The 72,089-nt window shown below is 38.4% G+C and overlaps 1 pseudogene and 1 gene segment (V, D, J or C); one reads left to right on the top strand and one right to left on the bottom strand.

The window, feature by feature from the left end:
• Positions 1 to 33,945: 33,945 nt before the first annotated feature.
• LOC131273817 (immunoglobulin kappa variable 6D-21-like) lies at positions 33,946 to 43,092 on the bottom strand. The segment is given in 3 exon segments: positions 33,946 to 34,020; positions 42,488 to 42,834; positions 43,018 to 43,092. Coding segments are annotated over 3 exon segments (471 nt in total).
• A 1,902-nt stretch (positions 43,093 to 44,994) lies between these two features.
• On the top strand, positions 44,995 to 46,004 carry LOC101421749 (ataxin-7-like protein 3 pseudogene; annotated as a pseudogene).
• Positions 46,005 to 72,089: the final 26,085 nt, after the last annotated feature.

The raw sequence follows: 72,089 nt of genomic DNA, 5'->3' as shown, positions 1-72,089 counted from the left end.
TCAGGAAGTGCCACCCTTCAAGGGAATGACAAGGTGGCATAAGAGAGTAACGACCTCTCTCCCACTCCAGAAGGTCCCAGGATCTGTTTCCAGAGCCATATAATGAGAATACAAGCAGACACAGAAGGACAAACAGCGAATGAACATAGAGAGCAGACAGTGGGTTGGAGGGGATCGGGGAGGGGAAAGGGGATAGGGAAGGCGGAGAGGGGAGGGGGAAAATAAATTAACATCTTTAAAATAAAAAAAAAGAAATGTTGTTGTGAGAACTGGATATTTATATACAAAAGACTGAGAGAGGATCACCACCTCAAGACCGATTAACTCAAGATGAATAAAAAACCTAAATATAAGGGCAAGACCATAAAGATCCTATTAGGGATGATTTAGGAAAGCACCTATGAGATCATGTAGTAGGCGTAGTTTAATAAACTTTACACCCAAAATACGTGCAATGAAACAAAACATAAATTAATGGAAACTCCTCAAAATTAAAAACTTTTACCCTACAAAGGAGATGGTCAAAAAAGAGAAAAAACACTTACTCAATGGGAGAAAATATTTGGAAATCACTTATCCAAATCAGAGTCTATTATCCAGCAAATATAAAGAAATCCTACATCTTTAAAATAGAAAGATAGCCCATTTAAAAATGGGAAAGAGATTTTAGTAGACACTTTTCCAAAGAGGAAATTCCAGGGAGTTCACCTGGAGTGATCCTTAGCTACATGAAGTCATTCAGATGCTGCAGTATTAGTTCCCCATGGTTCAGGCATTTGCCTACCTGCAGCACCTGTGCCTCAATGACAACAAGTGAAGGTGGAGGTGTGTAGTTTAGGGGGAATCAAACATCTGGTTGACCACAGACTTCTGGAAGTTCAGAATAACACTTGTGGTGCTCTCTGAAACCTGTCTTTTGGGAAGTCTACAGATAAAAATAAAATAGCAATGAAAAATATTGGAGGCGTACTTGTCTTGTTGAGACTGTTGAGAAATTCTTTTGATGCTGAATTCTTTTGGTTTTATTCTTTGGAATTTATTCTATGTGTTGCTGTAAAGATGGCAATTACTCAAGATGGTCTCTCATCCTAAATAAACACTGTGATAATTCCATGGGGAAAAAAAAAAGCACAGGATATGTTACTTAACTGTGGCTGGGCGTGAGGGTCTCGACCTCGCTCAGGCCCAAGAGTCGGGGGGGCTTGCTCCTGCCGAACCACCGGCGGGGGGTGCCCCAAGAGGGAGTACCGGTTCTCCAGGCGTGGGGGACGCGCGGTTGGGGAAAAACCACGGAGACCGCTTGAGCGCAAGAACAGGTCTGCTTTATTACGGAAGTACACTTAGCTATATAGGGTTGGGTAGAGGGAGGGGCATGATGAAGGGAGGGTTGGCTAAGGGGCGGCTGTGGACAGGCTGAAGCTGATGGATAGACCTGAGGTAAGCAGTTACTGGGGAAGAGGGCAGATTGTGGGTTGGCAATATGGGCGGGACTGGCGGGAAGGATGGCAGGGGCTGGAAGGGGAGGAGGGGTGGAGAAAGGCGGCAACACTTAACATCACTAACTATTTAAGGGAATGCAAATTAATACAATAGTGAGATATCAACTTATACATATTGACAGTTTGCTGTTAAACAATCCAAGAACTGCTAAAGTTGGAGATGATGTGGAGGAATGGTAAAACATCCACTACTGATGGGAGTGGAAAATGGTGCAGCCATTTTGGAGGATGGTTTGGCAGTTCCTCAGGAAGCTAACTATAGAAATGGCATATAATCTGGCAACCCCACTGCTGGGTTCTATACAAAGAAGAACTGAAAGCAAAAATAAGAATAGATAGATCCACACAATTTTCATAGCAGCACATATCACTATTGCTGAAAGTTGGAAGCAACCCAGTGTCGCTCAACAGATGAATGAATGAGCAATATGAGGTATATACATACAATGGAATATTTAGTCAGCTGTGAGGAGAAATGCACTATTAGCACATGGGATAACATGGATGACTGTTGAAGATCTTATGTAAAGTGAAGTAAGCCAGGCACTGAAGGGCAATTATCACATGGCTTCACTCATATGACTTAAGCAAATTGAGCAGACTCATTGAGCTAGAATCTAGAAGACAGGTAATCAGGAGACAGGAAGGGAGTAGAGTGTGGTGAGCTGATGCTCAATATGGGCAAAACCTATAATAAGGTGGAAGGGGGTGGTTTGGCATTGTAGCAGGGTGATGGTGGTGCAGGGATGTGATGTGAGTTGTGACAATGGTGCTGGAATGAGAGGGTCATCAGTGTAGGACGTTTGGTTATACTATCCATGGAACTGGGGGGAATGCTGTAGGAAAGAACAGGTTATCTCTGGGGATTTGTAGGTCTGTGGTAGAAACTACAATGGTGGGAATGTTTTTTCAGCAATTATGGCAGGGAAAGATCACTGGTGCAGGGTGTTGGGTTTCAGGGGATATGTAGGAAAAGGTGCACCTGGGGCATGTTTCTGTGGAATATGAATGCGTTCATCTTGTCATAAGGTGTTATCTTGGTGAAAGGAGACACACACAATAAACAAAATAATACTAAACTCCCTTCCTGAGGAGTTTTGCTACATTCTCACATAGAGGGGCAAGAACCTCTCAAGTACATAGGCAGTGCAAGCAAGCAAACCAGTATGTCAAGCCCTCAATATTCATGCATGTATGTATGAACCTTCTTCAAAAACTGAAACTTAGTGGTTGTCAGAGATTCTGAAGGGATGGACAGGTAATAATAGATGGAATATGGGGCATTTGGGAAATTAGAATTGTTATACATGAAAATGCAATGATGGATGCAAGCAATTATACATTTTGTCAAGCCTATTAAATTATGTGTTGTAAAGTATAAACCAAAATGTAAACTCTAGACTATACTTAGTAGCAATGCTTCAATATGTGTCCAGCAATTGTAACAAATATGCCCCATAATGACAGATGCAGTTAACAGGCAGAAATGAGGGTGGGGAATAGGGTGGAATATATGGTAATCCCCTATATTTTTTATGTAACATTTAAGTAATCTAAAGCTCCTTTGAAAATGATGAAAAAATGACATAGTATTTACATACACATGTGATTTTATGTTTCCACCATCTAGAATGAAAGCAGGTATTTTGTGCCTTAGACATAGTACAAATTAAATAATTATATCTTAAATGACATCAACTCCATACTATTAATACTGTTTAAAATATCTGCTTTGTTAGTGACAGGAGCTGTTATACAGGTAGGAGAGTGCTCAGTGTATTTGACTCAGATTTGTGGACCTATCCTAGATCTAAGTTTCATTAGCTCAGGTATTATATGATGGTACATAAATAGTACAAGAATGCCTGGGCTTTTTTGTAGATTTATATTATGATGATATACTTGCTAATTAAGTTTTTATTAAAATGATTCATCTTCCAATGACAAAATTGGTCAGGCAGATAAGGGATGGATTTAAAGAGGAAGTTGTAAATAGATGGAAATTGTCCTGGAGAAAGGTGTCACATATATCCAGTGTGAAGTGGTTATATAATAAGGGAATTGCCACGAAGACAATGATATCACTAAAAAAATAAAAGGAAAAGGAAAAGAAAAAAACACTAAAGAAAGAAGCAGGGAGACTGACACTTCCTTAGGCTGAAGAAGAGACTGTGAACAAGGAGATAGTGAAGGAGGGAGACCACCTTCTAGGCAGGAGGCTGTGAATAGGAAAGGCCCGTTTTGGAAGGTCCACCTTCAGAGGGTAATTACAAAGAAAGGAGGAAAACTGAGAGAATAAGACATTGAAATGTAAATTCCAGGAGACTCAAGGAGGCACAGGGAAGAGATTGTCATCTATGAGAATATACTTCTCACTGCAGCCTTCCTCACAGGATAGACACAGATTATGGGCTCAGACATGTGATCCATTCACTGAAATGTGAGTTACCTCTTACACAAAATTCCTGGCCATGTCTACGAGAACTCTAGAGCACTTTTCTTAAATAGATTCACCAAAAGGGATCTAGAAAAGCCCAAGTCCTTAACGTTTCCCTGTGCCTGCAAATCCTCTAAGGAACGACTCAGGAAACACAGCCTCTTGGTCAGACAGAGGAAGTATGCATGTTCAGAGCTGTGACTGGAGGAAATAGCAGGTGCAGTAAGGAATCACCTACAGGCAGTCAGTGGAGGGGATGTGCTGGAGGCTGAAGCACTGTGGGAGGAAGCCTGCTATACTGCTGACAGTAATTATCTCCTGCACCTTCTACCTGCAGCTTGGTGATGGAGAGAGTGAAAACTGTTCCAGAACCACTGCCATTGAATCGATTGGGGACCCCAGATGCACGGTGGACTCTTAAGAGATGAGCCATTTAGGAGCATGTCCTGGTTTCTGTTGGTTCCATTCTTTGCTTCTGCTGAAACTCTGAATGAACTTGCAGCTGAAGGTGATGGTGTCACCTGGAGACACAGCCATGGAGACTGGAGACTGGATTACACGATGTCACCACTGATCCATCAGAATGGACAATGACCACACATTCCTATCACTTTATCAGAGGCATATTAAATGCATTAAAGAAAATGTGCTTTCTAATGGTTTCTAAATAATAACAGTACATAATTGGGCCATTTTGGAAATAGCCATTATGCCCACTGCATCTTAAAATTATTTCTCAATTCTTCAAAGATAGTATTCTAAAGGCATTGAGCACTTTTAAATTCTCTCCAGAAATCCAGACGAACAGGGACATGAGGACCTGCGTCTTTGGGGCCATCTTGCTGGCTCTGCCTGCACTATGCTGCTCAGTGCACATTGCAAAGTCCTCATTACAGAATCTGAGCAGTGATGTGGACCTGGAGTAGCCTATTCAAAGCCATCATTGAGTATGGAGAAAATTGTATGGGCAGTGACTGGTGAAGTATCCAGTGGAAATAAGAGTAGATATAGCATCACAGAGAGTCTAATTTTATGACAACTCAGAAGTTTTAATACAAACTTAGAATCTCTAAAACTACAGAAAAGTTTCAGATCTAATGAAGAACGTTTACTTTAAATTAAAAATACCCTGAGGCTGGTGGTTTTGCTGAAGTGCCCCTGTGCCCCCCTTCACCTCCTCCTGGTATCTGCCAGATGCATGTTCGACCTGTACTTGCCTTCAAAGTAACCAAACCCTGGCCAAGACAGGGCTGGGCAAAGGAGGTTGGCAGCAGGTCAGTGTGGTTCCCTCCAGACCTGGAGTCCCTAGGGAGCACAGTAGGGGGTCCCAAGCCTCTGTTTTCCTCCGCCTGTAGCTCCTACCTCTACACTACATCCAGGGCTTCAACTTCCCAGCCTCCAGTCCATGGTGTTTTAGCTAGGACTTTGTTTGGGTCAAGGCTTGGGTGCATGCTGCACTGTGTGGTGATGTCTGTGGGGGCCACATGCTGCTACCTGCTCTCCTAGATTTTGGCAAGCATTTGATGGTCTCCTGCTTTGCTGGCAAAGTGACCCAAACCATGTCATGTGTGCCCAGAGAGGCTGCTGTCACCCCTATCACCCTTTATCTCTCCGGATGCTCTGTTTTCCTTGGACACTATCCTTAAATTGTTTACCATTTCCCTAGTGACCTTAGTTCCTGGGATGCTCTTTAAAAGATCGCCAGAATCACCTATATTTTGAACAAAACAAGAAGCTCTATTTATCAAAATAGTAGAAAAGAGTGTTTCCTCTGCAGTTTCTTGCTAATGACCTACCTCTTCTAAAATCCAAGGGAAGCAAGATGATGAACTGCATGTGACTTTATATGGAGGTGAAATGCACAATGACTTCTGTGGTTCTGTTTGTGTTCAGATGCACTAAAGTCACCATGTTTATCAAACTTCCTTCTGATCTCATGTCCTGACAATTTAGCTGATTGCAAACAGAATGCTAAGGATGAATTGAGGAATCACTGTATGATTTAGAAACGTTCTGTAGAAATTCTTATCCATCTAGATGAGAGGACATGGCCCCTAATTCACCTGAATCCAATGACCATCATTAAATTTTCTAATCTGTGTTTTCTGTATAGGAATCCCTGCTACCTCGTCCTCTTAGGAAAGACTCAACACACCAGGATATCAGTTGATATACTCCCTGAATGGTCTCCAATTTGTCATTTGACAAGAAGAACTGAGGAATAACTTTATTTTATATTTTAATAAAAAGAGAAAAAACTAGGTGTCTCATATTATTATGTTGTGTTTTATTAATAATTACTGTAGAATTCCCATTGTTTCCTGAGGCTACATTATTGAATGACATAGATCACATTAATATTTCCATGTACAGAATGACCTGGAAAGACAAATTGAACAGCTCTGAAATCCTGTACCCTACAAGTGTAGCTAACCATTACTTACCAGAAATGTTGTCCTTGAACTCACCTGCTGGATTTTTCTTGCCAGGAGACATAATATAGAACTCTTGCTCTATATCAATGTCTGGGAATACTCATGTTTAGTAGGAAAAATGAATTCATAGACTGTGTTTTGGGCCATCTCATAATCCTTTCACAATAAGGACTTTCTTTTTAGATGGTTTTCTTTGAAAGAAGTTTTGGCAGCAAAAGTGGAGGAGAAATTGTGGTACTTTGTAAGCAGAAGAGGCGAGGGACTGGATAAAAAAGGAAGTTTTGCAGGCACAAATGTGAGTCCTTTTCCTTTAGCAGGACTCTTGAATTTTTCACCCTTCTCCTGATTTTGCAACATTGTGCCTTATCTCTTCAAAGTTAACAGGCAATCTCCCAAATAAATGGATATAAATGGATTCAGGTTCCAGAAGTAATGAGCTAGGTCCCTTAGGTCAACAATTCTGGTAAAGTAATAATAATAGATGCTGGAAAAGAATAACAAAAGAAAGAAAGAAGACTAGAGAAGATTAGGCAAAAAAAAAAAAAAAAGCAAAGAATAAAGAGTAGAGAAGAAAATGTGTTACTGTGGTCAAAATTTTATAAAAGTCAGTGACCAAATGATTTTTTAACTCTAAAGCCATTTTTATTCAATACATATTTAAGGACAGTACAAATTGTCCAACTCCAGTTCCAGAGCACCTGGGGGCTCTAGAGACATATAGACAGGGCAGGACAGACAACCCCAGCAAATCAGCACCCCATCAATGGGCCTTACCTTGGATTTTATGTTAACCTATCTCTCCAATGTAACAAACTTAGGCTCAGTTCTAATTTCCTTTCACATCATTCTTCTTCCCATTTTATTGGAACCTATAATTAGCACTATATCCATTAAATATACATCCCAAAGCCTTAAATCTTCAATCTGTTCATTAGCTAGTTGAGACTAAAACTCAGCAAAGTTGCTGCCAACACCTACTGTGCAGTTTATATGACTACCCTGGGCAACTAACAAAATGATGATTAAGAGCAACATCCATCTGAAAAGATCAATAAGAATCTACAACTTAAGGCAAGACAGTTCCATCCACCTCCCTTAGAGGAACACAGCTCCCTCTAAGTCAGAAGCAGAGTAGGCATCACAATCCCAAAAATCCCAAAATTGAGGAATGCACACATGTAAGGAGGGAATGCAAATATTGAGCAAAGTAAACTTACTATTATTCTAGTATCTGAAGAAATTGTAATGTTGATATAAAGACAGTGGTATCAAGAGATTCTAAGTAGAGGGAGAGTGAAAAATATACATAATGGGGAATTTCTGATACATTGGAATTGTTCTGCATGATATAGCAATGGCAGATACTGGCATTTTATCAAAATCATAACGTTGTGAGCTACACCATGTAAAATATAATGTAAACTATATACCATGGCTAGTAGCAATGCTTCAATATGCATTCATCATTTGTAGCCAAATACAATACTAACTGACAAAGTCAATAAAGGAAATTTGTGACAGGGAAAGGTGTTGGGGTAAATGTGAATCCCCTATATTTTTTTATGTAACTTTTTTGTAATCTTAAACTTCTAAAAATAAATTTTAAAATAATTGGTGAAGTAAGAACTGCCTATACTGTAATAATAGTGTATGTTAATTGATTAAACTTCCCAATGAAAAGACACAGATTGTCAGAATGGGTCAGAAAATATTAGCTATTTCTATGCTATTTACAAAAGACTCACCTTAGACCTAAAGACACAAAAAGATTGAAAATGAAAAGCTGGAAGAAGATTTTCCATACATGCAGTCTCCAAAATTCAGATTGCTCATTATTAGTGTCTAGAAACACTACTAATTTTTGCTAGTTGTACTTATATGAAGTCACTGTGCTGAACTCATTTACTAGTTCTAGTAATTTGTCTAGTAATTAGTAACTAGTAATTTGTTCTAGTAATTTGTCTAGTAATTTGTCTAGTAATTAGTAACTAGTAATTTACTAGTTCTAGTTTGTCACAGGTATTTCAGAATTTTCTAATTCTGGATTAGAATAATTCTGGATAATTCAGGATTATGTTATATGCAATCAGTGAGAGTGTTACTTCCTTGTTTCCAACTCCAGTGTCTTTTATTTATTTTTCTTGTCTAAGCACTTTAGCTAGAACTTCTAGTACAGTGTTGAATAAAGGTAGTGATATGAGAATCCTTGTCATGTTTGCAATCTTAGAGGAAATGCTTTCGTCATTGAGAATGACGTTAGCTGTGGGTTTTTAATACATGTTTTTTATTATGTTGAAGAAGTTTCCTTCTATTCCTATTTTTCAAATTACTTTTATCTAGAAATGGAGCTGAATTTTGCCTTATACATTTTCAGCATCAGTGGAGATAATCATGAAGTTTTTCCTTTTGATTTGCTAATGTGGTGAATTATGTTAATTGATTTTCTTATATTGAACTACCCTTGCAAATCAGTAATAAAACCAAGTAACTCATGTAGTTTAATATTTTTAAATGTCCATAGATTCTATTTGCAAGTATACTGTTGAGAATTTTTGCATCTTTGCTCATTACAGAGATTGGTTTATAATTTTATTTTTTATAATATTTAATCTGATTTTGGTATTAAGGCAATGTTTCCTTTCATAAAATGAGCTGAATAATGTTCTATAATCCACAATACTTTGGAAGAGTTTGAAGAGGTTAGTCTTTGATTCTTCTAGAAATGTTTGAATAGAATTTCCTTGGGGAGCTACTGGTCCTGAACCTTTTTTAATTGGTAGATTTTTCTTGACTAATTCAATTTCTTTATTGAAATTTGCTTCTTGACATCTTGTAAAGCCAAAGCAGTTGTTTGTGCTTCCTCTGAATTTGTCCATTTCACATGGGTTGTCTAATTTGGTGAAACAATGTTTTTTTATAATGTCCTCTTATTATCCATTTTATGTATTTGATGTGAGTCATAAAGTTTCTCCTTTCAATCCAGAATTTATTTATTAGCACATTCTCTCTTTTTTTCCTGGTTAGTCTAGCTAAGTGTTTGTCAATTTTATGGATTTTCTAAAATACCCATGTTTTGGTTTTATAGAATTTCTCTATAGATTTTTTTAAAAATATCAAATTCATTTATCTCTGCTCTAATTTTTGTAATTTCTTTCTGCTTATTTAGGATTGGAATGCTGTTCTTTGCTTTGTACCTCCTGGAAGTCAATTAGGTTTTAGATTTGGTTCTTTCATACTTTTTAACATAGGCACTTAGGGCTATAAATTTCACTCTCAGAACTTTCTTCTGTGTATCCTATGCATTTTGAAAAGCTATATTTTCATTTTCTTTTATCTCTAGACATTTACTAATTTTACTTGCAATTTCTACTTTGACGAACCACTTGCTTAAAAATGTACTGTTTAGTGTCTATATATTTGCAAATATTCCCATTCTCTGCCTATTATGGATTTGCAGCTTCATTCCATTTATGGTGCTTGAAAATGCTTTGTATAATTTGTCTTTTTAAATATGTTGAAACCTTTTCTTTGGACTCCGTATGTGGGATCTCATGTTGAAAGATCCATGAACAGTTTAGAAGAATGCATATCCTGCTGATTTTGTGTGCAATTTTCTTAATGTATGCTTTAGGTCTAGCTTGTTATCATATCATTCAAGTTTTCTGCTTACTTATTTTATCCTTGGTCTAGTTGTACTATATCTTGATTATTGCAGAGATATCTTCTCCTTTCAGCATTGGCAGAGATTGCCTCATATATTTTGGGTCTCCCTGGTTAGGTCTGTAGATATTTATGCCTGTTACATTTTCCTGGTGAATTGTCCCTTTTGTTAATATATATTGGCCTAATGCAGTTCTTTCCATTTAAAATCTCTTTTTTTCAATATTTGTATAGTGGGCCTGTTTTGTTTTGTTTTTTAGTTATGTTTGAGTGAAACATTATTTTCCATCCTTTAAATATCAGTGTATTTGTATGCTTTGGTCTAATGTGACTCTCTTGTACACAGCAGATAGATAGCTCATGTGTTTGTTTGTTTTTTTTATTCCATTCTACTATCCTTTATCATTTGATTGGGGAGGTTAATCCATTTACATTTGATGTCATTATTATATCATTACTTAAGCCATTTTATCCTTTGAATTTTATATATCATATCTTATTTTTGTCCTCCTTATAACAAAGTTGGTTACCCTTTCTGATACTCTTCATTTCTAAATTCTCCTCCAAGTCATTCTCTCCTTGTGTATTTTCCTTTCAGACTGCAGCTCTCCCTTTAGTGTTGGCTGTAGAGTCGGATTCTTGTTACAAACTCTTAGTTTCTGTTTTGCTGTGAATATTTTAAACTCATCTTCATATATGAAGGACAATTTTGACAGATAAAGAATTCTTGACTGGCAATATTTCTCCTTCAGTATGTTAAATATATAATACCATTATGTTCTCACTTCCATGGTTTCTGATGAGATATCTGCATGAAATCTTTCTGTGTATCAATTATATATGATGTTTCACTTCTCCCTTTCTGCTTTCAGAAATTTTCTCATTGTATTAGCTATTTGTCATTCTGAATATTTCAATTCTTGGATTAGGTCTATTTGAATTTATGCAGAGTAGATTACACTGCACATTTTGGACATGTGTATTCATGTCTTTTTAGAGTTTTGAAATTTTCTGCTATTATTTTCTCAAATACACTTTCTGCAAATATTCCCATCTCTTCTCCTTCTGGATTTCCCATGACAGATACAATGGTTTTCCCTGTGCTTTCACTCTATTCTCCGAAATGTTGCCCCCTTTTTTTTTTCCATTCTATTCTCTGTCTGTTCCTACTTCTTTTCATTTTCAGCTCCTCTATCTTCTATAGCACTGATTATGTCTTCTGAAATGTCAAATCTGCTATTGTTGCCTGTAATGTTCTTTTTATCTCACTTACTTTGTTTTTAATTACCATAAACATTTATATTTTCTTACTCAAATTCTCTGTGCTCACTAATTTTCTTTTTCTTAATGTCTTTATCTCCTTATGTGTTGCCCTTCAACACCTTGATTTGATTTAGGAGCTTTATATGAATGTCGTTATTTAGTTATTACAAATCCTAAGCCTTGTCTTGAGCTTAGATCTGTTCCTTTGCCTGAGCCATGTCTTCATTTTTACAGTTGGGTTTTTAATATTTTACTGATATCTTGGTATTTAATTGTCATGGTGCATTTATTTTGAGAGATTCTCTCTCTTGTCTGGGGATTTAGAATTGAGCTTCTGTTTCACTGCTCCAACTGAGTAATTGGATGAAGAACCATTCTCAGGGGCCTTGGGGATTGATGAAATAAAGTGACCAAAAAGTCTCATTTATAATTTTACTCCTTTCATGCTCTTTCTTGGTCTACCAGCAGATGGCAGATTTTGACAGATAATAAGGAAAGATGTAAATTTCCCCTTCCCTTTGCGTCATGAGCAAACCATCCAGATCAGCAAGAAGGGTGTTTGAGAAGGTAGATTTTCTTCAGTTCCTGTTTGTCTCCCATTGAATCAATCAGGGACCTCAAATGCCTGGTGAACGTATAAGAGATGAGCCATTTAGGAGCCTATCCTGTTTTCTGCTGGTTCCAGTCTATGCTTCTGCTAACACTCTGAATGAACTTGCAGCTGATGGTGATGGTGTCTCCAGAAGACACAGTCATAGAGCCTGGAGACTGGATCACACAATGTCACCACTGGTCCATCAGAATGGACAATGGACCCACATTCCTACCACTTTATCATAGACATATTAAATGCATTAAATGAAATGTGCTTTCTAATGGTTCTAAATAATAACAGTACATAATTGGGCCATTTTGGAAATAGCCATTATGCCCACTGCATCTTAAAAACATTTCTCAAGTCTTCAAAGATAGTATTCTAAAGGTATTGGGGCACTTTTAAATTCTCTCCAGAAATCCAGACGAACAGGGACATGAGGATCTGCATCTTTGAGACCATCTTGCTGGCTCTGCCTGCACTATGCTGCTCAGTGCACATTGCAAAGTCCTCATTACAGAATCTGAGCAGCTGATGTGGACCTGGGGTAGCCTATTTAAAGCAATCATTGAGTATGGAGAAAATTGTATGGGCAGTGACTGGTGAAGTATCCAATGGAAATGAAATAAGAGTAGATATATCATCACAGAGAGTCTGATTTTATGACAACTCAGAAGCTTTAATACAAACTTAGAATCTCTAAAACTACAAAAAATGAAAAAGTTATATATATATATATATACGTAATTTAAAAATTAATATAAAAGTTATATATATATATATACGTAATTGAATATTACACACCTGTTAGAAGGAATACAATACTAACACATGGGATGACATGGATGAATCTTGAGAACCTTATGTTAAGTGAAGCAAGACAAGTATTGAAGAACAATATTACATAAGCTCACTTATATGAATTAACCAAATTGAGCACACTCAGAGAGCTAGAATCTGGAGACAGACTTACAGGAAATAGAAAAGGAGAAGAAGGTTATGAACCATTCCTCATACAGGTGAAATCTATGAGAAGTTGGAAATGAGTGCTTGTTCAGTGAAGGGATATGACAGGGGTATAGGGATACTATTGGGTTGGGTGGTGCAAGTTCGACAGGGTGGTAGGTTTGGGAGGGTGGTTTGAATGGTTTATGGAACTGGGGTATATTTGGGAGAGGGAGCAGCTGAAAACTGGATTGATGGGTATGTGGTTGACACTGCAATGTTAAGAAAGCTCTTTTGGCAATATGAAAAGGAAGGGTTACTGGTTTAGTGTGATGGATTTTGGGGCATTTGATACAGGTGCATCTGGGGCAGTCTCCTAGAGCAAGTGTGAGTGATCACTTTGTCATAATATGTTGAACCAGTGGTCTGAGACCCACATAATGAGTGGGAATTAGTTACACACCCATCCTGACGAGGCCCATTATGTTCTCAGAGTGATGGGTGTGACTCTCAAGAACATGGATGGGTCCTAATAGTGGAGGACAGACACGGTGTCAAGGCCCCAGTGTTGCTGCAAGTAAGTATGAATTTTGTCCTTCAAGGAGGAAGCCTGATGGTCACCATGGGCCCTGAGGGGAGGGGGATGGACAACAGGGTAGATAGAAAAGGGGGTATTTAGGGGGAAATGGAAGTATTCTGCATGATCTTGCAATGATGGATACAGGCCATGTTGAATTTCATCCAACATTTTAAAAAGTGTGTGGTCTTAAGTGTAGAGGAAATGTAAGCCATTGACCATGGTTAGTGGCAATGTTTCAATATTTGCACATTACTTGTAACCAAAGTACAATCCACATATAAAAAGGTTATTGATATGGGGAGTGGAAAAGGGGGAGGTTGTTGGGTGTATGGGAGTCCCCTCTGTACTGTACGTGACTTTGCTGTGATCTAAAACTTCTTTGAAGGGAAAATGAAAAAAAAAAAAAGACACCTGGGGAAGAAATGGAAGAAAATGTCACTGTACATACATGACAACAGATAATATAGTGATGAAATTCAAAATATCAAAAAAATTGAAGACTTTTCATTTGTTTTATTTTATTTTACTTTTAAGTTTTCTAAATTATTTTGTAGTTTATTTTTTATGTTTAAACCTATCATTAAAATTTCATTTTTCTACTAATTGCATTAGGTTATATTCTTGTTTTCATTTATAAGGAATTTTGCTCCACAGTAGGGTTACAACTGTGGCAGGGGAGATTCATTGGTTTGGGTCAGTGATGGGGGATATATGGAAGGAATTTCACCAGGGCATACATAAAAGATATATAAATGTGTTCAAATATTCATGGGGCATTGTCACAGTGGGAGGAGAGTCATACAATAACTAAAAGAATATTGAATTCCCATCCTGTGTCTCTCACCTTTGGACACCCTTTCCTGCCTTCTGTGGCCTACTCTCTCTTTTACCCCTGCCATGGTCAGCATTTGAGTAAAACTTTATCACTTTTCAGCTCTTTCCTCTCCACCTGGGATTCATGATCTGTTTATTCCCATTTCCCTTCCCTCTTTACATTAATAAAGTACTGGCCTAACTCAAAAAATTAAAATAAAATAAAAAACAATTCCCATCCTGGGGAGCTCTGCCACATTCTCTAATGGAACCCCAATAATCCCCCAAGTGCAGGGCAATGACTTGTGAAGGAGGATGGTCCATTGATGGGCCCTTGATGTGGATGATTATGCTTATGAAACCTCACCTTCGAATTTGGAACTTAGCCTAGTGCTGTAGGGTGCCTAAGAGTTACCTCCTGAGGGCCACCATGTTGCTCAAATGAGGCCTCTCTCTAAGACACACTCATCACATAAATGCATTAACTACCCCCCAGTGTGGGACATGACTCCCGGGAATGAGCCTCCCTGGCATCAATGGATTACTAGCAATACAACTGGAAAAAGACCTTGAATAAAAGGGGGAAATGGCAAGGACAAATGAATTGATATGAATAAGAGATTTCAAGTGAGTTGGAAGATCATCTCAGAGTAAGCCTTATGCACACATCAGCAGAATCTCTTAGACTGCCAAAGTAGATACTGCCCCAAGTAGGACTTAAAATTGTCCTAAAAGATATTATAATGGCAGATACAGGCCTTTATATATCCTACTATAACCTAAAGAATTAAAAGGGAACAAGCATAAACTACAATGTAAAATATAATCCATGATTAACAGAAATGCTCCAAATGTGTTGATAAATTGCAGTGAATGTACCACACTAATTAAAGAATTTGCTAATGCAGGGAAGGATGGGAGATGTGTGCTGTGGGGTGTATGGGAATCCCTTAAATAGTTTTGTTTAACATTTCATATAAGCAAAGTATTAAAAAAAAAATAAAAGACGTATTTAAGAAAATAAAAGAAAGCAGACCAATATGTCAATCTCTCAATATTATTGCAGCTAACTATGAATCTTATTCTTCAAAAATTAAAACTTAGTGCTTACTATAGGATCTAAGGGGAGAGCTAGGGAAGAATAGAATAGATAGAACATAAGGCATTTTTAAGACATTACAATTATTCTGAACGATCTTGCAATAATGGATATAGGCCGTTTTAAAATTCACCAAAACTTATAGAAATATAAGGTTCAAAATGTAAACCATAATGTAAACTACTGGCCAGGGTTAGTATCAATGCTTCAATATTTGTACAGCAGATGTAACAAATTTATTATTTGCATGTAAAATACTATTAATATGGGAGAGTAGAAAAGGGGGAGGGCATTGGGTATATGGGAATTCCCTATATTTTCTATGTGACATTTCTGTAAAGTCTTTCTTTCAATATAAAATGAAAAAAAGAAATGAAGCACTCTGGGATTATATAGAAGAAAATGTCATCATGCATGCAAGACAACAGATCTTAGTGATGAAAGACAGTGCCAAAAATTTTTATATTAATTTTTAATTTTTGTATTTCTTTGTTATTTTTAAAACCATTATTGCTCTCTTTCTTCTTAATTTTATTGTTTCTTCTTTTGGCTTATTTTTGGAGAGGTTTTGGATCACATAAGTTTCACAACGGTAACAGGGGAGAATCATTGGTGTGGGATGTAAGTGATGGGGGGATGTTTGGGGAGGGATGCACCTGGGGGGTGCCTGTTAGGCATATGAATGTGTTCAAGTAGCCATGGGGCATTTTCTCAGTAGGTGGAGACTCACACACCAACTGAAATTATATTGAATTCACATTCTAAGGAGTTCTGCTGCAATCTTTACTAAGAATGCAAGAATTTCCAGAGCACAGGGGCAGTACCTACTGAAGGAAGACGGATCATTATATCAGGCCCTTGATATTGATGATTGTACTTTCAAACTTTTCCCTTTGAAAATGAAATTAGTCTAATATTATGTATTGCCTAAGAGTTACCTCCTGAAAGCCTTCTTGTTCCTCAACTGTGGCCTTTCTAAGCCAAACTCAGCATATAAATACATGACTTTGCCCCTTGTGTGTGACATGACTCCTAGGGATGAGCCTCTGGAACCAAGGAATTATTACCTTGTGCCAAATAGCAATGATATGGAAAAAGTCCCTGACCAAAAGGGGGAAATGTTAACTACAAATGAGTTATTATGGCTAAGAAATATCAAAGTGAGTGAATAGGTCATTCCAGAAGTTACGCTTATGCATATCTCACCAGGAACACATTGACTGACACAATAAACAATGCTTCACACAGTTGGGGCTCCTGAGGGTTCCAGAGACATCCAGACACTATAAGCAGGGCAGACAATCTCAGGATTTTTGTACCCTGTCAGTGGGCCTTACTTTGGAATCTGTGATCCCCAGTGTGACAGAGTTAGGCTCATTTACAGTTTCCATAATTTGGTTCTTCTGCCCCTTTTATTTGAACCTATAATAAGCACTATACTTGCTAAATATATATCCCAGATACATAAATGGTTAGTCTGTTCATATACCAGTTGAACCCTGAATCTGAGCAGAGTTGCAACATCTACTCTACAGTTCATTGGACTCACCCAGGACAACTAAAAATGAGATGATGATGGACAATGCCCATCTAAAGAAACAGTATCTGCAACTGAAAGCAAGATAGTTCCACCCATGTCTCATGGGACCTACGCCCCCTCGCAATTAGAAACAGAGTGGACTTCACCATCCTAAAATCCACGATTGGGAAATGAAAAATGGACTAAAGTAGACTTCTTAATATTATTCTATGTTAGACTTTTTATTATTTTAGCAATGGAAAAACTTTTATTGATGTAAGGACAGTGGCCACCAGAGGTTTTGAGATTAAAAGAGAAAGAAGAATGCATGTAAAATGGGGACATTTTTAGGATATTGGAATTCTCCTTCATGACATTGCAATGACATAGACAGACCATTGTTTATTTTGCCATATCCTACAAAATTGTGAGGTACAGAGTGTAAAGTACAATATAAACTATGGTCCATCATTAGTAGCAATGCTTCAATATGTGTTCATCAGTTGTAACAAATGTACCACACTAATGAAAGATGCTATTAATTTGGGAAAGTGAGGAAGGGGGGAGTGGAGCAGCATATCAGAATTCCCTATGTTTTTCATGTAACATTCATGTAATCTAAAGTTTCTCAAGGAAAATTAAAAAAGATAATAGTAGCACACTTACACGCCAAAAGATAACTCAAAGGTCATCGGTAATTTTGAAGTCACAGAACATTTTTTCCTTTCTAAGAAATGGCTGTTTTAGTAATTAACCTAAAGCTGTTAATAAATCATTTCACCAACCTGCAAAAAATAATACATTTGAGGCATAAAGCAAGAATTTGTAATGGCACAAGGAAATATTAGAAGACAGAAGAGCTGAAATTGGAGAGGAACAGAGAACAGATGAAGAAAAGAATGGATAAAATTGAGCAGGAGCTCAGGGAATTGAATGATAGCATGAAGCCACAAGCATACATGTCATGAGGGTTCCAGAAGAAGAAGAGAAGAAAGAGAGGCAGAAGCATATTGGAGGAAATGATGGTCAAAATTTTCCCAATTCTAATGAAAGACATGAATATACATTTCCAACAGGTACAACATATTCCAAAGAGAATACATCTAAATAGACCTTTTCCAAGAAAAATACTAATTAAAATGTCAAATGCTAAAGATAAAGAGAGAATTCTGAAAGTGGGAAGAGAAAATTGATCCACTACATACAGGCTATGTCCAGCAACTCATCCTGGACTTCTCAACAGAAACCACAGAGGTGAGAAGACAACATGGGAATATTTAAGATACTGAAATATAAAAACTTTCAGCCAACAATTCTTTATCCAGAAAACTTGTCCTTCAATAATAAAGTATTTAAACTATTCAGAAATAAGCAGAAACTAATAATGTTCATAAACAAGAGAGCTGCACTACAAGAAATGCTAATGAGATTTCTACAGCCTGAAAGGAAAATACAGAGACAGAAGATTGGAGGAGTGTGTACAAATGAAGAATAGCAGAACAGGTAACCAAAAAGGATACAAAGACAGACCAAAACACCATGTGATATATGAAAGCCAAAGGTCAAATTAAGAAATGATTATACACAAATATCATTGAATATTAATGGGTTAAAATCCCCAATCGAAAGACACAATCTGATAAACTGGATGAAAAAATTTAAAAAAACACATCTACATGTTGTCTACAAGATAATCAACTTAGATCACAGGAAGCAAATAGGCTGAAATTGAAAGTTTGGAAAAAGATACTCCATGCAAATAGTAGCGAAAAAAAGCAGGGGTAGTTATACTAATATTGGCAAAACAGATTTTACATGCATGAAGGTTGTAAGAGATGCAGAACTGCATTATTTATTAATAAAAGGCAAAATTCACCATGAAGAAATTGCAATTATAAATATCTATGCACCTAACCAGGTACCACAAAATATATGAGGTAAGCTATGACAAAACTAAAGGAAGAAATAAGTGTCTCTATATTAATAGTTGGAAACTTCAATATACCACTTACATCAATAGTTAGAACAATGAAGCAGAGGATCAACAAGAAAAAGAGAACTTGAATTAAATGATATATGAACTAGATGTGACAGAACATAAATATATATAGAATATTTTACCCAAATCAGCAGGATATACATTCTTCTCAAGTGTTCATAGATCTTTCTGCAGGATAGGCCATACTTGGGTCACAAAATAGGTCTCAGTAAATTTGAGAAGATTGAAATTACATAAAGCCCTTTCTCTGAACATAATAAATTTAAGCTAGAATACAATAATAGGTGGGAAAGGAGGAATTCACAAATATACGAGGCTAAATGGTACAATCTTAAGCAACCAGAGGGTCAAAGAAAAAATTGCAAAAGAAATAAGTTATTCAAGATGAATGAAAATGAGAACACAAATTATCAAACTTATATAAAATAATGTAAATGAAACAAAACATATGGGATAGAGTGAAGGCAGTGTTGAAAGGGTAATTTGTAGTCCAAGATGCCTTCATTTGAAAGGAAGACATAAAATCACAGACCTAAGTGAGCTCATGCAAGAACTAGGGAAAAAAATGTAAACGAATCCCAAAGAAACAGAAGGAGAGAAATAACAAAGATTAGAGAGGAAACCAATGAAATTAAGAAAACAAAAACAGAATCAACAAAGCAAATAGCTGGTTCTTTGAGTAGGTCAATAAAATGGACAAAACTTTAGCTAAACTAAAAAAGAAGGAAGATACAAATAAATAAAATTAGGAATGAAAGAGGAACATTACTACTGACACCACAGAAATTTAAAAAAGAATCATAAGAGGATATTATGAAAGACTGTATGTCAACAAATTAGCAAACCTTGATGAAATGGACAAATTCTAAGAAAGGTACAAACAACCTACATTGACTCCAGAAAACAAGATGTCAACAAACCAATCACAAGTAAAACTATTAAATCAGTCATCAAAATCTACCAACAGGGGAGCCAGTGTAGTTTAGTAGCTCAGTACTGGCTTCCCATATACGAGGTTCTGGGTTCAATCCCAGTCTCAATACCTAAAAAAAAATCTCCCTACAAAGAAAAGACCAGGACCAGATGGCTTCATAGGTGAATTCTACCAAACATTTTGAGAAGAATTAGTATCAACCTTGCCTAAATTCTTCCAAAAAAATTGAAGAGGAAGGAAAAGTACCCAACTTATTTTATGAATCGGCCATTAAAACCATACAAAGATATGACAAAAGTAGAAAATTATTGACCAAATCCCTAAAGTTCATAGATGCAAAAACCCTCAACAAATGCAAATCAAATTCAAAAGCATATTAAAATTATTATATACCACAATCAAGTGGGTCTTATTCCTCTTCTGCAGGAAAGGTTCAATATAAGACAATCAGTTAATGTAATAAAGCACATTAAATAATTGAAGGAAAAAAAGGCTTGATCAGGTCAATTGACAAGTTAGAAAAAGCACTTGACAGAATCTAGGATCCTTTTTTTGATAAAAGCACTCTGAAAGATACGAATAAGAGGAAAATGCCTTAGAATGATTGAGGGGATATGTGAAAAGTCTGCAGTCAAAGTTGAAAACTTTCCCTTTAAGAACAAGAAAAAGGAAAGTATACCTACTGTCACCACTGATATTCAACATCATACTAAAAGTTCTAGCTAGAGAAATAAGGCTAGAAAAAGAAATAAAAGACATCCAAATTGGCAAATAAGAAGAAAAAGTCTCACTATTTTCAGAAGACATGATCCTATATTGAGAAAATTCCTAAATAAATATGACAAAGTGACTAGAGTTAATAAGTGATTTCATCCAAGTGTTTTATACCCTAGTAACGAACATTCTGAGGAGGAAATCAAGGGGAAAATTCCATTTACAATAGCAACAAATAGCAAATAACTAGGAATTCGTTTCACCAGGCATGTAACAGAACTGTATTCAGAAAAATCTAAAAAACAGTGCTAGAGAAATCAAGGAAGACCTAAACAAATGGATGGACATTCTGTGTTCTGGGATTGGAAGGCTAAGTATCATAAAGATGCCAGTTCTATCCAAATTTATTATAGAGTCATCACAATCCCAATTAAAATTCAAATGGCATCATTTACAAAAATAGAAAAGTCAATTACCAAATTTTGTTGGAAGGGAAATGGACCCTGAATAGTCAAAAGCACCCATAAAAAAGAAGTGCAAAATTGTAGGACTCATGCTTGCTGACCTTACCACATTATAAAGCTTGACTGGTTACAACAATATGAAGCACAAAGATAGACATACTCATCAATGTAAATGACCTGAGAGTTCGGAAACAGACCCTCTCCTATAAAGTCAACTGATTTTTATAAGCCTACCAAATCCACATTACTGGGACAGAACAGTCTTTTCAAAAAATGGTGCTGGGAGAACTGTGTTGGAGATTTGGACCCAAGGGGTATTGGGAATGAAAGAAAGAGAAAAGGGAGAAGGAAACAAAGAGAAAGAAAGAGCGAAAGAGAAAGAAAGAGCGAAAGAAAAAGAATGAGAGAACTGGGATTAGGGGGTCTGTGGGTAATAACTCCTCAGACAACTTTATTGTTTACAAGGGGCTCTCTATATACCCCAGTGTACATGCCAAGAAGAAGGCATACGTAGCCTATGTGCCAATTAAGCATAAACACATATGTGCCATTAAGCAGCAACAGGTATTAACTATCAGCATTATACATAGTCTAAGAATTTTAAAAAATCTTATCTCAAGGTACAAAGTCTAAGTGTTCTATTCACTACAAAATGTATGCGCTCATCTTGTCTTTCAGCCTTTAACAACTTCATCCCATTTGCTGGGAACTCTTAATTACCACACTCCGTAGGTTGCAAGTGTAGCCATGGAGACAGCACTAGCATGGATACAGCACGTCTCCCCTAGAGAGGTCACTGTGCCTCCGTTTCCAACATCTCTCCCTTTTTGTTTTTGTTGAGGTGACCATGACTGTCTTAAGTTTCCCTCCTCTGAGAGTCTTACCCGTCATTGACTGCCAGCCAAGCTCTTTGACTTGGGGAAATTATTGAAGTCCTTTGCTAGCACCCGATTATTTGCATGTTCCACAGCTGTTACGCTTTGCAATTTTCTTTGAAAGCACTGTCCAGCACAGGCGATAATCATGAGCAACAGAACAAATATGATTAGCCTTATTCCTAAAGCTGACAGGAAATGCTGTGATTTCCAATGAACTGGGTTAAATTTTGTAATATGTGAAATCATGTCTGAGAAAATATCCTTATCATTGGCTACATGAATTTGATTTTGAGACATTTCTAATATTTTTCTTTGTAATTCCATTATTTCCAGAGAGATATTACTTTTATGGCCCAGCAAATTAGTCTTAATTTTTCCCCATTCCATATCAGATGAATTATAGGCAAGAGGAGTAATACAAAAGTTGCTTTCATTCCAATCACATTTCAATCTCCTTAAGTTTAAATTATACAATTGATTTCCAATTAGTAATGCACATATTGTTGAGTCTGTACTTTCACATAAGGCTACCATAGCAGTAGCAGCAGCTGTAATGATTCCAATTAGTCCAAAAATGCTTATAATAAGCAGTCCAATAAAGCATTTTGTCCGTCAAGAATTCTTGTGCCATAAGTAGCAGTAAATGACTTTCAGGAGATGACTGCCAAATCTGCATCTTTCTCACCGGTATCCAGATGCCTTTTCTTCTTCTGGCCATGGCTAATCGATGTTCACCTTTTCAGTGGAGCCACTTTTGCCTTTTCTCAGGTTTCAGTGGTAGGGCCCTGGATCTTCACAAAGGCATCTGCGTCAACAGTCCTAAGTGAGATGTTAGTGGAGTGGGCAGGGACATGACAGTCACCTGTTAATACTAGCAGGTATCCCAGATGTTTTTTCATAATTTGAGGGTGATTTACAACAGTCCATAATTTCTGTCTTGCTTTTAATATTTGCAATCTACCCCTGGATAGGGATGGCAGTCTTTAGAGTGACCAGACACTATTGGGTTAAGTCTTTCAGATTTAGCAGGACCTCTTATGCTGCACACAATTGCCTTTTTATATTGTACTTCTGGCCTCCTTCCAGAATTGTGATTAAAACCAAGGGGTACTTGTTTAGAATTTTGCTTTTGCCACAAACTCCACCCAAAGTCAATATGGTTGCTTGCTACATCGAATTCATAGGCTAAGTTAATGTTCACAATTTACTTTTTTATTATTATTTAAAGCAGCTTGCTGGAGGTTTTCCTACTTCCATGGAGGACTTTTCCTAATTAATTCATACAATGGTTTTAACATTTGAGCTAAATGAGGGATGAAAGATTTTTAGCACTTTAACATTATTACAAACTCTATTAACATGAGAAAGCATTGCATTCCATCAGTTATAACAGAGGGCATAGTTTTATCCCACCCAACCAAACCACATTTAAGAATTTGATAGGGCAGCAGGGACTTTGCAGCCTGTCCTAATTGTTTGCTTAGTTCAGGCTCTTAAGAAAAGATAGTGTCTCTGATGGTTTTTTTTTTTTTTTTCATTCTGAAAAAAAGGATTACTGGTTAACATAATGTCATCAGAGTTTCAGCTACCGATTTTTTTCTACACAGCTAGATTATTATCACCATCCCAGGACAGATGGTTGGGCTATGCACACAGCCTTGGGGAAGCATGGCAAAAGTCCATTGTTGACTTTTCTGCAGGTAGGAGAATGCAGGCTGGCTTGATTTGCCTAAGGAAATACTAAAGAAAGTCTTAGCACGTTTTAAAATAAAGTGATAGAGACACAGCTAGACATTAACTTTTTGCAACAAACTAGCAACATTTGAGACTGCCATATACTACAATGTTATTATTTTAATTTATGATAAGAGGTTGTTTTTGTGATACACACCTTTTTATAATAATCAAAATCATAATTAACCACATTGCACTTCTGTTTAATATTATGCTGAAATATTGGTAAATTTATACACTCTTAAGTGCTCATTTGAAATTTTTACTCATACAACTTTAATTAACAGAAGGTTAAAAATCCTGCTAATTTTGTAACACTTTTAAACACCTTCTTTTTAACTTATAACATATTAAATGAACTTAACTGTTACTTCAATTTTTCTTTCAATGTAAAAGAACAATCTCTTGTAATTAGTTTGAAATAAAAAGCTCATTTTCAGGATTTGATTTTTAGAAAGCAGGTTTAAACATTTTCCTTTAAAAGAGATAGGACTGCTTCTTCTTCAAACACAGGAAATGATTAGGTTAAAGCACAAGAAGCTGTTTTGATAAAACAGACTTCCTTTGTATACTGATTATTCAGGATAGAAACTTTCCATAAACTTTTATCAAAGCAAACTAATGATTGAGAGAGTTTGAAAAAGGACAAAATTTTTAACTTTGCATTAGTATACTATTGGATATTAAAGCTTTTAAAACTTCATAGACAGATCCATCAAGTTTTATTTAACTTTAATCATAAAAATTTCTTTCCATGAACCTTCTACACTTTCAGTATTCATTCAGGTTTTGTCCTACACTCTACTCTTTCCCAATAATCAATCATTTTATCTTAGGACAAAATCATCTCCTGTTTCCTTAACAATAAAAACTCATTCCATGTATCTCACATACTAAGTTACCAGGGAAACTTCTTACAACATATAATTGCCATCAACACCAAACAAACTTGTTAAAATAATGAACTTTTCTTCACTTTAAATACTTAGTAGCATTCAATACTAGAAACTGTCCCTTAGAAGCAAGTTGGCAGGGAGGCTGGCTGCTGACAAGTTTTCCTTTTATAAATTTATCTTTTATTATTAGTATTATTATCAATTCAGTTTTTGTTTAATAATGACTTTTTGGAATTAGCCATTTAAATACCTTAATTTAAACAATGCTTTATCAAAATTATAATTATTTATAACCATATAGACTATAATTATATTAAGACAAATTTTACCTTCACAGAACACATTTCCTTACTTAAGTTTAGCACAATACCTTCTACAACTTGCCACATGCATTTAAGTACTAAGAGTTTATGAAAATTAGCCATCCTACTTTAGGACAAAACACATCTTTTAGAAAAATCTTATTAAATTTCAGTCAACATTCCCACAAACTTTTAAACTTTTTTAATATTCTTTTAAGTTTTACATCCTTCATTTTATCCTGTGAAGAAAAATAAACTATTGATTTCAATCTAGGCAAGAACAACTTTTTATGAAAAGACTTACAGTAATTTTGTTAATCAAGACTTACAATTTTTATCATTGTAGAGATTTTATTAACATTTAAACTTATGTATTAATATAAATACTTATTTAATTTTTGGACATTTGAATAAAGCTCTTTTAAAATTTTTTACTTATTAATTTATATCACCATCAAGAGGTATCAAAATATACACTGACATTGAACAAACAGACAAACACAAAACAATTACAACACATTAACAGAAACGTACAGTTTACAATTGACTCATAATTCTTACTTTCTTGGTATAGCTGCTTTTAAGTTCTCCATTACACCACATCTTAGATTGTACTTTTTAAGATTTCTTCTGGAATCCATGTTGCCTGTAACATGCAACCTTGTGCTTGGAAACATTTTTATTAGTTATCAGCAATCAGTTAAGATAACTTGAGCAGCACAAATGTAGCTAAGTTCTTATTTAGCAGTTTAGACAGACGTTAACACACAATTTTGGATTACTACTCTGTAAGAGTACACTGAGCTCCTCAAGCTCCTGTTCTTGTTCCAATTTACTTTCTTTCATTTCAAATGTACTTATAGGCTAAGGAAATACAGTAATTTCATCTTTCCCTCCTTCTTCAGACTGTAAAGGATCTAAAGCTGCCACTGTGTAGTGGCATAAGCCCCATACTGATAATGGAATGAATTCCCTTTTTTGATATGCTTTTCGTAAATCTTTCATTACACATCTCCACTGTTTCAAATTTAAAACATTATGCCCCTGAGGCTGAAGCCAGCAACAATGCTTTTGTATATTAAAGCTCATAATTCTAGTAATTCATAGCTATTTAAGGCACCCCATTAACTTTTAGTAAAGTTCCTAAAGTGAATGAATATGCTTCCACACATCCCATGTGATTACCCATTACCTTGATGACTTCGCAGAAAATGTTGCTTACTTAAAAGAAGACTCGAGTCACACTTCTTTGGATGTCACACGACCCTCAATGAGGTCTTTTCCGCGGTTCCCGATACTGAGTTGGAAGACTCACTAACTTCTTCAGGCTCATGTTGGGGTGCCAGATGTTGGAGATTTGGACCCGAAGGGTATCGGGAATGAAAGAAAGAGAAAAGAGAGAAGGAAACAAAGAGAAAGAAAGTGAGAGAAAAAGAATGAGAGAACTGGGATTAGGGGGGTCTGCGAGTAGTAACTCCTCAGACAACTTTATTGTTTACAAGGGGCTCTCTATTTACCCCAGTGTACATGCCAAGAAGCAGGCATATGTAGCCTACATGCTAGTAAGCATAAACACATAGCAGCCTACGTGCCATCAAGCAGCAACACATATTAACTATCAGCATTACTCATAGTCTAGGAATTTTTAAAAATCTTATCTAAAGGTACAAAGTCTAAGGGTTCTATTCACTACAAAAGGTATGAGCTCATCTTGTCTTTCAGCCTTTAAAAGCTTCATCCCATATGCTGGGAATTCGTAATTACCGCATTCCTTAGGTTGCAAGAATAGTCATGGAGATAGCACTAGCATGGAGACAACATGTCTTTCCTTGAGAGGCCACTGTGCCTCAGTTTCCAACAGAACTGGATATGAACAACCAAAGGAATGAAGGAGAATCCCTATCTCACTCTCTGTATAAGAACTGAAGATGTATCAAAGATCTAAACATAAAAGCCAGGACTATCAAACTCCTGGAAGATAATGTTGGAAAACAATTTCAAGATTTGTTAGCAGGAGGCAGATTTTTAGACCTCACACCAAAAGCATGAACAACAAAAAGGAAAAATATATATATATAAATGGAACCTCCTCAAAATTAAACACTTTTTCAACCCCCAGGACATTCTCAAGAGGGTGAAAAGTATCTTACTCAAAGGAAGAAAATATTTTGAAATCACATATCTGACAAGGGTTTAATACCCATGTAAAATAAACAAAGAGATCCTATGACTCATCAATAAAGTCAAGTGAACCAATTAAAAAATGGACAGAACTCTTGAATAGACATTTTTCTAAGGAGTAAATACAGATAAAAAGATGTACAGCATCACTAGTGACTAGGCAAATGGAAATCAAAACTACTATGAGATGTTATTTCATATCTATTAGAATGACCAGTATGAAAAACAAAAAACAAAAAAGAAAACTACAGGTTTTTGGGAAGGATGTCGAGAAATAGGAATGCTTATTCACTGTTGGCAGGATTGTAGACAGGTGAAGCTGCTTTGGAGGGGTGGCAGTTCCAAAAGTTAAACTTTTATCTGCAATGTGACCTGGCAATACCACTCTGGGCAAAACCAGTTCCATATCTCTCCCCAGTCCCTCCCTTGGATAAGGGAATTCCAAAGAGCATGGATGACTTTTGAGTTCCTGAATCTGACACGTTCACTGTGGAGACCAAATTAACCCTGTGGTCAGTGTCTAATTCACATATGAGGATGCAGAGATTCCCAAATTCAAAGGATGATGTAAAATCCTGATGATGAAAGTCCTCATCCTCCAAAGTCCCAGATTCCTGATGTGAAAGAAGATCCCGGGTTCCTGAAAGGAGCCAGAGTCCTAATAAATATGGAATTTTAACTCGACACTGAAGGGTTGGTAGCATTTAATTCTTGAGTGTAGAAGCACTGGGTTATGAGATGAGAAAAGGCTCAGCACATTTAAAGATCAGGAAGGAAGACAAGCAGGGCAGGGAGTGGAGGCATGGAAAGATACAAGTTTGGACCATAAAGTGGTCAGGTAAATTCTAATCCATGCAGTGCAGCAGGACTCCAAATTGTAGTCACCAAATGCAATGAAAGTGCCATAATGATGAGAGAGGTTGGAGGAGTGGGTTAGGTGGGATGTGGGATATTGGGAAACTCTTATATTTTTTTAATGTAATATTTTTTGTGATCCATGTATCTTTTTTAAAAAGGCAGTTCAATTTTTTTTTAAAAATTAAAAAATGAACCAAGTGAAGATTTCATGAAAATCTGATGCCCAGTCACCATCCACTTAGAGGTCATTGGAATCTCTGAAGACAGATCCCAGCATTGGTAGTTCCAAAGCTCCCCAGGAGAAACCATTCACAATAACCAATGCTGAGAACCACTGATGTGGCCCTGAGAAGTCATGACAAGGAGTTTGGATCATATTCTAAGTGCAGTGAGCAACCTTTGAGGTATTCAGAGCAGGGTAACTGAATTTTTTAAAAAAGAGTGTCTTCTTTGGTTAAGTTTGCTGTGACAACTCTGTGAAGGATAATAATTTGGAAGATTTCTTGCTCATCAACCACCTATCAAACTATGCTTCTCCTAACAGTGTCTAACAAAAATTATTACTTACTAAGCACTTATTAGATTCCCAGACACTATGGTAAGTCATTTTTGTATACTACTTCAAAATCTATTCACAAAAATTGATATAGAGAAATAGTCATATGAATTTATATTTTTGCCTTTTCAGTGAAACTAGTCAACTCACCATCTAGTGTTTTATAGGTAATACTCTCAAGACAGGAATTTTCCTCTACTATGATACTAGGAAAACTTAGTTACAATAGAAACTGGATTTTTTCCCCAGGATGAGAGGCCTGTGAGTTCATATATTTAGTTGTTTTCATTGGTTTCCAGGGAGCTCTGAGCCAGAATTTATATTCAATATCAACACAAGTTTTTTTTTTCTTTTTAAGTAAAATTTACTGAGTCAAATTTTTCATACAGTAAAATCACCCTTTTTAGTGTATGCTCATATGATTTTCATACAATGCATGATTGTGTAACCACAACACATTCAAGATGTAGAACAGTGCTATCAGCTTTAAAAGATCTCCTAGGCTAATCTGTAGTCAACCTTCCCTCATCCCCAGCCCCTGGTGACCACTGGGCTCTTTATGATCCAACAGTTTTGGATCTTCCAGAATGCTATATAAATGAAACTGTACTGTGTGAAATCTTTCAAGTTCACTTCTTTCATTAGCATAATGCATTTAAGATTTGTCCAAGCTGTTGGATGTATCCACACATCACTCCTTCTTACTGATGAAAAGTTTTCCATTGTGAAGGTTTACCACAGTTTGCTTATTTACTCACCAGTTTCAAGACATTTGGGCTGTTTTCCAATTTTTAGTGATTATGATTGCTGTAAAGATGTGTGTGCAGGTTTTTGTGTGAACATAAGGCTTCAATTATTTTGGGTATAAAATACCAAGGAGTGGGATTGCTGAGTCATAAATCAGGTATATGCATAACTGTATAAGATATAGTCAGACGTTTTCCAAGAGCTGTGCCATTTTGTATCCCTCATGTAATATGTGAGCATGCCCGTTGCTCAACCTGGTATTATCAGGTTATTGGATAACTTCTTCAATGAATTTACCCCCCAAAATTTGCCTAGTGCATATTGAATTGTTTCTTTACTTATTATGAGTTTTTTATTCTTTTGAACACAAAATTAAAAATTTAAAAAAAAGGATGTAGACACTGAGGAAAGAATGGAAGAAATTGCCTTACCACAGTACATACAGGACAACACCTATTACAGTGTCAAGGGCAAAATGACAAAAACAAAGTTTTATGATATTTTTCATTTTTTAATACCCTAATTTATTTGTCTTTATTTTAGTTATTCTAAATTAGTATGTATTCTATTTCTAATTGTTAAACCTATCATTACTGTTTCGTTTTCCTGCTAGTTGAATTTGGCAATCTATTAGGCTTCATTAAAAAGTTTTAGATCACAGAAGGGTCCATCTGTGGCAGAGGAGGAGCACTAGTGTGGGTTGTCCTTGATGGGGGACACATGATTGGGAGGTAGTTCTCCAGGGCATATATATAGGGTATACAAAAATGTTCAGATATTCATAGGGTATTGTCATAGTAGGTAGAATTACAAATGACAAGTGAGGGAGTACTGATTTCCTAGCCGGGGAGGCTCTGTCACTTTTCTCAATGGAACAGAAACAGTTTCCCAAGAGCAAGGACAAAGACGAATGAAGAAGGAGGGTCCAATGACGAGCCCTTGAGACTGAAGACAATGCTTATGAGCCTATGTGTTTGAAATTTCAACTAGGTCTAGAGCTGCAGGGTGCCTAAGAGTTACCTACTGAGAGCCTCCATGTTGCTGAAATGTAGCCACTCTTTAAGCCAAACTTAGCATGTAAATGCATTACCTTTCCTCCAGTGTGGGACATGTCTCCTTGATGACAAGGAATTACTTGGTGATGAGGAATTACTACTAATCACCAGCTGATGATTCAACTAAAAAAAGACCATGAATAAAAGTGGCAAATGGTAAAGCAAATTAGTTTATATGCCCAAGGGAATTCAAAAATGAGTCGGGAGGTCATCAGAGGGGTTGCACTTATGCCTATCTCAGCAGGATCCCAGAGACAGCCAAAGTAGATGCAACACCAGGTACTGGTCCCCCTGAGGGCCACAGAGACACACAGGTTCTACAATCATGGCAGATTACTCTAGAGTTTAGTGCCCTGTCATTGGGCTCTTCTTTAGAATTTGTGCTCCTGTGTGTGATGGAGTTAGACTCAAGGGTGACTTTTATCACATACCACTTTTGTCACTTTTACTGAATCTTTGGTTGGCACTGGGGTTGGTGCATGCTCAGGAGACTTGAATCTCTGGACTTCGAATGTGCCAGCTGGGCCGTAAGTCTCAGCAGAGTTGCAAAACCTACTCTCAAGTTCGTTGGACTTACACAGGTCTACTAAGAGGGAGATGAAGATGGTCATACACCACACCAGGGAACTGAGAGTGTCTACAACGACAAGAAGAGAATCACATCCATCAGCCATGTGGGATCTAGATTTAGATGTGGAGTGGACATCAGCATCCCAGGGTAAACAGGATGGAGGAATAAAATATGGGTTAGTGTGAACGTAATGGTATTTACTATAACAATTGTGACTCTAGGAATGTAAGAAATTGTATCATGGGGATGGAGGCAGTGGCCACAGAAGTTGCTGAATGTGGGAGAGAGAAGAAGAGATGTGATATGGTGGCATTTTGGGGACTTGGAATTGTCCTGAATGATATTGCAGGATCAGATGCTGGACACTACATATCCTGCTATAAAACACCATAAGTACTTGGGGAGAGTGTAACTATAATGTGAACTGTAATCAATGCAGTGAGGCAGTATTCCAAAATATATTCATCAAATGCAATGAATGTGCCACACTGATGAAAGAAGTTCTAGATGTGGGGGACTGTGTGTGGGGTTACATGGGAAACTCTTAAAATTTTTAATGTAACATTTTTTAATTCATGTACCCTTATTAAAAAAATTAAAAATTAAATTAAAAAATTGGCAAAATTGACAAAATTGACAAAATAACAAAACTTACGGGAAAACATAAAGGCAGTGCATAGAGGAAATTTAGAGCCCTCAATGTTTAATTTTAAAAAAGAAGAAAGAGGTAAATTTGATCATCTAACTTCACACCTCAAGAAAAAAAAAACAAGAAAACAGCAAATTAATCCCAAACTGAGCTGAAGGAAGGAAATAGTAAAGATCGAAGAAGAAACAAATGAAATTTAAAAAACAATAGAATCAAACAAAGTAAAGTTGGTTCTTAGAGATTAACAAAATTGACAACTGCTTAGCTAGACTAACAAAGAAAAAAAGAGATGAGAGGTGAGACGCTACCACCTACTTCATAGAAATAAAAGAGATCTTTAAAGGAAACTGTAAACAACATTGTAGAAAAAACTAGAAATTTTAAACAAGATGGATGATTTCCTAGAAACACATGAACCACCTAAACTGATATTCAAACAAATAGAAGACCTCAACAAAAACAATCATGAGTATAGAGATTGAATCAGTCATTAAAAACCTTCCAAAGATGAAAACTGCTTCACAGGTGAATTCTAGCAATCATGCAAAGATGAAATAATACTGATCTTGCTTGAGCTCTTCCAAAAATTTGATAAAAAATGAATGCTACCAAGCTCATTCTATGACTCCAAAACCACAACAATAGCTAAACAGAATAAAGATACTACATAAAAGAAAATTACACGCCATCATCTCTAATGAATATATATGCAAAAATCCTCAGCCAAATAATTGCAAAAGCATATTAAAAGAATTACATGCCACAATCATTTTGGTTTTATCCTGATTATGTCAGTGTGGTACAACACAAGAAAATTAAGTAATGTAACAAAACACACAGATAAATTAATGAAGAAAAATCACATAATCCTTTCAATTGATGCAGAGAAGGCATTTGACACATATAGCACCAAATCTTGATAAAAACAGTCCAAAAGATAGGAATAGAAGGAAGTGTTCTTAATATGATAAAGTGCATATAAGAAAAATCTACAGCTAGCTTTGTGTCTGATGTTGAATGCTCACTGTCACTACTATTTTCAGTACTGTCCTATAAGTTCTAGCTAAAACAATTAGGATAGACCAATAAATAAAAGACACCCAAATAGGAAAATAAGAAGCGAAATTTTCACGATTTGCTGTTGACATGATCCTATATCTAAAAAATCTTCCAAAATATATGAAAAAGCTTAAAGAATTAATACATGAATTCCATAAACTGGTGGGAGACAAAATTAATATGCAAAAATCAAAAGAATTTCTATACACTACTGATTTTTGATATGAGCTGGAAATCAGAAAATATCTTCATTTTTACTAGCAAGTAAAACAATCAAATATTTAGGAATAAACTTAAATAAGTACATAAAGGGCCTGTATTCAGAGAACTAAAAAATATTGCTAAAAGAAACCAAAGAAGATGTAAATAAATAAATGGAAGATCATTCCAGGTTCATAAATAAGAAGACGAAATGTTGGTAAGATTGTCAATTCTACCCATACCGATTCACAGATTCAACACAATCCCCCCATAAAACAAAAGTTTTTTTCTGAAGAAACTGAAAAGTCCATAATCAAATTTATTTGGAAAGGTAAGGGGCCCCCAATAGAAAAAAATATGTATTTAATAAAAAGAATGAAGTAGAAGGGCTTTTAATTCTTGACTTTAAAGTATATTACTCAGCTAAAGTGGTTTAAAACAAAACAAAAAGCATGGTACAAGCATAAGGACAAAGAGATTCAACAATGGAACCACATTGAGAACTTAAAAATTGACCTTCACATCTACAGGAAAGGGATTTTTGAGAAGGCTATTAAGACCATCCAGCTGTGCCAGAACCTGTCTATTCAACAAATGGTGCTGGAACAACTGGAAAGCCACATCCAAAAGAAAGAAAGAGGACCCCTTTTTCACACCTCAATTTCAGATTCCTAGTCTCCAGAACTGTGAGATAATAAATTGGTTGGCTTATGCCCCTCACTTAGTGATATTTTGATAGAGTACTCCTAGGATTTTATGATACTCTCTGACTAGCCACTTGGCTACTTAATATATGTAGAAGATCAAAACACAGACTGAGGCACAATTGCCTAAAAGAGCAAGAGCACACTGGGACAATAGGTAGGCATACTTCACACATCACTGTCTGGGATCAGAAAGACTTAGTTGTGCAAAGGTGAAATGGAGGGAAGTGAATGTGGCTCTAGTGATGGGCTTTCTGCCTGCCATATGGGAGGACCCAGGTTTGATTGCTGGAGACTCCTGGTGAAAAAGAGAAAGCATGGCTGAGTGGTGAGTGTCCGCATGATTGCCCAAGCAGTGAGCCATGTGCCCAGGTGTTGAGCTGAGTGCCCCCACGGCAAGCCTAGTGGCTGCATGGTGAACCAAGTGCCCATGTGGTGAGCCAATTGCCTGCACGAATGCCCACATGGCAAGGCAGTGCACAGGCAATGAGCCAATTGCCAGCATGGTGAGTTAGTGCCCGCTTAAGAGAGTGACGTAGCCAGACTATGAAGCAACAAGAGAGATGAAGGGGAAAGTCAAGGTGAAGCAAAGCAGAAATCAAGAACTGGTGATGCAAATGACAGGGAACGTCTCTCCACTACAGAGGTCTGCAGGATCAAATCCCAGGGATTCCTAGAAGAGAAAAATGAGAAGAGAAGACAAATAGAGAAAGAGATACAGAAGATTACATAGTGAATGGACTCAGAAAGCAAAAACAGCAGGACAGAGGATGGGGGAAGGAAAAAAAGGCAAAAACAAAAAAGATGAAAAGGACAAGGGCCAAGAAAGTGAGTCAAATAACTGCTGGTATTTATCAAATTTAACTTGTTAAAATTAGAGGACCCTCTACCACGTATAGCTCATAAACAAATAGCATAGCCAAAGCCAATACCATGGTAAAAGGCATGCTGTTTTATAGCATGTAAAATGTCTTAGACAAATGCTTAACTAGAGAAGAAAAAAGGACAATTGATAGTAACCAGGACACTTTCAGGCAAGTCTAACGTAACTAACCAGGAATGAACTCAACCACAAAAAAGGAAATGACACAAGATCTCATAATCATCAAAGATTCATGTTTTCCCAGATTATATGCACATGAGAATCAGCTGGGAAACTTGTTAGAAATACGAATCTTGGAATATGTTCCAGGCAAATTGGTCAGAATTCCCAATGTTTGGAACCCATATTCTATCAAGATCCTAAATTTTTCTTTTCTAGACCATCTCAGTACTCTTGGATTTGGCAGCAAGATTTCATCAAGCAAGGAGCAGCAGTACTATTTGAAATTGTGCTAAAATCTTCACTTATTTTTATTGGCATGTAATGAAAGATGTAAACATATCACAAATTATGAACTCTATGATGATTATAATGATAAACTGACTAAGAAATGAAAAATGTGAATTTGATTTAGAAAATAATAATCATGGTCCTCCTTCATTGAGGAGATGGTGTAAAGGGAAGAAATGGCAGAGTATTAAAGTAGGGCAGAAGCCAGAACCAGAGGTGGGAATATCAATAAAGATCTGTAGAGGACCTTCTTATCAAAGGATGTGAAACACTGTAACATGCACAGAGGACTACATGTTTTCTCCCATTTGTTATCAGATATTAAATTGTTAATAATACTTCATTGATTCTTTCTCTATTGTGTTAAAATGTTACATTCAAAAAATATAAGAGGTCCCCATACATTCTCCCACTCCCCTCACACCACTCTTCCCACATCAACAACCTTTTTCATCATCATCAACCTCCTTCATCATCATGGCACATTCACTGCATTTGGTGAATACATTTTGGAGCACTGCTGCACCACATGGATAATGAGTTATATCATAGTTCACACTCTCCCCCAGCCCACCCAGTGGACAATGGCAGGACATAAAATGTCCAGCATCTGTCCCTGGAGTACCACCCAGGACAACTCCAATCCTGAAAATGTCCCCACATCATATCTCTTCTTCCCTCTCCCTACCCTCAGCAGTTACCATGCCACTTTCTCCACATCAATGATACAATATTTTCCATTACAAATCACAATAGTTCCGTAGTACAATATCAGTAAATCCCTTCTAATTCATACTCTATTGCGCCTTCCTGTGGGCCCTGGGATGGTTATGTTCATTCCACCTCCCTATTGAGTGCAGGTTTATATTCAACATAGATGATGAATGCAATTCTCCTGCTTGCTCTTGTAGGCACACTTGGCTCCCTGGTCTGGTGGTTGACCTTCTTCACCTCCCTGTTACCTGGTCGAGGTAAGTCCAATAAACCAGATGGTAGGATATGCATGTCTGCAGAGGCTCAGACCATGGCTGTCACATCAACAGTCCAGAGATATGAGTATATACCAGCCCCAGCACCAACCATAGGTTCAGTAAAAGTGACAGAAGAGGCATGGGTAGAAAGGTCACATCTGAATCCAACTCCATCCCACTCAGGAAAAAACTCTAGGGTAGGACCAACTGACTTGGCACTTAACTCCAGAGCCATCTGCCTTGACCATAGAACCTGTGGGTCTCTGTAGCCTGCAGAATAACCAGTTCCTGGGGTTGTATCTACTTTGGCTGTCTCTGGGACGCTGCTGAGGCATGTGTAGGTATTATCCCTCTGATGACACCCTGACTCTGTTTTGAAGACTCATAGCATATAAACACATTTGTCCTTTCCATTTTCCCCTTTTATTCAAGGTCAAAAAGCAGTTTTTAACACCTGATATTACATGTAGACTGAGATATTCTGCTTATTTGAATTGGCCTTTTATTCAAGGACTTCTTTCAGTTACATCACAAGCTGGAGCTTGTTAGTAATCCCTTGGTGCCAGGGAGGCTCATGCCCGGGAGTCATGTCCCACACCATGGGGAAGGTAATGCCTCTATATGCTGATTTTGGTTTAGAGAGTGGACACATTCGAGCAACATGGAGGCTCTCAGGAGACAACTCTTAGGCACCCTGCTGCTCTAAGCCTTGTTCATATTTCAGGTGCACAAGCTCATAAGCATAGTCATCAGTATCAAGTGCTCATTTTTGGACCATCCTTCTTTATTTCTTTTTGCCATTTCACTTGGGGGATTGTTGCTGCTCCATTGGGGAATGTGGAAGTGTTCCCTTGGCTGGGAACACAGAACACCCTCAGTTGTCGTTTTTAACTCTAACTACTCTGAGTATATCCAAACATTTTTATGTATCCCATATATATGCCCTGGAGAACCGCCACCCAACCATGTACCCCCCATCAACAACACCCCACACCAGCATTCCTCCCCTGCCTTAGTTGAACCTCTCTGTGGTCCAAAATCTCTTAAAAAAATGAAGCCTAAAATATTGCCAAGTTCCATTAATAGTAAAATGGAATATAATGATGGGTTTAAAGGTTAGATATACAATTTATAATAACTTAGAAAAGTTAAAGAAAAACATAAATTGGGGTATCAAATAATTTTAAAAAATGAAAAAGCTGACATCAAATAAAATGATGCATAATTCACTGTAGTTACATCATTTAACCTGCCATACTTATATTATGCATCATACAAATGATAGGTGTTCAATGGACATTTTTTATTGACATTAAAGAAGAACATCTTTAGCTACCCATATGATTTCAACCCATTTTTTAACCAAAGTGCAGAATGTATTGATCCTAGTTTGTCATATCTTACAGAATGCCTGGAAGCTTCCTCAGAACTGTGTTAGGAACACACACATTCCAAATTCTTGCTTTTCTTACTGCTGTGTATCAAAGTCTCTCAGAGTCAAGCAGAGTGATGCCACTTGAAAGTTCCTATTGTATGAACAGACAACATTAAGTTAACAGTTACTTCAGTGTGTGAAATTGTTTTCAGATTAGGCATATTTATAAAAGAAAATATGTAGACATATATTTGAGGCTATTGTGAGGAGTTGGAAATATTCCAAATTTTCCATTTATTTGATCCTAATGTGTTTGTGTCTATACAGTACCATGTTCCTCTCAAAGAATCAAGTTGTAACCACATTTTTCAAAATTAGGTGACAGTTCTGTTAGAGGTTCTCAAGATTTATGAAATTTCAGACTTCTTATCCATACTCCCTCCCCATCATTTTGGATTTTACTCTCCTAAACCACAATATTTTTGTGAAGTTTATGTTATCAAAAATGCTGCCAACTGACCTGAAAGGGACAATAAATGGTCCAAATTAAAGAAGGCTGTTGGAATTCCAAAATTCTGTATGTTGATAAACTATGCAGATTCAAAAACCTTTGAAGAAAAAGAAGGGGTGATACCTTATTTCATCAGGCTGCTATGACAAATACTACTGAGTGGTATTAGTTGAAAAATTGGAATTTATATGCTTATAATTTTGAGGCGAGAAGATTTCCACTATTGAGGAATCAACAAGGCATTGTTTCTCCCCAAAGCCTATATCATTCTGATACTGTCTTCCATAGCTCCTTGAGGTTCCTTATCGTCTATCCTTGCATTCATAGAATTGTCCTCTCCTTTGTTGCCTGAGTGTGGTGATCTCCGTCTTCTGACCTTTGCCTATAACCTCTATCTCTACGAATGATTTTCTCATATTTATAAAGGACTCCAGTAATCTGAATTAAGGCCCCTTTCATTCAGGTGGACCACACCTTAACTAAAATAACATATTCAAGAGTTCCTATTGACACTTGGCCCACACCCACAGGATAATGACAATGATTAAGGATCTGTATATAATTCAGTCTATCCCAGAAGAAGACAGAGACCAGTTTGGCAGGCAGAAATACCACAGACCTGGGCTCAGAGACCAGAGACCTGGGTGCAGAGGCCAGAGCCAGAGGTCCAGAGGGCAGGTCCAAGGGCCAAAGGGAAGATCAATAGTCCACAGAGATGACTCCAGGCAATGAGACATAACAGAACTTCAGACATTCAAAATTGTATGGGAACAGAGGTTCTTTCCTTCCTTCTTTATCTTCCTTTTATAATGGGGATGACTGAGAAATTTGTAGTATGCCAGCCCCACCATGGTATTTTGGAATCAGTACCCTTATTTTCTAGTTACTGGGCCACAGAGAGAAATCAATTTTGTCCCAGAATAGATCCTACCCAGAATGTCTTATATACCTGATTTAGACAAGTTAAATGGTGAATTGGGACTTCCAAGCAAGTGATATTTAGATGAGGTTTGGAAATTGAATTGCTGCTGTAATTTGTGTAGACATTTGTACATGTTGGGATGAGGAGAATATATTTTGTATGTGTGAAAAATGAGTATCATTGGGTTTGAAGAGGATGCAGTATAAACTCAATAAGAGCCTTAAAACATCTGGTCTTAAACACTGATACCCATGCATGCTAACTTGATATTTTATACTTTGTTTAATTTGAGATGGAGAGATTATTCTGGGTTTTCATGTTGGGCATCACATGTTTCCTAATAAAAGGGAGGCAGGATAATTTGACAAATAGAGGAGAAGGAAAGTGAGAGTAGTGAACATTGAGATATATGAAGATGCTGGATTTGGAAGTGGAGTAATGAAGTCTCAAAACAAAGAATTCTGGAAGCCTCCACATGCGGGTAGAAGCGAGCAATATACTCTCCTGAAGAGCCTCTAAAAGAGTGGTCTACAGACACCTTGATTTCTGGCTTGTGGTGCTATTTCAATTTTCTGGCTTCCAAATTGTGAGAGAATTGAATTCTATTCTTCTGAGTTATCAAGTTTCATTTAAGTTGATAAAGAAGCCACAGGCAACTAATTTAATCAATAATGGATAAATAATTGAAGCATTTTTGAAAGAAATATAATATTTTGAATCACAGGAAACAGGTATTTCCTATGCATCAGGTTCAACTCACAGTATTTTATGAGTGTTGACTCATTTTGCTTCACTACATCCCTACAAAATAGGTAGAATTATTATATCCATTTTATATCTGAGAAAATCTTGGCACTGAGAGGTTAGGTAATTTGCTCAAGGACACATGGGTAGAATGTGTCAGAGATGTACAAAAAAAACTGATGTGCAAACTAAATTGATACTTGAGGGGAAAAGGTCATAGGGAAATTTGCACACGTTTATAAGTGGATTTGAAATTTGTGGAATGGACGTTAATAGAAAGAGAACAACAGAAAGAGACACTATCCTGTCTTTTTAAATTTTCTTTTCTTTTCCAAAGTAAAGGTAGAAAGCTGCAAAGGCATTGAGCAAGGCCTGTAAAAATACACTCAGGAGTCCATGAGCAGAAGGGCCTGCCTGGAGAGAGGGTCCAGTAAGTAAGGAGGGAGAGTGAAAGAAAAGATCTCCAGAGGAGAATCTGAACATGTCATGTCCAGGATTATAGCTTTATATTATATTTGGAGGATAATAACATAGAATGGAGGGATGGAAAGATAATGAAAAGGAGTGAAAATAGGAAACTTTATTTATTTTATTTTATTTTATTTATTCATTTTTTTAAAAATATTACATTAAAAAAAATATGAGGTCCCCATTCACCCCCACCGCCCCCAGCCCACCACTCCCCCCACAATAACACTCTCCCCCATCATCATGACAAATCCATTGCATCTGGTGAGTACATCTCTGGGCATCACTGGACCCCATGGCCTGTGGTTCACACCATAGCCCACACTCTCCCACGTTCCATCCAGTGGGCCATGGGAGGACATACAATGTCCGGTAATTGTCCCTGCAGCACCACTCAGGACAACTCCAAGTCCCGAAAATGCCTCTACATGTCATCTCTTCCTCCCATTCCCCGCACCCAGCAGCCACCATGGCCACTTTTTCCACACCAATGCCACATTTTCTCGATTATTAAAGTAGGCACAGGGAAGAAATAGTTGATCCGTCAGGGCATAAAACTCTCTGATATGGACTTTCATTTCCTCTTTTGAAGCATGAATATGCCATCAGAAGAAGCTAGAATTAGTCTGCCAGGTGGTCGAAGACCTGTGGTTCAGTAAACCCAAAGCCATGCTGGTGGCCAGCTAACAGACATGAGAAGGAAACTAAAGATCATAGAGCCTCAGGGGGCCTGCCAGATGACCATAAAAGAAGAATAAGTCCAGCCGCATCTGTATAGTCTGCTAATATTAACATTTTTTACAGCTAAAAGAAACTTCAACAGCTTAAGGTTTATGGTATTGGGTTTGGGCCATGATATATTACATGGCAATAGTTATCTGATAGATTAATATTACCTTCTTTTAAATTACTGTCCATTTGTATGTCATAATCTTCTCCCATGCCTTTATTTGTTTTTCTACCACTTAAAAATGGCATAGTGTTTATTTTACATATACATGCTTTTTTTAAATAAAACTATGCTGCTAACTGTGATCTTTGCAACTGCCAAATTAACTTCTCAATGCTCAATTACTATTACTTGAGTCAATGATTGACATGGATTCAGTGATTTTTAAATGGTCACCAATATGACCAATAAAGAGCTGTTATGTATGTGAGAGAGTTTGGAGAATTCTCCACAAGTTGGATGAGAAATTTAGTGAAGCCCTTGTATTTATGAAGCAATTTAGGAAATAATCCTGGAATTTCTGGACTATTTCTACTTTTACACTGAGATTAATGTGTTAATTAAAGGTTATCCAAACTGTTCGTGTTACAGCAGTCTTAAGAACCATTAATTCCTTCAGAACCCAAAGGTGATTAGAGAGAACAGTTAAAATTGGTAAAAAAGTTCAGGAGGAAAATTGTCACATATTTGTATGGGAATAAAGCTGAAGAATTTGAGTGCTGCTTTGAAAGGATGACAATAACTGAAAGAGATGGAGAAATGAAAACGGATATACTAAAGGAGGCAGATTTTCAATTCTGCTGTGAATATTTGAATATAGACTTTTCTAGTTTGCAAGGCTATTGAAATTGGCTGGCTTTCACAATAGGTATTTATTTACTTAAAAGCTTACAATTTAGAGGCTGAGAAAAATGTCTAACTCGAGACATCATCAGGCAATGCTTTCTTCCTGAACACCAGCTTCCAGTGATCCTGGACTCCTCTCCCACTTTTCAAGGCCCTTGGTGTCATCTGCTTGTCTCTTCCTTCTCTTCCAGGTTTCGTGGCTTTCACATTCTTGCTGCCATGGCTTTCTCCTTCTTGTCTGAATCTCATGCTCTTATAAAAAACTCCAGTAATGGTATTGAGACCCAGAGTGGGCCAGGCATTAACTGAATTAACCAACTCAAGGTGTTCCACCTACGGTAGGTTACACTCGCAGAATGGATTAACTTTAAGATCGTGCTTTACTGAGGTCCAAATTACCTCAGACAATCAAATAAACATTTATTTCTTTTTCTACCATTTTTCTGTTTTACAAGATGGAACAGACAATATTTGGAAATTTTGTAAAGAATAAATTGTTAAATGTGTCATTTCAGACATATAAGAATATGTTGAAGGAAACGCAGATCTCATAACATACAGATAATATTTAAATTTGGTGAATTTTATAGAAACAAGGTAAAAATCGAGGATTAGGAAGCACCATGGAGAATTTTATATCCAAATTAAGATGAATATATTTCATTTGATAACCATCATCCCCTAGAACATAAACATTCTTCAATGAGCCTGTATATTACATGCATTCATTATTATTATTTATTGTCAATAAGAAATGAAAATGGTTATCTATAGAAAAAACAGATTGGTAGAATAGCAAATGAAATCACCTTATTTGATACTGTAAAGAGAGGCTTGGATGGAAAAGAGAATCCATGTAAGGAAAGAGTGAAGGAGGAATATGATATTCCATGGGAAAGATATGAATATAAAGGATCAACGATATAACTTTGAGAGGTTCAGAATTGGAGGATGATGGGGTACAAGGAAGGATATTGATAGGATAAGAAATCAAGACGGCAAATATTCAGCATTAAAGAGCCAATCTGAAAAGAGAATCAATCCATCAGCGTATAAAGTTAACTAGAACCTATGCTAGAGAGTAAGCAATGGAAATTTACTGTCCTCATAATTTGATCTGCCCATAAAAAACATGCAGGTTTCTATGGGACAAACCCCTAAAAGATGCAGCTTCTCTGACAGATGGAGGAAGCAAGTCAGATCTGTGTGGGGAGGAAGCAGCTGGTGCTGCAGGACTCGCCGTTCTACAACCATGGGAGGAGGTTTGTGTTCGAGGCTGAATCACTGTGGGAGGAAAGTTGCTACTTTGCTGACAATAATAATTTCCTGAATCTTCATCCTGGAATCCTCTGATGGTGAGAGTGAAGTCTGTCCCAGACCAACTGCCACTGAACCGATCGGGGACCCCAGAGGCTGTGTTGGATGCATAATGGATGAGCAGTTTAGGAGCCTGTCCTGGTGTCTGCTGGTACCAGTGTATGGTGTTGCCAATACTCTGACTAGCCTTGCACTTGAGGGTGACGGTATCCCCTGCAGATGCAGCCACAGAGCCTGGAGACTGGGTCACCACGATGTCCCCACTTGCACCTGCAACCAGAAAAGAACATAGATCATACAATGAATCACAAATGTATAAAATGTTTATCTAAATGTAGGTTTTCTTATTTATCATATATAATTAGATCTGCTATAGATAAAATGGTTTGCTCACTCAGCATAGTAAAACTATTCTCCAAATATATAAAGATTTCTCTCTTCTAAACCTCTCACCTGAGACCCAGAGGACCAAGAGGATTAGCAGTTGGGAATGTGACATCATTGTGCTCCCCTGTGTGAGGTACTCAGGTCCCATCACCTGGTAAACTGCATTAATAGAGCTCTGAGCAAACATTGATGTCCCAGAAGAGCCTATGCAAATTATTAGAGAGTATAAAGTCAAATATTCCTGTGCGGTGAGATGTGAAGACAAATAATGGAAGGAGTTAAAAATATTGTGAACACAGGAAAAGCAATCATATGCCTGCAAGACACTCAGAAATCAATTTAAGACCCATATTTGAACAAAACTTAGTAAAATGAGAAATGTAAAAGATTTTACTACCAATTATACTCTTCCAAATCAGCAGTAACCATCTTGAAAACATAAATTGATTTTGTAATAGAATATATGCATATTTAAGTGTACAATTTCAGAACTTAATTAAATCTATTGAATAGGGAGTCAAATATACTCATATCATACGATAGATGAAGATGTACAATAATTGTATATCTGTTTCAGTCTACTCTGAATTTTAAATATTTCAAACTCCTCTTGGACATCCCAAAGCAGACCCCGTACATCCCAAACCAGACCTCTGCATTCCCCTCAACCAGGCCTCTGAATCCCCCTCAACACAAATCCTATCTCCAGGAATGAGTCAGCAGATACTTACAAGTCACCCTTAGCACTGTCCTGTAAGTCGACCAATTTCTAATATCACATAAAGAGATTAGCTGACCTGAAAAGTAACACCTCCACCTAGTGGTTATAGGTAAAATGGCTTCAGTTCCCAAGGTCTGATAGAGCAGGTGCTTCACTTATTCTTAAGCAAAATCAACACGATGTATAGAATTATGCAAATAAAAACATCATGCACACTTCTATGCATAGAACGTTAAATTATGAACAACTGAAACAGAACTCCTGACTTCAAAAAAATTCGTTTTACAGGGAGGAGCACATGATAAATAATATTCTGCAGACATTACAAAACAATTTTCTCTGAGATTTCCTTCCTTGCAGCAATGGTTTTACTCAGGAAAGGAAGTGCAGTGTGAACCGAGGTCCATTTCATGATCAACACTGTGCATGAAAAGTCAGAGGAAAAGAGAAAATTTTGGACAGTATAACAATTTTAGAGATAAAAAATTATTATTCACTAATGAGTTTAACTTCTCCTGCAAAGTAAATTCCTTAATGTCCCCAAGGTTTTTCTCTTTAAGTGGAGTGTCCCAAAGCACGTATTGTTTCAGTTCTAATTAATAGTAAGTTCATTCTCTGTAATTTGTCTCCTTAAGAGCCCACTACCTTAGGAGAGGGTCCCCTCCAGCACTCAGGAATGGTGCTGCACACACCCACATCATCAGGGAAGGCGTTCCTTCTCATCAACAATCCACCTTTCTTTTGGTCCACATCGTATTTGGGATTGGAAGATGCTAATAATTTCTTCAGGTTTGCTCTCTACACCCATGTGTTTTTCCTGCTCTTTCATGAAGTTACTTTTAATATACATATACAAGTATACTTATTTGACTTCAGCTTTACTACATAATTGATAGGTTTCCTGCTTCGGTACAATATAATCTCCTTCCATGTTTACACCATTCATCATGGATGACATGATGATAAAGCAGGATGTTTCAAGCAGAGTAACTGGCCCAGAACCGTCTGCCTAAATATGGGATAGGAAATGTCTTCTCTGAGTAGGGGACAATTAGCCTCATTCATGAATAGAGGAGGGGGCTGGCCTTCAAAGCTCAGGAAAGAGCACTTCAGAGGGTGGCAGCCCATATCCCAGACGAGGCCCTGGGCCCATGGGAGTCGTGAGAAAGCAAGGAAGGACCCATGGCTCTGGAGCAGCCACCACCATCTGTGAGAAGAAGGGCCCTGAAAGTACCAGATCCCAGGCACCCCCTGGGCGCGCCTTGTTGCCGCCCGCTATGCCGTGAGCAGTCAGTCAGAGCGCCATCTGCTCAAGGCTACACATGAAGATGGTGGAGATGCCTTTGTCTGGCCTGGATAACAGCAAACAGAGCCCATGCTCTGGAGACACATGCGGACCTGGTTGAGGATTCTTGTTTGGGTTCTGCTTTGAGGCTTTTAAAGTAGTGTGGCTACTACTTCCTGGACCCATTGGACCATGAGGCAGGAAGAATTTGAGATCATGGACCTGACAGGAATATTCGTCTTTGAAAAGGTTCTTAACCAGTGCAAGTGAAAGTAGTGTGTTTACCCAATTGCAGCCACAGCATTGCTGCCTCCTGCTCTGCTCCCCATCTGGAGAAGTGCCTGGGAACATGTGGGAACAGCAGCCGCAGCCTCCAGGTTGCCAATAGCAACAGTATGAACAAGTTTGAAAGTGACCAAGTGGACGATGATGACATCAATGACAACGACTGCTCCTATAGATCAAGAAGAAATCCAAGAGAAAATCGTTAAGAACGGCAATTCCACTTGAAGATCCAAGTCTTAAAAACACAAAAACTGGGAGTTTACCAATTCAGATCCTTTTAAGCATAACAACTCCACTGGAATGAACTATGGGACCCTGGGATCAGAGTAGCTGGGTAGCCTGCTCACCACGCAATGTGAGCTGATTTCAGTGCACACCAAGAAGATGTGCACAAGATGCACAGTACTTCCTTCTGCACACAGATGGGCAGCGGTGAGTGTGCAGATTTCTTCCTGGGCCTTCAGCCATCCTTCCAGAGGTCAGAGCTCCCTGGACAATGACAGCTCTGGCATGACTGACAGCCAGGCCCTATCTTCTGGCCCCAGGGGGACAGCTCCTCTGAGCTCTCATCTTCTGATTCGGGCCAAGATGAGTGAGAATTAGGGAAGGGGTCTAATATCAACCCCTGGGAGTCATGGAATTCTAAGAAAAAGAAATCCCATTTGAGCCTCATAGGGACAACCTCCAATCTGGGCTCAGCAAGAGAAAAAGCCAAAGCCATCACCACTTGCAATGCCCAGAGTCGATGATGACATCAACTGAACTGGAGCAAGGTCTAGCCTTTGGCTGAGCAGAGCCCTCTCTCCCAGCACCACCCAGGGGCATAGCCTGGAAAAAGGACGGCTGCTGCAGCTTTGGGCTTGAGAAGCCTAGTGGGCCAGGCAGGCAGAGGATCCAATTATGCACCCCAGGGGGGGAGGGTCCTCTGCAATGGAGCATGACCACTCAGCGTGCAGGACTCAGGCAAGGATATGTGATGCCTTGGGCACAAGTCTGGTGGGAAACTGGTTTTCTTACTTATTCTTTGAGTTACTGGATGTCCAGCTAGACCAGGGGCCTGCCCTTGGCACTGTGCTGATCACTGCCTGCCCCCACCCCAGGCACTAGACTAAGCCCCCTGCCGACGGGCACTGAAACCACCCGGGAGGCTGTGGGCTGGAGGCTGAGCCTGGAGCACCCTCCCCCAGCTGCCCTCAGCCATGTGAATGGGTCCAGTGCTTGGAGCTGAGGGGCAGAGCTGGGCCATGCCCTGTCTGTGTGCAGAATCTTATCATTTGTTCCCATTCCCAGGGAAGGTAGGTGCTGAGAACTGTGTGCTGAGGTGGGCATCCAGAACAGCCGCCGCCTTCCCTGCCCCTTACAGGGGCAGCCCATTCCCCTCAGCCCCAACGGCAGCTCTTGGCAGCAGGAGCTGTCCTTTTTTTGGGTGACAGGAAAGGGCCACCAGCCTCTGCACCTTCAAGGAATGGGAAAGGGAAGGGTGGGAAGAGGGAGCTGTGCATCAAAATTACTGCTCCCTATCCCTCCTCCCTGACCAGAGCTGGTGAGGGTGGATCTCAAAAGTGAGAGGGGAACAGTGGAGCTTGATTTAAAATAACTTCTTACATCATTCCCTGCCCCTAGATGGGGCCCACCCTCACTGTCCTAGGGTGACCCAACGTTCCTCTGCCTTCCTTCTCCCACTGTCCTACTGGGACAGCCCAAGCTCCCAGCTGCTGCTTGACACATGCTCTTTCACCTTGACCAGCTTCAGTTCCTCTCTCAATGCTCCTGACCCTGACGCTTGCTCTGTTTCCTCTTCCTTGGCTGCTTTTAAGTTATTTATTTTGTTCTTGTGGTTTGGGGCTCTGAGGAGAATCCTGATTCTGTGCTTCTCTCCATTTCCTAGGATGGGATGTGAAGAGGGGTAGGCTGTGCTCTGGGTCAGGGGAGTGGGACAGTCTGTGGGACTGTCATGCCAGTGCACCCACCTGCCTGGTCTACGTCCTGAGATGTGCTCTCCCACCACCATGCAAGCAACCCCATCCCCACTCCCCCCAACCCTCAGGAGCCGAGCTGGAGCACCGCAGTCCAGGGCTGGGAACAGAAATGTGTGATTGGGATGGAGCTGACCCTGAGCCATGTTCTCTGGCACTTGCTAGATATGTCCCCTGCCCTGCTCCCATGAGGAGCCCACCTATATTTGGATAGTAAGTAACCAGCGCTGACTGGACTGATTGGACTGATTGGACTGATTTGAGTTAAGGACCCCAGAGGATTAAGGGAACAACAGAGATAGGGCTACAAACCCTTGTCAGGAACAAGTTCCTTGTCTGGAACCCAATGTCCCCCTGAGGTGCTTCTGAAGGTGACTATAGCTTGATTACAAATTGGTTTACCCAAGTATTGTCATTATTTCTTAAAAAGCCAAAAGGCTTTTGGCAGGAGTTAGAATAAACCCTTGGCCTGAGCTCCTCTGTCCTTGACCCTCCACATCCTTCCCCTCTAAGGGAAGCCAGAGGGAAAGGAGGATCTCAGCCAGCCTCCAGCTGCTTCCAAAGGAGGACTTGGGGGAAGGTTGAAGAACAAGGGAGGAGGGCCAGTGGTCACTCCCCCTCTGAGAGGCAGCCTCAGCTCAGATGCTAATTCACGCTTTCCCCTCTGTCCTCTTCCTTTCCCCTTTTTAACTGGAGGAGGAGAACTGGGAAGTAGTTTGGGAACTGCTTTGTTCACATGAAATTCCCCATTGTTCCTTGGTCCACCCCCAGGGCAGAGCCCCCAGCCCAGACTGGGGAAGAGGAGGACTTGATCCAGCAGAGATCCTGAAGGTACAAACCTCTTTCATTCTGGGGAGAGGGCAAGCCCCTACCAAGTAGTTGAACAGGGGCTAGAAGCTCCCCACTCCCCCCTCAAAGAGCAGGGTGTGTGGGTTCCAATTTCTATCCGTCCCACCCCAGTTAGGTGTTGTCTACCCTGTGTCCTATCAGTATCTGAATGGGTGGGGGAGATTTTGTACTAATTTCCACAGCAAGTGGCTTTTCCTTCCATACATCACTCCCCCTGTCCCCCAATGCCCAGGGGTCACCCACTTGTCAGTACCTCATACTGGGGTCATTGGGGGAGGGCTGGGGCTCATGGTGTCCTGTGGTCTTGAGATGCACCTGTCATCCATCCTGTACAGGTAGCTCACCTTGTAAAAGCTGTGTGTTCCCCTGCCCTCTTGGCTGCTGTAGTAAATAAACAGCATCTCCCCTTGATAAGAAAAAATGAAAAAACTGAATGGCACTTGAGTGATGATGGATTGGATGTTTAAGACAAAAGATATACAGTGCAAAAGTGGACAGGGGCCTGATCCAAGGAGCACATCAATTGATTGAGGTTTAGGATGAATACTGTGAGAATTCATGCAATAGGACTTAGAATTAATTTTGGTTTTACAAACAATAACACTCAGAGGATGCAGAAAGTATGAAATTCATATCATCTCAGTGATGGCTGGGAAGATCACCCTTCTCTCTTTTTCTTCTCTGAAATTATAAATGATTTTAAGAAGTGAAATTTCCCAAATATTCCCAAATGCCAAAATTCCAATTGAGACTCAATCAATCTTTGGTAAAAAATCATATTGTGGTAAAAAGAATTCTAAAAACTCTGAAGACTCCTGCCCCCTGGTATATCTACACCTTCTCTGTTGAAATACTAATTCAGATACTGCTGTGAAGGGATTTTGCATATATCATTAAATCAGTTGACTCTAAGTAGGGGAGTCCTTTAAATCTTGGTGGACTCATCTGCGACAAGAACTCAGATTCATAGATAAGTGTGATTTGAAATGGAAGAATATGTCTGAATTTGATTGTGGAAATCCAGGGTGCCATGTGACAAGGAATGTGGGCTGGCTCTAGGGGGCAAGAGCTGACAGCCAGCACAGACATGGGATCTCTGCGCTACCAACTAAGGAAATGATTCTGCCAAACCACATGAACTTGGAATGAAACTGCATCCTCTGGAGAGAAAGTAGCCCCATTGATTCTGTGATTTTAGCCTTGTAAGAACCTGAGGAGAGAACTGTCCACACTGGACCCAGACACCTGATCTAAAAAACTCTGAACTGATAAATTGCTTATTAGATACAAAATGAGAGAAAACTAATACATATATATATATATATACACATATATATATATGAAAATGAACCACATGCTAAAAGGAAAATTATCAATCCAAATAGAAGAATAATCATCCCATTTAGCTCATGGCCAAATGATGCTGGCACCTGTCTCTTCTCATGCAATATGGTTTGCTTTATGCCCCGTTTACCACAGATGATTTCCTGACATGTGACCACAGCCACACGATCAGGGCTGAATACTGTGCTGTGAAAATACAAGTAAGAACAGAGCTAGCTTTGAAGGTGGTCAGGATCTGTCCCCTCTGGTTTACATGACCATGTTCTCTGCAACTGGAGAAATTCTAGACAGGGCTGTGGTAAGAGAGGGTCGTGAACTGGGGACATCCCAGTTAGACCCTAACCTCACTGCTGCCTGCACATTTGCTTAAGAGCCTGGACTGTTCCAGACTCCTTCTACATTGTACAACACATCAATTTTGCATTTTTGTATTAACTATGAAAAAAACCTAAACACCTTATTCTTCCATTTATTTTAGAATTTATAACTCTGATGGATTTAATATTGTATGCTCCTGTTGTTTAAATGGCAAAAACTATTAGTTCTTTATAGATTAAATCAACTTGGCAAGTTTATTGGCTCACCACAGCTCATACTACCCCATGCCAATGCTGGGGGGCAGTCAACACAAGTGCTCCTGTTACAGACATAAAATCAGTCTGAGAGATACATAAGGCCTGATTCTCATGCAACCAGATCTAACATGCTTCAGGGTTCTCAAACAATTCTACATAATCTATGGAATTCTTATACTGATTATAGCTACAGGGCACCAATGAATGTGATCAGTTACTTCAGGCATGAGTAAAATAATGTAATGAATTAGGAAAATCTTAATATAGAGGCAAAATTAACCTTTAAATTGAAATAATGAGATTTGTTGCCAAATGCATAGAATATTGATGTACAGAATAAAATATGCTATATTCCCTTAAAATGTGAGCATTGCGTTAGCAGTAACCATGACATTATTCTGTGAGTTCACAGAACAAATTCATAGAAACCAAATGCATGCAGTGTCCTGATTTGGATTCTGGAGGAGGAACAAGATAGGAGTATAAAGCTAGTTAAAACTGAATGAAGTTTGGAGTGTACTAATAATGAACTAAAGTAAGTCTCTTATATGGCAAATGTGCCACGATTATGTAGGATGTTAACATTAGGGGGAAATGGGGGCAAGTTGATTAGGAATTCTCAGGACAACTTTATAACTTTTATATGAATCTAAAATTATTTTTAAAAAGTATTTAATAAAATATATGGAATGATAGCTCAGTATAGCTGAGTGAACATAGTATTTCACCAAGTGAGGTCGGAAAAGTTAAGGTCATGGGAGATAATCCTACTCAAAATCATGTCTCCATCTGTAGTGACATTTAACCTCTTGCAATGGATATTCAGCATCTCAATTTGCAATAGGAGCTGCACAACTTGCAAACGTGTTTCTTCGACTCTTGATTTTCCTGACCTCGTTGGACCCTTTGGTCCAAACAGCCCTACTTTAGAACATACTCTCTAAATGGAATGAATTTCTAGATCTATGTATACTGCCTAGATTATTTCTTAAATTGGATCTTTCCAAGAACAGTCAAGTTGTTCTGCTGACTTTCCTTTCCTACCTCATATGCACATTCACCCTTAAATGTTTTACTAGATTAAGTGACTACTCGCTCTTCTTACATTGGCATTTCCATGGATTCCAAAACCTGTGCAGCAAGAAATGAAGTGGTTTTCCACAAACCCTCGAGGGTCAACATACAGAAATTGAATGACTCTAGAAACTCATAAATTTCCTGTGGTGCCAAATATTTCACACCCAGCAAACTGAAGGAAGATCTGTTTGAATTATCAGCCCAAATATTCCAACTTGGAATTGTGGAATTTCAAAACTCAGAGCTTGAGTCCACATTGTTTATATTTTTCTCTACAAACTTTTAATAACAACTTGGCTGAATACTTTGCTTTTATTTCTCTCTTTATTTTTTTTAAATGTTATATTAAAAAAATATGTACTCTCCACCCCACTCACCCCACTCCTCCCACAGCAACAACCTCTTTCATCATCATGGGACATTCACTGCATTTGGTGAATACATTTGGGAGCACTGCTGCACCACGTGGATAATGGTTTACCTTGTAGTTTACACTCTCATCCAGTCCACCCAGTGAGCCATGGCAGGATTTATAATGTCCAGTAACCTTCCCTACAGTACCACCCAGGGCATTTATCTCCAAGTCCCGAAAATGCCCCCCACATCATCTCCCTTCTTTCCTCTCTCTTCCCTCAGGAGCTACCATGCTACTTTCTCCACATCAATCCTACAATTTCTTCCATTACTAATCATAATAGTTACAAAGCAGAATATCAGTAAATCCAATCTAATGCATACTCTATTCCTCCATCCTGTGGACCCTGGCACGGTTATGTCTGCTCCACTTCTATATCGAGAAGGGGCTTAGATTCCAATGGATGATGGATCCAATTCCCCTACTTGCAGCTGTCGGCACTCTTAGCTTCCTTGTGTGGTTGTTGACCTTCACCTGCCTGTTCACAGGCCAGGGTAAGTCCAGTAAACCAGAGCATAGTAGGTGCAAGCCTGCCGAGGCTCAGGGCCTGGCTGTCACATGAACAGTCTAGAGATTGAGGTCTCCTGAATAGTACTTGCATCAAACTGAACATGACAAGCTCAAGCCTTCTCACTTACTTCAATAATGGGATTAAAAATTTCCAACTAATTTTCAGTATAATTTGAAAAAATTTTACAAGATTTCTTTACAAATTATTCATTAAAATTGAGGAAAATGAAGTTACTTTATGTATTTTATCAAAGGCTCAAGATTTCTGAAAATTAACTATAATTAGCAGCAAAGAGAGAAGGTGTGAAATGGATTATTTTGTTTTTATTCAATATCAAAATTGCCTAAGTTCCTATTCAATAACTATCTGTGTGCCTGTGTGTTTATGTATAGAACTGTGTGGTTAAACAACATAGTATGTACATGAAGCATCTGTAAATTTTTATCAAGAGTTTCTCTTTGAGTTATTGGAATAGCACAAGTTGCCTTGATAAAAGTATCAAGAAATTTCTACCAAAATTATTTAAGAGAAAATCTCATTAACATTGCTTTACTAATTATGAAATAATACTATGCTTACATTTTGCATTGCTGAAATTTGTTCTGTCATTATCACACACGTTGATCAGTTGTCTTCAATAAAGAAATTTTAAATGAATGTACAATAGCAGTCTTAATAATAGGAGATATTTGACCTCAGAATAGATAATTTTCTGAAGTTTTCTTTATTGTCCTTCCCTGTGAAATAGGGTCACTGCAGATGGAATTAGTTAGATGAAGATGAGGCGATCCTGGAATAGGGGACCAAATCCAGGCGCTGGTGTCTTTCTAAGGAGGGGACGTGGAGACTCGGAGCCACGGAGGAGGGCGGTGTGAAGAGGGGCAGAGAGGCAGGGGCCCCACGCCAGGCACCGCCCAGGACTGGGAGCCCCCGGGCATGGAGGGGCTCTGCTCGCAGCCTCGAATGGCCCGGCCCTGAGGACACCTGGATATTGAACCCCGGCCTCCAGGACTTTGTAGCAGACGCCCTTGGGGTCGCTGGTGCGCTCGTGCAGGCGTCCACGCTGTCCAGGTGCGGCCCAGGCCCACCTGAGGCGGTGCACGTGCGCTGGCCGCAGCGACCCCAGGTGCCCCCTGGGTCACACGCAGAAATACCTGCCTTTGAAGAAGGCTGCCCGGGTCGGGGCCTCTTCATCAGAGTCAGCGTCACACCTGAGCGCACGTCCTACGGGAGGGATGCGGCATCTGGTGTCTGGGGTTCCACAGGAGGGGCGCGTCCTCTGGTGGCGCAGTGGGGGACACGGACTCCCGCACTCCCTGCAGCTGCCAGGTGAGCACTTCATCCTCCTGGGCAGCCACGAGCGCAGGGGGCGCCTACAGCGCGTGGTGCTGGGGCAGCATGATGGAATGAGCGGCCGAGACGAGGCCCAAACATTCTAAAAATATGATGAAAAATGAAATCAATATTGAATTAAACTGTTTTCTAATGGAAGCATCTGAGGTGATTGATGTAAAATAGACATGATCTGTTTGGAAAATCATTATAGACCTAATGGAGAAAAAAAAGTCACTTTACATTTCATTCTTGCACACACACACAACACATGGAATTAAAAATAAGCAAACTAAATTTAGAAAAACCCCCATTTGATCTAAATGAAATCGCATGTTTCAGAGATACTTAAATAAAACTTCAGCAAATATTTGTGTGGTGTTTTGAAATAAAATTTTCCCTGAGAAAAAGATGCTAGTAATCTGTCACTAATGTGTTTTCTGGTCAATATGGACAGCCCTCATGTCAGACAATAAATGTCAACAAAACTTTAGTGCAAGGTATACAATTGTTACCTTCTACTTATTGTCACAAAAAAAATCGGTAGTTAATTTTTCCTTTAGCATTCACTCTTACTTTCTGTTTTCATTGCTGCCAAAAAATTTGCTCATAAATGAAACCCTGGTATAAAACTAAAATAGACATGACTTACCTACCTTAAGATAAATGACAGACCCACTTTAGCAAAAGAATTTATGTTGCCCTCTACATAAATAGAGGCAGGACTACTGAATATTTTCTCAAGCAAAAATTTTATATTTGCTAAACCTATTATTTTCAGTGTTTTCCATTGTTTATACCAAGTTCAACCTGGCATCTTTGTGCATCAAGGTGGACACAGCACAGACCAAGACCAGTGTACCCAAGAGAATGGAAGGGCAGATACATCAAATATTTCACCCATCATCTTCTGAGACTGGATAGAGTTAGCTTTACCAAGAGGAAAAAGAAAAAGGGCCATGAAAGCAAGAATGTTATTGGAGGTCTCTCACAGTTTTAAACAGAAGGTAGAGAGACAGCTTTGTTCTCTACACAGGAATCTCCTGAACTAAGATTATAGCAGAAACCAGAAGCAAAAACAAACAAACAAATAAATAAATAATCATTAAAACCATCAAGAAAATAAAAAGATAAACAACACATTTAAAAATGGGAAAACGTTTTAAACAGACACTTCTCCAAAGAAGAAATATAAATGGCTAAAAAGCGCATGAAAAAATGCTCCAAATCTCTAGCTATCAGGGAAATGCAAATCAAAACTACAATGAGATACCATCTTATTCCCATAAGATTGGAAGCTATGAAAAAAACAGAAGCATACAAATGCTGGAGAGGATGTGAAGAAAGGGGAACACTCATCCACTGCTGGTGGGAATGCAGAAGGATCCAACCATTCTGGAGGACAATTTGGCGGTTCCTCAAAAAACTAACCACAGATTTTCCATATGACCCAGCAATACCACTGCTGGGTATATACCCATCAGAACTGAAAACAAGGACACAAACCGATATATGTACACCAATGTTCATAGCAGCATTGTTCACTATCGCCAAAAGTTGGAATCAACCCAAATGCCCATCAACAGATGAGTGGATCAATAAAATGTGGTATATACACACAATAGAATACTACTCGGCTGTAAGAACAAATACACTACAAACACACGTGATAACATGGATGAATCTTGAGAACCTTATGTTGAGTGAAGCAACCCAGGCATTGAAGGACAAATACTACATGACCTCAATGATATGAAATAAGCAACCTGCCTCAGAGAGCTAGAGACTGGAAAATAGGCTTACAGGAAATCGGGGGGTGGAGGAAGGATGTGAGCCGACGTCTGCAGGGGTGGTATCTATGATGAGCTGGCGGTAAGTATGAGCACAAAGAAGAGATAAAATGGGGGCAAGGGGTTGTCTTTGGGTGGGGCTTTGTGGGTTTGAGGGGGACTGGGGATGGGCGGATGGGTAATATTGCCCAAAAAATTGGGGGGAGGGAGGAGCAATATATGAACATAGGAGAGTGTCAGGTGTTGGTTGAGAGTAAAATGCTGAGAAAACCGTATCAAAATATAATTAGGAGGGTTAACTGTTTAGGATGCTCGGAGGGGATGGTCTGATGCGGGACGGACTCCTGGGGAATGTCTGAATGCTCATTTTGCCAGGGTGGGTTGTACCATTGGGTAGAGACCCAAGAAGTGAGAGTTGGGGTGGACCCACATCCTGGGGAGGACTAATGCCATCAAATAGAGGGAACTGTATCTCTTGAGAGAAAGGGTGGCTCCCAGGGCATTAGGGCAGTTGAGCAAGTCAGGCCCTGAACACTGTTGCAAGTATCTCTGGATGTGGCTCCTTGGGAAATGGAGATTGGCTGTCGCTGTGGGCCCCAAGGGGAGGGGAAAATGGATGTTGAATGGATGGAACCAAGGTAAATGTGGGGGCAAGAGAGGAGTTTCACGAGAGTACACGAGGATGAATATAAAACATGTAATATTACATCAAAAACATATAGGGGATGACAGACTGATAATGTAAACCATAATGTAAAACATAGGATAACTAAAAAATTTAGAAAACTGTATATCCTAAAGTATGGACCACATTGTAAGCACAGATGTCACCTTGTTTGAAAACTATTATTTCAGAGTCTGTACATCAGTTTCAGTAAATATGCTATGAATAAGTTAAAAGATTATCGCTGTGGAAGGGAAAAGGTTTTATGGTGGATGTGTGGGAGTACTGTATATTGTATATATGAATTACTGTGATCTAAGACTCTTGTGAAGAGAAGCTCAATAATTAGGAAAAAAGAAAGAAAAAGATAGGATGTAGAAATTTTTCCAAATCAATACATACTCTAGATCTAACCTTTAAACTTATCGGTATATTCCATTTTACTAGTAAGGGAACCTGACATTATATTGGGATTCGCTTTACAGGAAGTTTTGGATCACAGAGTGGTTCAACAATGGCAGCGGAGGAATACTGGTATGGGATGTAATTGACAGGCTATATATGGTTGACAGGGAGTTATACAGGGCATATGTCCAGGGTGCATGGTAATGTTTAGATAAACTCATAGTGGAAACAATTAAAAACAACAGGTGGCGGGTACTGGGTTACTGGCCGGGGGTCTCTTTCATGGTCCCTAGGGGAGCAGCGGCAGTCCCCCAGGTGCAACGGTAAGGACCAGGAAGGAATGAGGGTCCAACAGTGGGCTCCTGATACTAATGACTATGCTTGTGAGCCTATATGCCTGCAATAAGAACAAGGCCTAGAGCAGCATTGTGCCTGGGAGTTTCCTCCTGACAGCCTTCATGTTACTCAAATGTGGCCACTCTCAAAGCCAAACTCAGCATGTAGATGCAGTGCATTCCCCCCAGCGTGGGACATGACACCCGGGGATGAGCCTCCCTGGCACCGAGGGATCACTACGAAATACCAGCTGATGATGCAACTAGAAAATGACCTTGAATTAAAGGTTCAATGCGGCTCAGCAGAATATCCCTGTCTACATATAATAACATGACTTTAAAATGCTGTTTGACCTAATGTGAGGGGGAAATGGAAAGGACAAATGAGTTTATATGGCTATGAGTCTCTAAAAAAGAGTCTGGAGGTTGTCAGAAGGATTGTCCTCATGCACTCCTGAGCAGAGTCTCAGAGACAGTTAAAGTAGATACAACCCCAGGTATTGGTTCTTTTGAGGGCTAAAGAGACCCACGGGTTCTATGGTCATGGCAGATGGGGTTCACTGCCATGTCAGTTGGCCCCTCTTTGGAGCTGCTGTTTCTGCATGATGGAACTGGACTCAGATGGGATCTCTTTTCATGCTACTTTACTGGAATTGTAGTTGGTGTTGGGGTTTAAGATATATTTAGGGGATTTGAATCTCTGGACTGACAATATGATAGCTACGCCCTGAACCTCAACAGACTTCAACGCCTACACTCTGATTTATTGGACTTACCCCACTCAGCTAACATGGAGTTGAAGAATGTCCACCAACACACCATGGAACCTAGAGTGTCTACAACTGAAAGCAGGAGGAGTGCATCCAGTATCCATGTGGAATCTAAGCCCCCTCTTGACATAGATGTGCAATGGACACAACCAATCCAGTGTCTACAGAGAAAATGTGGCATTGGTGTGGGAAGGGTGGCCATGGTGGCTGCTGGGTGCAGGGAATGGGAGGAAGACATGAGATGGGGAGGCTTTTTCGGGACTTGGTGTTGTCCTGGGTGGTGCTTCACGGACAATTACGGGACATTGTAGATCCCCCAGGGTCCACTGGATGGAACGTGGGAGAGTGTGGGCTATGATGTGGACCATTAACTATGAGGTGCAGTGATGCCCAGAGATGTACTTACCAAATACAATGGATGTGTCATGACGATGGGAGAGAGTGTTGCTGTGGGGAGTGTGGGGGGTGGGGGTGGTGGGGTTGAATGGGACTTCATATTTTTTGAATGTAATATTTTTTAAAAAATGAATAAAAAAAACATCAAGATATCTTTAACTGTAGCTATTACCCACACTTTCTGAGATTATAAAGAATATGAAACAAATGTTAAAATGGGAAGTACACTACAAAAATTTCTATAAAGTCGAATGTTTTCAGATATTCTTGAAGAGATAAAGTGTACAACTACAAGAAGAAGAAAAACTCTGAAAGTTTACAAAGATCACATAATCCACTAATTTCTGGGAATCCCAAATTAACTAAATATCAGAATCAAGTGACAAACTGATCGAAAATAAAAATTTGAGACACATCTGGACAAATTGGTCCGAATTCCCAGAATTGGACTTTGGAAGTCTGTTCTGAGCAAAGTCACCAGAATGTATGTCCTGTCTGCACAAGTCTGTAAATGGGCATGTGGAAATTAGCATTGCAAAACAGAAGCTCTCCTAATGACATCAAGAGAAGAATAAAATGTTTTTAGCATGATTTCATGAAGATTGAGATAAATAAAGCATAACATGATAATTTTTTATTAGCTTAATAGTAAAGTAATGGCAACCTGCTTAAGGATTGAAAAAATGACTAGGTAATTTTGAAATTACAGATCTATCTCCTATTTAATTATGATCATCATAAGAAGCAAGATGGACCATAGTATTCAAGAGAAGAGCATAAAAAATAAGTTGCATCAGATTGTAGGGCATTCTGAGGTGTGAGGATATATTTTTTAATATGATAAAGACTCAGTCTCATAGACTGAGAAGAAACACCCACTTGTCAAGTTTGGAAGTGATGGCAGCACTCACTTGTGGTCTAGGTGCCAGCCACTGCCCAAACATGTACATGGATAGATTCATTTAAGCCTGACAATAATCCTACAAAACTAATACAATTAATATATCCTTGTACAGCAGAGCAGTAAAGTAGCTTAAATTCCCAGGTTTAGGCAGTGTCAGAACTGTAAAATATAAAATTCATACTTTAGGGATCAAGATCATGGAGATGACTGTCCATCTTTTGTGTATTGCAATCTTTTCTTAACAAATCAATTTTTTGAATACATATCAATAAAGCGTGAATTCATCCAAAGTGTACAATCAATGCTGTTTGGTACAGATGATATTTAGTCAGATTTTTGCATATTGATCTTGAATCCTAACACTCTACTGAAGTCATTTATTAGCTCTAGCAAGGAAGAAAAATTCCTGACTATTATAGTCCTCATTTCTCTAACTGGTCACGTGGTCGAAGTTCATTTTCATTACTACCTTCTTCCACTGCCCATTCCATGTTTCCATCATCCTCAGTAAGCACCTCAGCTGTCCGTGGTTCTTTGCTGAAGGGGATGAATCAAGCCTTCATTCCTGAAAATACTGGGTCATGCATAGTCCTGCCTGGGTTTACTTGTTCCATTTTTCCATTGCCTTTAATCACAGGGCATGGTAATACTAGGAGGTTCCCTACATCATCTCCTGCATTGCAGGCAAACTCTTCCTTACCTCCATTGTGTAGTAGCAGTCCTATTTCCTCTTGATAGTCAGGATCAATCACTCCAGCCAGTAGAGTAATTCCCTTCTTTCTCTTTTAATTCAGATGCTTGAAAAGACCAAAGTGGGCAGGCGCCAATCCTAACTTCCAGATCAATAGAATAGCTTTTGTGTTTCCTGGTGGTAGCACTCCTCCTTTTGGGATTAAGACCTGGAGATCAGCTGAGCTTAAGCTTGCAGGGACAAGAAGCAAAAATTTTCCTAGCACATCAATAGGGTAATTTTCAGTGGTGCCACCCACATTTCCACCCCTTGATTCCAGGAATGTGTAACTCAGCTATGGGAAAAATAGCACCATAGAATGAATGCTGATTCAGAGCATATGATGTTTCCTGGAAAGCATTGTCCAAGCCCTACAGGTACTGTTACCTAATTAACAAGGTAAGTGAGTCCTCAAAGGACCATTACAGTGAGATGGAAGAACCATATATTCTGTTCGGTTTCTCTCTCATTCTCTATCATCCAAAAGTCAGGTTATAAGTTAACATCCATTATTATAACCCTAGTATGCAGAAGACTACCAGGCCTGTAGTAGATTGCAACTAGTATTTGTTAAATATATGAATGGAAAGGTAAATAACTAAAACCATCAATTATATCAACATTATTTACAAGTAAAATAGAATTCTAATCTATAAACTAGTGAGTAATTGAGACTTTTTTTGTATTTCACAAATTAACAGAAATAAAAATAGGTTAGAATAGCCATAAATATTCTGGGGAAATAAATTTTTATACAGAGTAATGCAACCAAATATGACAAATATTTTGGGTTTGAGTACTCTTGCATGCAAATCAAAACTGGACTGGGTTTAAGATAAGAAAAAAATTAAAAGACAAAGTGAATACCGTGTAGTTAACAGATCTGATCTCATTGAGGGAGGGAGCACAGAAAGTGCATTGGAAGTTAAATGGCATAAACACAGTCTGGGAAATCACAGAAAGAGAGAGAAATGTTCCCTCTCCTACCACAGATAAATGGTGGACACCCCTGATGGCTACATCAGTGCTGGAAGCCAGTCATGAGACACTGGAGGTTGAAGGCATCTACTGATGCCATCTTGGGAGAGGATACAGTCTGAAATGTTTTACACAGAGAGTCCATTCAACAAATGGTGCTGGGAGAGCTGGATATCCATAACCAAAAGAAAGAATGAGGACCCCTATCTTACACGGCATACTAAAATTAAATGGATCAAAATGAAACAAATACCTACATTTCAAAGCAAGAACCATAATGCTTCTAAAAGAAAATGTAGAAAAATATCTTCAAGACCTGGAAGTAGGTGGCTGTTTCTTAAAGGAGATAAGAAGACTGAGATTGGCTACTGAAGGTTTATATATGTAGAAGTTTTAGTTAACTTAACTGTAAAAGTGTGGAAATGTACAGAGTTGATGGTAACACATTTTAGTGAGTAATAGCTGCTTTCTCAATAAGACTGTGGGTGAAAATACTAGTCTAGGGATGTAAATGCCAACTGAAAGAAAGTTGGAGATTAATTAAGGAACGAATAGCATAGTAATGTAAAATGTAATATCCACAAGTTTGTTCTGTAGTTTTCTTTTCTGGTGACATCTTTATGTGCTTTTGGTGTTGGGTTATTCTGGCATCATAGAATGAGTTTGGCCATGTTCTCTCCACGTCTAATTTTTGTAAGAGTTTAAGCAGGATGGCTATTAGTTCTTTCTGGAATCCTTTATAGAATTCAACTGTGAAGCCATTAGATCCTGAACTTTTCTTGGTTAGGAGGTATTTAATGACTAATTCAATATTTGTGATTGGTCTGTTGAGTTCATCAATTTCTTCCTTTCTCAATGTAGTTATTGTGTGTTCCAAGAAATGTGTCCATTTCCTCTAAGTTAGGAATCTTATTGGCATACAATTTTTCATGGTATCCTCTTATGATAATCTTTATTTCTGTGGGATCAGTGTTGATATCCACTCTCTCATTTTTTATTTTATTTGCACTATCTCTCTCTCCTCTCTTTGTTTATCTAGCTAAGTGCTTGTCAAATTTTTTAATAAAATGCTTCTAAAAAAAATTTGTTTCATTTGTCTTTATTTATCTCCCCTTTCTCCCAGATGTTTCTCTAGTCTGTCTGCTCATCACTTGCTCACTTTCTCCAGGACACAAGAGGAAATCAACAAAGGACCGTCCACATGATATGTGAGTGCCTAATAGCCTGAGCCACATCCACTCCCTATGAGTCTGCTTGCTTGTGGTCTGAGCTTGTGGCAGTAGCAGAGTGTAGCTCTCTTGTGGTGGTGTCTAGTTATGTCACAACATCATATAACACTGTTGAGATGTTAGGAGGCATCTACTTGTCTTCCATTATAGAAGGCACTGAGAGCTGAACCTTGGACATGTGGTAGGTAGGTGCCCAAGTGGTTGACCTACATCTGCTTCTCAGAGTGTGTCAATTTATAAATCTTGAAGAACTAGTGTTTAGATATTTTTAAAAATTATCACGCCATTTAGTTCTACTCTACATTTTGTTATTTCCTATTTTCTGTTTTCTTTGGGATTAGTTCTTTCTTCTATTTCTAATTCCTCCATGTTTTCAGTTAGTTTTGATCTTTGCCCTTTTTTTTTTAATATAAATATTTATGGCTATAAATTTTTTCATCACCATTTTTGCTGCATCCCATGTGTTTTGATATGTTGTGTTCTCATTTTCTTTTATTACAAGGTAGTTACAGATTTCATTAGCCATTTCCTCCTTGACCCACTGAATATTTAAGAATGTGTTATTTAAATTCCATTTCTTTGTGTCTATTCTGATTTTCTGCCCCTTATTAATTTCCAGCTTCATTCTGTTGTGGTCAGAGAAATTACTTTGTAATTTCAATCTTTCCAAATTTGTTGAGTCTTTTTCTGTTATCAAGCATGTGGTATACCCAGGAGAATGATCCCTGTATGCTTGAGAAGAATCTTCACTGGGAATAGAATCTATTTCAATATACCAATTTATTTGCTCATTCAAAAGGATCAGGTCCTCATCTATTAAAATTTTGTTATGAGATGCAGAAGTTCAGTCCCATCTTCAGGCTCCACTTTTTACTCTAGGTCTCTTTCTATGTCCACACTATCTAATTCTCTTTCTATATCCATACACAGTTACTTCCCCTCAACATCTCTCACAATTGTTAGATTCAACTTCTAAAATCCTGTTAATTTTGATATTTTTCAATTCCTCCCATGAATTACAAATATTCTTTATGCCATGTATCATGATGAATCATTTTCAGAAATTTTTCCACTTACTTTGCCAAGATCCGTAAGAGGAATCATTGTCTATGTCAGCTATGGCTTACATATGTATCCATGCCCTGCAAAATGTTTGTTGGGTTATCAGGCATGAAAATAGTATGAATTTCATCAATCAGAGTTCTTGGGTGACCAAGTGCATTGTCAATGTACAGTAGTATTTTGAAAGAAATCTTTTGTTCTGAACTGTAGTTCTACATACTGAGCTTAGTTTATTCAGCTTACCATGTTGTAAACTGATGGGCTTTCATTCAGGATTTCTTGTTCAATTTATAGAGCACAGGCAGAGTAGATTTTGCATATTTTCAAATGGGCCTGGGATTTTCCCAACAGTAAATGAGCACAGGTTTCAATTAAAAATCACCAGCCACATTAGTACCTTACAAGAGTGTCAACCTGTCCTTTCAAGTGAGGACAATAGAGAAAGAAGGAAGCACACTCAAAGAGAACGTGATTTTTATTTTTACAATTTCTCTTCCTGTTGTCAAAATCTTATCTACAGGCCTTTGACAAGAATTTCTCCTTTCTTGTAAAATGATGTACATTACAGAAATCCCAGTAATATATTTGCTTGAGATGAGGCCTAAGATCCCAACAAATATATTAATTTATCCAAATCAAAGGAATCATTGTCAGGAAACATCAATACTGTTTTCTCATCAGCCCTTTCCCAATAAAACAGAGATATAGTAGTCCTTTAGGAGAAATACTAGCAGAGAAAATTCTGGCTTACAAATTAGCTAACCATATATTGTTTCTCATGGAGTTATAGAACCATATTTCCCAGACATTTTTAATAGTGTGTTTTATCTGCTTAGTATTCCAAAAAAACTTACTTTATTCAGTAAGTTTCCAGGTAATTCAATTCATGTCATCAGACTTGGGAAAATATAATTCAAAACAAACCATCCTGATAATCATGAAACTACACCAAAAAGGTAGAAAAGAAAGTAAACAGTTGGATTAATCAATTAAAGCAGGAATGTGATGCACATCCAGACAATACTCTAAAGATTTTGCAAAGACAGAACAAAATATCACCTTTTTAAACAACCAGTAGGGTAACAACTCATTATATACATGTTCTCAAGGTAAATGGTAACTTGTCCTCAGATAAGAAAAATTGACAGCTCCATTTATCACAAATATTAATAGTTCATCTAAAACTCATCTGGAAATAGAGTTGAGCCTTTGGCTTAGTTAATTGTTTTTATCCTTAGAATCATAAAATTCTCCCTTTATATCACACGAGATAGATTCTTAACCTGGAGCATGTAGTCCAGCTCCTCTCCCCAGAAAACTGGAGAGAATTGCATTATCTTCCAGATGATTCCTTTTCCAAGCGATGGTTCCCAGGTGGTTGAGAGAGACATTCTTTGGTTTTAAAGATGGCAAGATGACAATTTAGCTTTCTTTTTTATTTTTAAAGTGATTTTAGATCACATAAAGATACATCAAATATATAAGGATCAACCCTTATATACACCAACCCTCACATTTTCCCCCATTAACCTCATCTTGCATTAGTGCGGTATTTTTCTTACAAATTATTCAAAGCATCCTAAAATATTACTACTAAATGAAGTGTATTTCACCAACCCAAGCTATTACTATTTTTTAATCATTTATACATTAACATAGAGAAAAATAAGTGTATATAGTAAAAGTTGTGGACTTACAAGGAAACATGCATAAAATTATGCTGGTGTCATTAATGTCCTATAGGCAAATAAATGAAATAAAAGATATGAAAGGAAAAAAAATTATACTGGTGTCTCATACATCAATCCATCATCAATACCTTGCGTTGTTTTGAGACATGTGTTAAAAATTATGAAAGATTATTGCCAATATCTTACTAACTATAGTCCTCATCTTACATTTAGCATACCTTTTCCTCAATCCACTCTATTCCAATTTTAAATCTATTTTGATGACAGAAATTGTTAACTTAGAAACCAATCATGCACAGGTGCAGAATTCCCAAATAACATCCCTCTGCCAACATACCACTCTGTGGTGGAACATTTGCTATAGATTATTGTTGGGGACGATTGGTTAGGGCGTGCGCTAAGATCAGCAATGCCAATAGCATGGCCGCCGGAGTGGAGCCCATTTCCTGGTTCTTCTCCCTCCCTGCTCCTTTGTTCTCCATTTCCCGCCACTGCCCGGGCTGATAAGGCAGTACGCAGGAGCAAGGTGCGAAACTAAAGTCTGCCCTCCACCCTAGCAACAGCAGCTACCAATCCCTAGCCCCTACCCCCTCACCCTCCACCCCTCCCTTCCCCAAGAGTATAAATGCTTTGTTCTCGCAATAAAATTTTACAGCTTGATCCTCACCCTGTCTCGCTGTCATTCCTCGCGTCTCCTGTCTCACCATTCTCCACGCAACCACGAGCCCCCGTCCCATGCCCCGCTGGCTGGGGCAATTACACTAATGACAGATTATGAAATAATATCATCAGATCATTATCATGTCCATCACACACATTTGGCATACTTTTTCCATACTCCCCCATTATCAACACAGTATATCTTTGGCATAGATGCATGATTATTACATTATTGCTATTAGCCACAGTCCATAGGTTACTCCAATTGTGTTTTCCCCATGCTTCCCCACAGTCCTACCATTCTGAAATATGATATACACCTGCTCGCAAATTGACAAGAAAATATGGGCAAATCATATTTAACAACCCATCAAATGAATTATACACCATGATTAAGGGGTTTAATCTCTGATATACAACATGGTTCAACCAAAACAATCAATCAATGTAATAAACCATCTTGGCAAACTGAAGGGGAAAAAAATCACATGATCACCTCTATTTATGCAAAACAAAAAGCATTTGAAAAAACATAGCATCCATTCTTGATACATACACTTGTAAAGATTGGAATAGAAGAAAACTTTCTCAACATGATAAAGTGTATATATGAAAAAAACACAGGTAACATCATATTCAATGGAGAAATACTAAGGTTTTCCCTCTAAGATGTGGAAAAAGACAAGGATGCCAGCTTTCACTGCTCTTAGTTAACATTGTGTTAGAAGTGCTTCCTCAAGCATTTAGGCAAGAAAAAGAAATAAAAGGGATCCAAATTGGAAAGGAAGTAGTAAAAATTTCACTGTTTACAGATGACAAGGTCTTATACATATAAATGCTCCCAAAGATCTATGAAAATGCTTTTAAAGGAGATAAATGATTTCAATAAATTGGCAGTATATAGGATCAACATGCAAAACTCAGTAGATTTCCTGGACAAATAATTAGCAATCTGAGGAGGAAATCAAGAAAAAAATCCTTTACAATAGCAACCAAAAAATCCAAATATGTAGGAATAAACTTAACTAAAGATGTAAATGACTTGTAAACAGAAAAGCTGTGCAACATTGTTAAAGGAAACCAGGAAGACCAAAATAAATGGAAGAATATTCTATGTTCATGGTGGGTTGGAAGTATAAACATCACTAAGATGTCTGTTCTACACAAATTGATTTACAGAATTCACACAACCCCAATAAAATTATAACAGTTTCTTTTTTTTAAAAAACTGAGTTAGAAAATTCAATTCCAAAGGAAATTTACTTGGAAGGGAAAGGGACCCAAAATAACCAAAAACATATTGAAAGAAAACATGAAATTGGAGAAAGCATGCTACAAAGCTACTGCCGTCAAAACCACATAGTGTTGGCACACGTATAGACATGCTGAACAATGTAACCAAATTGAGATTTCAGATACATATACTCACTAACACCATCAAGTGATATTCAACAAGGCCACCAATCCCTCTCAACTGGGACAGAATGGTCTCTTGCCTAGAGTGATTACAACTGAAAGCGGGAGGATTGCATCCAGCATCCATGTGGAATCTGAGCCTCCTCTTGACATAGAGGTGCAATGGACACAACCAATCCAATGTCCACATAGAAGAGGTGGCATTGGATTGGGAAAAGTGGACATGGTGGCTGATGGGTATGGGGAAAGGCAGGAAGAGATGAGAGGTGGAGGCGTCTTTGGGACATGGAGCTGCCCTGGATGGTGCCTCAGAGGCAATCACCAGACATTGTAAATCCTCACAGGGCCCACTGGATGGAATGGAGGAGAGTATGGGCCATGATGTGGACCATTGACTATGAGGTGCAGAGGTGCCCAAAGATGTACTTACCAAATCCAATGGATGTGTCATGATGATGGGAATGAGTGTTGCTGGGGGGGGAGAGGTGGGGTGGGGGGGTGGGGTTGAATGGGACCTCACATATATATTTTTAATGTAATATTATTACAAAGTCAATAAAATAAATAAATAAATAAATTTAAAAAAAAAATTCACCTATCACAACAACAAAAAAAAAGAAATGGTACTGTGAGAACTGGATATCCATATCCAAAAGACTGAGAGAGGATCACCACCTCATACCTTATAAAAAATATAATTCACGATGAATCAACGACCTAAATATAAGGGTCATGACCATAAAGAACCTATAAGGGTTAATTTAGGGAAGCATCTATGAGATCATGTGCTAGGAAATAGTTTCATAAATTTTAAAACCAAGTATGAGTAATGAAACAAAAATAGATAAATGGCACCTCTTCAAAATTAAAAAAAAATTGCACTACAAAGGAGTTTGTTAGGAAAGTGAAAAAGCAGCCTACTCAATGGGAGAAAATATTTAGAAACCTCTCATTCGATAAGTGCCTAATATCTAACATATACAAAGAAATCCTACATCTTGAAAGTAAAAAGACAAATAACCCATTTAAAAATGGGCAAGAGATTTAAACAGACACTTTTCCAAAGAAGAAATGCAAATGGCTATAAAGCACATGAAACGATACTCAACATCACTAGTTATTTAGGGAAATACAAAGTAGAACAGCAAAGAGATATCATCTCTCACATATTAGAGAGGTGGCTAGTAAAAAATCAGAGAACTACTCATATTGTAGAGGATATAGAGGAAAGTTAAAGCTCATTTTTCGCTAGTGGGAATATAGAACGGTACAGGGCTTGTGGAGGATGGTTTGGTGGTTTCTCAGGAAGCTAACTTTAGAAATGCCATAATATCTGGCAATCCCACTGCTGGGTCTATACCAAGAAGATTTGAAAGCAAGGACAAGAACAGATAGATCCCCACAAATGTCCATTGTATGTGGCTAAGATTTGCGGGACATATCCTACATCAAGTTTCATTAACTCAAATATTATAAGATGACAAATAATACTAGAATGCTGTTTTTATTTTCTAGTTTCATATTGTGATGATGGGTGTGTTAATTAAGTGTTAATTAAAAATTTTCATCTTCCAATCACAAAATTGGAAGCAATTATCTAAGGGATGAATTTAAAGAGGAAGTTGAAAATAGATGGATATTGTCCTGGGGAAAACTGTCACATGTACCTAAAGTGATGTGATTAAATAATAAGAGAATTGCCCATGAAAGAACGAATACTACTGAAAAAATAGAAGGAAAAGAAAAAGAAAAGAACACTAAGGAAAGAAGTAGGGAAGGAAAGCACTCTGGGTGAGATGGACACTTCCTTATGCTGGCAGAGAGGGTGTGTGCAAGGAAATAGTGAGTAAGGGAGACCACCTTCTAGGCAGGAGGCTTTGAATAGGAAAGACCCATTTTGAAATGTCCTAAGTTAGAGGGTAATTGCAATGGAAGGAGGGAAACCTGGAGAAAAAGCCAGTAAAACTGAATTTCAGAGTAAATGAGAGACAGGGAAGAGATAATCATCAACCATTGTGAAAACTCACTGCAGTCTTCCTCACAGGGTAGAGAAGCATTATTGGCTCAGACAAGATCCATTCACCTAAAACATAGTGTCCTGTTATACAAAATTCCTGGCCACGTCTATGAGAATTCTACAGCACTTTTGTTAATATCTCACCAAAGAGATTCAGAAAATACTAAGTCCTTAATGTTCCCTTGGGTCTGCAAGCCTCTAAGGAATGAGTCAGGAGACACAGTGTCTTGGGCAAATAGAGGAAGTGTACGAACTCAGAGTTGGGGGTGTAGGAAACAGCTGGTGCAGCAATGAATCACCTACAGGCAGCCAGGGAAGGGGGTCTGTGCAGGAGGCTGAGGCACTGTGGGAGAAAGGCTTTTATAATGTTGGCAATAATAATCTCCTGCATCTTCTGCCTGCAGCTTGGTCATGGCGAGAGTGAAATCTGTTCCAGAACCAGTGCCACTGACTTGAATGGGGACCCCAGATTCCCAGACATAATAGATGAGCAGTTTAGGAGCCTGTCCTGGTTTCGGCTGGTACCAGTCAGTGCTTCTGCTAATACTCTGTCTGGACTTCCGTCTGATGGTGAAGGAGGCTCCTGAAGACACAGCCATGGAGGCTGGAGATTGGATCATTACATGTCACCACTGGCCCCTGCATCAGAATGGACAATGGTCACATATTCCTACCACTTTATCATAGCACTATTAAATGCATCAGTTAAAATGTGCTTTCTAATGATTTCTAATTAAATAAAAGCACATAGTAGAGCCATCTTGGAAATAGACATCAGGTCCACTAAAATTATTTCTCAATTCTTTGAAGATATTATTCTGAAGCCAGAAAATTAAAATTGTATCACAAGGCTGCAATCAAGGTTTCTGTAAGGTCACACATCTGGAGGCTCTCCAGAACCACATATTCCAAGCCTCTACCAGTTTCTGATGCCTATAGAATTCCTTGTTTGAGAGCTACATTGTTTCTCAAGTCCAGCAACTTCAAATGTTTCTCTGCTCTGCCCTCACATTGTCATTTCCTGTTTATCTATCATTTTATCCTTTCCCACTATTATAGGGATACATGTGATTGCCTTTACACCTCATCCTTAAAACCCAGGATAATCTCTCCATTTTGAATTAAATTAAGCAAACTGCAACTGTGTCTTATATAAGGTAACAGGCATGGGTACCAGGGTTTAAGACCTAGTATTTTCAAGTGATTATTCAGGCCTTCAACCCCGTTGATACCTCGTTATTCCACATGCAAAATACTTTCCCCTCATCCCAACGTGCCCAAACATCTAAAGAAATTACAGCATCAATTCAATTGCTAAACCTCATTTAAATACTATCTACTAAAAAGTCCCTAGGCATCATCTAAATCGTCTAAATCTGATATGTATGACATTCTGGGTAGGAACTATTCTGGAAAAAAATTAATTTCTCTCTATGGACCAATAACTAGAAAACAAGTTTACAGATTCCAAAATTCCATTTTGGGGCATGCATAATATAAAAGTTTTAAACATTCCAATTCCAAAAGAGAGAATGGAAGGGAGCAAGGAATCACTACTCGTAAGCAATTTTGAAACCCTGAACTTGTTAGGTTTCATTGCCTTGGAATTATCGCTGGCATCTGTCTTAATCTGAAGTAGATTGAAACAAATACATTTTTTAAGTCATTATCAGTATGTCTGTGGGTGTGGGCCCATTTAAAATAGGAACCTTTGAATATGTTATTTAAGATGAGGCCCACCTGAATGAAAGGGGACATTAATTCAGATTACTGGAATCCTTTTTTATCATGAGAAATTCTGTTATAGAGATAAAAGCCAAAGGCAGGTGTCAGAAGGTGGAAATCAACAAAACACAGAAGTGAAAGTTAGAGGACATTGCAATGCATGCAAGGCTGTGATAGAAACCAAGGAATCTCAAGGATCTCTGGTAGCCAGTATCAGAATGTTATAAAATTTTAAGAGTAAACAATGCCTGGCTGATGCCTCAGTACTGGGTAGCTCCTAACAACAAAACTTTGAGCCCATTAATGCCCACTGTGAAGCTGTCCCATTTTGTAGTATTTGTCATAGCAGCCTGACAAACTAAGGCATCAGTCACCCTTTCTTTTTCCTCAATGACTGCTTGAATCAATCAAGTAATGATAATCTGGCTAAGAAATGAAAAATGTGAATTTGATTTAGAAAATAATAATCATAGTTGTCCTTCATTGTATAGATGGTGATAAAAGAAGAAATAGAGTATTGAAGACAAGGTAAGGTAAGAAGTGGAGTCAACAAATAAAAATTCAATTAGTAGCTAAAAGACTCATGATGGTTAAAGATATATCTTTGTATGTTTGTAGTAATCCAAAGTAGACCTTACAAAACAATCTGTTCCTAATCCTGGGAACATATATATGTTACTTTATGTGGCAAAATCTTTGCAGATTTAAATTAGGAAATTCATATGAGAGTATTGCCTAGATCATAAAGCTGAACCCTAAATGCCAACACATGATAAAATAAAGTGGTATTAAGACAGTGAAACCAGGAATTAGAAGCTTTAAGTACTGAAGCAATTCAGCCACAATCATCAAATAATAGTCCCTTGCAATAAAGCTCCTAATATATGTCCTATGCTCTATTTTTTTGGTGGGATCCTGACTGATTTTAGTACCAAGTGTGGGGTGCTACTATAACAAACACCAAAATATGAGCAGATGATTTTGGAAATTGATGATGTATAAATACATGAAGAATTTTGAGGCATCTGAAAACAGCCTACATTTCTTTAAGGAGAATGTTGGTATAAATACAGACATTGAAGCTGCTTCTGCTGAGGGCTCAGAAGGGAATTAGGGACTGTCACCTTAAATGGGAAGGATGGCAATCCTTATATAGAGAGGCAGAAACTCAGCTGATTTTGTCCAAAGTCATGGGGAAAGCTGTATTTGTAACCAATAAATTTGCGTACTGAGGCTCAGGGCCTGGTTGTCACTTGCACAGTCCAGAGATTCAGGACTCCTGAGTATATACCAAACGCGGCACCAACCACAGGTTCGGTAAAAATAACAGAAGAGGAATGTGAGCCTCAGCAGGTTTTCCCTGGCCAGCTAACAGCGAGGTGAAGAATGTCAACCACCACACCAGAAAGCCAAGAGTGCCTACAACTGCAAGCAGAAGAATTGCATCCATCATCCAGGTGGAATCTAAGCCCCCTCTTGATACAGAAGGGGAGTGGACATAACCATCCCAGGGTCCACAGGATGGAGGAACAGAATATGGATTAGAGTGGACTTACTGATAATCTACTAAGGAACTATTGTGATTAGCAATGGAAGAAATTGTAGCGTTAATGTAGAGAAAGTGGCCACGGTAGCTGCTGAGGGTAGAGAGAGGGAAGAAGAGATATGATGTGGGGGCATTTTCAGGATTTGGAGATTTCCTGGGTGGTACTGCAGGTACAGATTCTGGATATTGCATGTCCTGCCCTGGCCCACTGGATGGACTGGTGGTAGTGTAAGCCACAATGTAAACCACTATCCATGTGGTGTAGCAGTGCTCCAAAATGTATTCACCAAATGCAATGAATGTGCCACAGCGATGAAAGAGGTTGTTGCTGTGGGAGGAATGGGGTGAGGAGGATGGAGGGTATATGGGGACCTCATATTTTTAACATTAAAACAGTTAAAACATAAAAAAATAGAGGGAAAAAATAAAAAATAAAATAAAATACACTTG

Source organism: Dasypus novemcinctus, chromosome 17, assembly GCF_030445035.2.
Source record: "Dasypus novemcinctus isolate mDasNov1 chromosome 17, mDasNov1.1.hap2, whole genome shotgun sequence".
Classification (NCBI taxonomy): Eukaryota; Metazoa; Chordata; class Mammalia; order Cingulata; family Dasypodidae; genus Dasypus; species Dasypus novemcinctus.
The sequence above is the reverse complement of the archived record's forward strand: the minus strand, read 5'-3'. Positions and strand labels throughout refer to the sequence as shown.